The sequence below is a fragment of the Pinus tabuliformis genome, chromosome 2_2, assembly GCF_031772625.1.
Source record: "Pinus tabuliformis cultivar Carrire ecotype Pingquan chromosome 2_2, CPIR1, whole genome shotgun sequence".
Taxonomy (NCBI): Eukaryota; Viridiplantae; Streptophyta; class Pinopsida; order Pinales; family Pinaceae; genus Pinus; species Pinus tabuliformis.
In genome coordinates, this window is record NC_142300.1 from 654,153,481 (window position 1) to 654,225,569 (window position 72,089).

Here is a 72,089-nt window from a genome sequence, read left to right on the forward strand (position 1 = left end):
CGGTGATTGCATTAAATTGTTCTCTATTTACTACATATCATCTATTGCATGCATAATTTAAAGAAACAATAATAACAAATCTAGAATCTAAAAGGAATTAACCCTTGATAGTATAAATTTCGACTAATTTTCATAGTTATGTTGTGACAAACTACCCATCAAAATATCCATGATAGTTGATAGATCAATATATTAATATGTAATAAAGCTAGAGTAGGTCAATGGGATAAGGTGTTCATCCTTCAAAATAAGGCCATGTGAAAATTAGGGTACAAGAGGCCCTTAAAAAAAGAATGAAATTATAGGAGTGTAATGTTAAGAGTGAATGAAGCATCATAACATGGGGATGTAAAAACCATAAAAAGTTAAAAAGAATCATTGGAAAGGCAAAGCGAGGTAAAAAGACCAATGATATCAACAAAGGAGGCAAATATCTTTACTCGTCTTAAGAATTTGAATCAATAATGCAGATACCCATGCTTATTGCCTCCCAGATAATGTGCTAAGGATAGTGTCTTGAGTTGATATTGCCCTAAGGAGTAATCCTAGGTGGCATTGACACCCCCTCCCCTCCCTAAGACAAAGGTGTAGGGAGGACCACTCCTAACATCCAAGGTTGGCAATTTTTTACTATAAAAATGCTATTTTTTTATTAATGTGCAGATGCAAAGAGTGAAACTCTATCAAGTTGTCATGATCCTCATATATGTCCTTGGCTTAATGTGTAAAAGAGATCAAGTGGCATCAATTAGAGAGTATAGCTAGTCAGTTTGAGTGGTCTCCCATGAAGTGTAAGCAAGGTGCTTTGTCCCTCCAAAACACAACACATAAAATAAAAATGGAGTCAGTTGTGTATCTTGTGTAAAATAAGCTCCAAAGTAGACATTTTGTAAGAGAACATGGCTCACCACTTTATAAGGAAATCCATTGTTGATGACAATTGGAAGAAGTCTCTATCAATCTTGTAGACATTGTTGATGAAATGTCTACAAGGTTGATAAAGACTCCTTCCAAGCCTTTTAATGATAATGAAATCCCTCCAATCTCATTGTAAATAAAGGAAAAAAAAGATAAAATACTCTTTCATTTAAACATCATTAAAAAAAATAAAATTTACATATTCATTTTATTATGAAAAATGTTATTTACCTCAATCTTAAATTTATATATACAAATATAACATAATATTAAACATAATCCTTCTCATAAATAAAATGAAAAATAACATAATTTACAAAATATTAAAAAAAATTAAAAAAAATCTTTAATATAATCTTAAACACAACTTATATCATAAATGAATTTAAAATGACTTAATTTCCGAAATTATATTATAAAAAAATTAAATTTACTAACACCCATTTAAAACATTAAACTTTCCAACAAACCTTAATGCAATAGTAGCCCCTCCAAAACACTTTTATGTAAGTGAAAGGAAGTAAAAAAAAAAAAAATTGTCATAGTGGCCCATCCAAGATACTTTAGCCCATTCAAGGCACTTTATGTAAATGAAAGGGAGTACTTCAAAACAAACCTTAATGCAACAATAGCCCCTCCAAAACACTTTTATGTAAGTGAAAGGAAGTAAAAAAAAATGCCACAATATCCCGTCCAAGACACTTTATGTAAATGAAAGGGAGTACTTCAAAAAAAAAAGCCATGTAGGTTGATTTCACAAATCATTCAAATTTAAAATTTAAAGCTAATTTCACCGATCTTTCAAATTTATAACTCAAATATAAATATAAAGCCATAATGAAGTTATTAAATAACCCTAGAAAATCAATAATATAATACGATACATATACCTCAACACCTTTAGGTAAGGAGCCGCCTCCACCAATCCACAAGGCCCATCTATTTGATTATGGTTTATTTTTATTAGCATTATGGAGAAGGCGTTTTGTCTATGGACTCTCATGTTCAAAAATTTGTTCACGCAGCGAATCACTGAGCTTTAATTTAGTCGTTCAATTCAATGGTATCTGGGCTCGTCCCAGAAGCACAACCACACCGCCGTTGCTTTTCCATTTCGAAATGTTCGCGAGGAGCGCAAGTACTACGATACGACCATACTGCATCTGGAGATGAGCCATGCGAGCCCGATCAACGAAACCCATTTATTTCAACTTCTGCCCATTGGGTGTTTCACGGGCACGGAACGTCCAGTTGATCAGCATAAAGAACAGTGATCACTACTTTGCGGTGGGAGGCTCGACAATGTCCGCGGAGGAATCATGCCCGACAGATTCATATTGGTTATGTCCAGAGAACTCGTTCTGTTGAATTCGCTGCACAGGACTCCGGTCAAAGAACATAAAAAGAAAATATGTGAATTGAAAGAAAAAGTAGCTGGAACACCCATTACGGTATGCTTGATTAAGACCAGAAAGAAATCACATCCATTAGCAGATTACTTGAATCAAAAGAATGTGCCATTCTAACTCTGGCGTTTTTTAAAGGACCGCTTATTTAGAGTTAGTTTGTTTTCATCCAGGCATGCATAAAAAAATCGTAACTGCGACACTGCAGGGATTTTTGAATCTTAGAGCACCTGTTTAATACTGGCATGGAGGGCAAAGAGAATGTTGAGTGCAGACAGGAGGACATCAGTAGGTTTGCAGGTTTTAAAGGAAAAAGTGCAGCAGGCACAGAGGCTGAAGTCATTTTTTTCCATGCAGGGTTTTAATTATTATTGAGTGTGCAGAAATAGGCACACTTCGTGGTTCGTTTTTTCTTACAGTTGATAAACTGGCAATAGAGAAATCTAATGACCGAAATTTCCAGGTATAGAAATTCAAGTTTTCTTATTTTTCTTCAAGGGTAAATAAACGTACATTCCACATTGTGCACCTGTAAAGTCAAGTTTCAACTGCAGTTGTTGCATTTAGATGTATGAGAGCATAGTTAATGAATTTTAGACAGCCCTCCAAAGCAGGTCAAATCCGTTGGACTATGAAGTCCAAGTCTGTTGCCTGATTGTATGTGAGATGTATGGTTTCATATAGAAATGAATGATCTGTTCAATGGCCATTGACAACTTGTCCTGTTTCGGGCTTGGAAGTTCTTACATGGAAACGCTTTTTGCAATTAGATAATCCATTGCTTCAATTGCCATGGCATAAAAGTTGTAGGTTCGAAAGAGTAGTGCCTAATCGACTTAAGGAACACTGTAGATGACGCACGTATGAACTAAAATGCCTCAAGAATTTGACTCAAGGCTACTCAACTATCATATAAGCATTTTCAATGTGGATGTTAGTCGAACGCATTGTGGTGCACTCCATACCTTCCTACATCATGATATGTCCACCTATAATAAATCACTCGTCAATTAAATTTGTTTAGCTTATCAAGGTAATTTTGGGAAAATTTTTACACAATGTGTGAAGTCAAACCATATGCAACAATATCACAGAGGGATTAGATTCCACATAAACAATATAACCCATAAACCAAAACTTCTTACACAATATGTGAAGTCAAACCGCATGCAACAATATCACAGAGGGCTTAAATTCCACATAAACAATATAACCCATAAAACTAATAGAGACTCAAAATTCAGTTGAAAACAATATAACCCATGAAACTAAAAAATTAGAAAGCGAGTTGAAAACCATATAAACCATAGCATAATAGGGTGGTTGAGTATAAGAAGCATGGTTGGAGTGGTTAAGGCCATGTTGCATGACGAGGGATTGCTCATGTTCCTTTGGGAAAATGCATGCAACACTACAATCTTTTTGTAGAACATGGGTCCACACATGGTGCTAGGTAGAGTCATACTAGAGGAGGCTTTCACAAGCAAGAACCCTAATATATCTCACTTCTGTATTTTTGGTAGTCTTGTTAACTACCATGCGCCTTTTGAGAACGAGAAGAAGTCGGGGCCCATGGTAGAGAAGGGCATTTTTGTAGGCTACAGTGAGACGTCCAAGGTGTACAGGGTGTATGTCCCGACAATCGGGAAGACCGTGATTAGGCATGACATGAGATGTCCCGACAATCGGGAAGACCGTGATTAGGCATGACATGAGATTTGAGGAGGAAAGGGCTCTCAGGAAGTCCTTGGAGCATGAGAAAACTGCAACATAGGAAGAGCAACAACATGCTCCCAAGCAAGAGCCTCAACCAATGCCACATATTCAGTCACAACCAATTGTTGCGCAGGCCGATTAGCACGCAGATAAGGAGACAATGTAGGACCAGGAGGAGAGAAAAGAGTGAGTGGAGTCAACTCGATTAGTGACTCCCAACATAGGGAGAAGTCTAGCCAAGTGGGAAGATTAGTTGATCAGGGAAGCTCAAGAGAGAGTTGGAGCTCCTAGGTCCACATTCAAATAGAGTAGACAAGCACATATGTATACGAAGTACATGACATTGATGACTGAGTTGCTAGACTTAAAGCCTTCTTGTTACAAGGAGGAAACCTCTCAACATGTATGACAATATGCCATGGTGGAGGAGTATTCTTCTATCATGAAGGATGACGTCTGGGAGATAGTGCCAAGATCAAATGGCAACTCAGTGGTTGTATCATGTTGGGTATATAAGATCAAGCATGAAGTTGATGGGAGTGTGGAGAATTACAAGGCTAGATTCGTGGCCTCAGTGGTTGGATCACGTTGGGTTTATAAGATCAAGCATGAAGTTGATGGGAGTGTTGAGAATTACAAGGCTAGATTTGTACCCAAAGGGTTCTCTTAGATTGAGGGAATAGACTATGATGAGACATTTGCACCCATGGCCCTATACTCATCCATTAGAACCATATTAGGGATTGCAGTGTAGATGGGGTGGAAGGTCCACCAAATGGACATAAAGTCTGCCTTCCTTAACGAAGTAAAATCATAGACGAAATTATCAGATATAACTAACGAGAGATAACAGGCATTTCTGGCGTCGGACTCAGTCCACCCGACCAGGGTGCCATCGGGGTCTAACATGGCGAACTTGAACACGACCAAAATCTTGGCATAGTCGTTAATGGCGGTAGAAAGCGTGAGAAGGACCAGAATAGAAATCACAAGAAGGGACAAGATTCAAAATTCAGACCCCAGTGTTTGTGGCTTTTCTGTAAATGTCGAGCAGTAGCAACACCAATGTCGTGGGATTTTCAAGGTAGAGGGGAGTATTTTTATATTTGTTTTGTCTCTTGTCGGATTCTCGTGAATTTCTGCTGCCATGAACATGAAAAAAAACTAGAATGTGGGCTTTTCAAGGTAGAGGGGAGTATTTTTATATTTGTTTTGTCTCCTGTTGGATTCTGGTGAATCCCTGCTGCCATGAACATGAAAAAAATCCAGAATGCTCAAAAATTAATCAATGAAAAGGAAAATGCAAACTAGTGATGGTAAAAAAAAGATAATTTTGCTTTTGATGACTTGAGTCAGAAGCTTTTCTTATAATCATCACTAAATTATAGATCAATTATAGTGGCACAATGTACCCTATGTTAATTGGGAACAAATAAAGATTTTATGGCTTGAGCCGAGTGTGATGCACCACTGGAATATAGATAAATTTCACTTGGACAATGTAGCTCTATGTCAGTTGGGAGCAAATAAAGATTTTATGGCATAAGCCAGGGGTGTCACACCTAGTGTAAGTTTATTTTATATGAAATACACCTGTGTAAGGCATGCTAAAATGACAAGTTGCTCGGATATGGATGTGCATCAAGAGTTGCCTTGAGAAAATTGAGAGGATCTCTTAAGTTAGATGTTTGAATTTGTTTTAATGGTTGACTCAGTCCCCTTGCTCTTTCAATTTATTTTTATTTTTCATTTTTTGGTGTATGTTTGTGCATACAAAATAAATGGAAAGACGAGACTATCCATGGCCGCTACGTTGTACCCCTCCTCATATCCTTCCCAGGTCCAATTAGATGTATTAGATGTATGTAGACCAGAGCCCCCTTGGCGTAGGGGTCGCAAAAACCCTCCCAATTGGAATGTTTCAACCAATTTTAGAGCATTGAATGATACACTGGGAATAAACATCCAAAATCCAACAAATTTTCATCAGCCACAGAACCCTGCGATATCCCTAGAACAACCAATCAAGTGAGCCAAACTTAAGATAATTCAGAAATCAATCCTTACACTTTTGCTTTTTTTTTTTTTTTTGCATAATATCTTTGAATTTACACTTTACTTCTTCCTCACCCTCCACACAACACACAGAAAGATAGAGACAATAGACGAAATGAGCAAGAAAACCCCAAAGGAGGAGAGAAAAAAACAATGAAATTAAGGCGAAATGGTAAACAACCAAAACAACTACAACACATAGTAGAAAACAAAATGCTTGTTCCGGTAAGCTTTCGACCATCTTTCCACCTCTTGGTGAAATTGCTAGTTATTGACATTTTGGGCCGTGAAACGTCAAATGGAAATCCACACCTCAAAATTATTACCATTGTGCTTTTCAATGGACACTCATTGCCTATAGGTCCTGGAGTCGAAGTATTCATAACGGTTTTTAAAATCCAGTGGACATCTGCGCCGGAAATATATGCTGCGAGATTTTCGATACTTTCAGTCGGTTCATACACGTTTTCAATAGCATTGCAGAGCTTACTAACAGTGGAATTCAACTGCTCAATCTTGGAATTGGAATGGTGTATGAGAAGCGTTCCTCTTTCCGTCCCAACAACACTCACAGCAATCGGTCATGGCAAAGAAGCAACAGCGGCATACCAATTACTCCATCAGAATACCAAAACTGTTTCGTTTTTCACAAAAAATATGGGCACCTCTAACTCCACGGCTAACACCGATACTATTACACCTGAGGTACCAAATGGAAATAGGGATTTAAGAATGTTGTGTGAAAATGGCCGATTAAAAGAGGCCCTGCGAATTCTGCGTTCAAGGAATTTCATAGACTCCGATGACTATGCTTCTCTTTTGCAGGGATGCCTTAAGCTCAAAGCATTGATTGAAGGCAAACAAATCCATTCTCACATCATTCAAACCGGATTCAAACCGGATATGTTCTTGGGTACGAAGCTTGTGATTATGTATGGCAAGTGCGGCAGTGTTTTGGATGCTCGCCGCTATTTGGACAAAATGCCAGAGCAGAATGTAGTCTCATGGAGTTCTGTGATTTCAGCTTATGCTAAGCATGGACGCTGTGAAGAGGCCTTGACGATGTTTAGACAAATGCAGAACTATACCTCATTCCAGCCGAACCAGTTCACTTTTGCTGGTGTTCTTGCGGCCTGTGCTGATTTGAAATATCTGGATCATGGCAGGGAGATTCATGGGGACATAATTCGGAGTGGGTTACAATCTAATGCTTGTGTGGGAACTGCCCTCGTAGTTGTGTACGGCAAATGTGGGTATATTGAGAGTGCGCGCAAATTATTTGACAGAATGCCTCACCGTGATGTGGTCACATGGAATGCTATGCTTACAGGATATATGCAGAATAGCAACGTCGATGAGGCTATCGCGCTTTTTGGTGTAATGCCTGAAAGGAATGTGGTGTCGTGGACGGCAATGATTACCGGGTATGTGCAGAATGAGCTTCTGGATGATGCTTTGGATGTGTTTCAGAAGATGCCAGAGCGAAATGTGGTTTCGTGGAATGTGATGATTGCAGGATATGTACAGAGTGGTGATGTTGATGAGGCTCTGAGGTTGTTCCAGAGGATGCCCGAAAGAAATGTGGTTTCTTGGACTGCAATGATTGCAGGATATGTGCAGAATCGGTACCCAGAGGAGGCAGTGAAGCTCTATGGACAAATGGGAAGACTCGGTGTGAAGCCAAATTCGGACACCTTTGCTAGTATTCTACCTGCATGTGCCAACTTGGCGGATCTCCAAGCAGGCAGGGAGATACATGAAGAGATCATTAGAGCTCGTCTTCAAGCTGATGTCTTTGTTGGGAGTGCGCTTGTAGACATGTATGCCAAATGTGGAAGTATCAAAGATGCATGCCAAGTGTTTGAACAAATACCTAAACGAGACATTGCATTATGGAATGCAATGATTTCAGGATATGCTCATAATGGGCACGTGGATGAGGCTTTAAAGTTCTTTCAAAAAATGCCTAAACGGAATGTGGTTTCATGGAATACGATGATTGCAGGCTTAGCACAGAATGGGTATATGGATGATTCCTTTACGCTCTTTCATAAAATGCCTATGCAAGATGCAGTTTCATGGACTACAATGATTGCAGGATATGTACAGAATGGGTGTTTTGACAAGGCATTGGAATTCTTTCAACATATGCGATTGGTGGGTTTGAAGCCACACTCGGAAACTTTTGCCAGTATCCTGTCAGCATGTGCCAGCTTGGCATTTCTTCTCAAAGGAAAGGAAATCCATGCAGAAATAATCAGGTGCGGATTTGAGTCAGATATTTCTGTTGGGAATGCCCTTGTGGACACATATGCTAAATGTGGGAGCAATGAAGACGCACGCAAAGTATTTGATAAAATGCATAGACGAGACGTTGTTTCGTGGAATGCTATGATTGTGGGATGTGCCGTGAATGGGTGTGTCAATGAGGCCCTACATCTCTTCGAACAAATGCAACAGTTTTGTATCCAACCAAATCAAATCACTTTTGTTGGTGTTCTTTCTGCTTGCTGCCATGCTGGCCTTGTGGATCATGGTTGGAAATATTTTGATAGCATGGAACACAGTTATAACATCACACCTACAGTGGAGCACTTTTGTTGCATGGTAGATCTTCTTGGTCGAGCTGGGCACTTGGATGAAGCACAAAACTTGATCAACAACATGCCAATAAAGGCCGATGCTGCTGTGTGGGCATCATTACTTGGTGCTTGTAGAGTTCATTCAAATATAAAACTAGGAGAATGCGTGGCAGATCACCTATTTAAGTCAAACTCTAATGTAGCTGCACACTATGTGCTGCTTTCGAACATTTACGCCACAGCTGGTAGATGGGATGATGTAGAAAAGGTTAGAGAACTTATGAAAGACAAGAGGGTGAAAAAGATGCCTGGAAGAAGCTGGATTGAGGTCAATGACAAGATGCATACATTCATTGTAGAAAATAGATGACACCCCCAGGCAGAAAATATTTATGCAGAATGGAACAGATTGTCTGGCCAGATGAAGGAGGCAGGTTAGGTGCCTCCAACCGACTTTGTGCTTCATGATGTTGAGGAGGAGCAAAAGGAATGCATTGTTCTCTACCATCACAGTGAGAAATTGGATATTACTTTTGGGCTTATCAGTGTCCCCTAGGACTCCTATCAGCATTGTCAAGAACCTTGACGTCTGTGGTGATTGCCATTATGCCTGTAATTTCATCCCCAAGATTGTTGCAAAAGAAATTGTTGTGAGGGATGCCACCCAATTCCATAATTTCTGGGAAGGGCAGTATTCTTCTGCTGATTATTGATAGTGTTAAGCAAATGAGGCAATAAAATGACTCTCGTGTAACAACAAGCTCAGGCAGCATCATCAACTTTGCAATGGAAGCTGAGGACCAGGTACTTGGTCGTTTGTTTTTTCTGAATGTGGAATAGTTGGAGATCTATTTTGACTTTTGTTCTTTAATTAGTAAATCACTGCAGGAAATTATATGTATTCTAAAGTCATTAACTCTAGATGTATTGATAGGAGACAGTAATTATGTCGACCATTTAGTAGTTTGAACATGTGAGTGCAAACATATCATAGTTTCTATTATTTAATGCAAGAGGTTTTACATCGTAGGATTTGGGCTTCTCACTTGTGTTTGCCTTCAAGTTTTATGATGAACCAAAGGAGCTTGTATTTACTTGGATTTTCCTCTAGTGCCAGAGTTCTTATCCCACAGGCCTGCCCAAGACCGATGATAGACAGCGTACTCATGATCTGCTCAACCCTGTTTGACATGCATGCAAACAAAACTAGAATAAGCAGATAGATGGATGAGGGACATACCTTATTGTAGAACATTGGTAGCTTCTTGCTTTTAGTGATTGGAACTGTTGAGATCTATCTCCTTGCTCCTCACACCTGTAAACTGCAAACAGACAACCATGAAGCACCAAATCACAATCTGTGGCAATGTTAGCATTAGCAAAATAAAAATCATAAAAGTGTGAACATTTGCATAATATTAAAAATATACAAATGGGGGAAAGGCATAATTTCTTTGTTATACAAAATGGTTACAATAGTTGAGCTCCTCCAAATCCTTGTCTTCAGCCCCTCTTCTCACCAAAACTCACAGTTAGGCTCACTGCTAATATTGGTTTATCACAAGGTGTAATTGAGTCCCGACAGCGTTTACCTATGTCCACTTCTCCCTTTTTTGTCTCATGGAGAACTTTGCTTTTATAGATTAGTTAACCAAGTGTTAGATAATTTTGGACACTTTCTTGACTGAGTTTGATTCAGTCCTTTCATCCTTATCCTAAGATTTGATCACTTTTTGATCCATGTGCATTAGCTACACTAGCTACCCACTTCAACGCTCTGTGCTTGTGAGTTTGGAGTGTTCAACTCTCTTTGCCAATCCAATTGGAGCATTGCAACTCTCTTTGTCAGTGTCTTGGGGGCATTGAAAGAGTAAAACATGGCTTTTTCTAGGGTTCCATGAAACTTTTGTTGCATTCCAGCCTTTTTCTTTTGCTGTTTCTCTAGTAGACTCGGCGGAGTGTCATTTTGAGCTATAACAGCTTGGAAGACCAAGTTGAGCATGGATTATTGGATCACCGATGATTTATTGTCTTATGCTTCTGGTAATTTTGTTATAGATCCTTATTGTTCCTTGCTTGCCAACAGACTACAAAACCATTTTGTGATCTCAACTAGATGCTTTTCAGTAATTTTTTTAGCAGATCCTGTTCTTTTGAATGATATCAAATCATTTGCCATGCCAAATTGTTAAAAATACTTTAGTTGCTTTAAATGGAATAATTTTTCAATTCCATGCACCATTCGTGTATAGTTCTTTTGGACCGAAGGAAACAAATCTAAGGAACCTTGTTTTACCTTTCACATAAATTAGCCATGTTTTAGTTTGTGTACCAACAATATCCTTTTACCTAACCCTCAAGAAATATATCTACTACCCTAATTTATCATCTCCATTTCACGAGAACTTCATTACATCCTGTGCTTTAAAGTTTCTAATCCTTGATATACACGTAACCATTTTAGCAAATACACTTGTAATACCTGATTTGGTACATTGTATGTGATGTAAAAGATGTTCATATTAGTTGTGCTTAGTAGCTTACCTTACAAAGGTACCTTGGCACAATGTAATTGATTGTACATTTTAGATGATGTGGATTGTGTAATATTATTTCAATGGGAGCTAAAGGCTGATGTTGCATTAGTGGATGTGCTAGTAAACTTTGAATTCCTTAAATTATACAAGTTAATGATGTAAATTAAAGGTGTGATAATGTATCATGTGGAACTTGTTGCCTTGGGATAGATAAGATAAGATAATTTTATTAATGTCCAACTAATGGCCAAATAGTAGCTCAATGGGACGTAGAAGTATAGCTAGTGCAATTACATAGTGGGAGTGCAAAAACAACTTGTAACTGTGAACTGCAAAAATAGAAGAACCTAGAAACTAGACAATAACACTCCAAAATATTATGGATACAAAGCAAAATCACATGAAAATAAATAGTTGATGCCATGTCACATTAGAGCTAGACGTCAAACGAGAAGAGGATTCCCTCACTGAGTCATCTATCACTGAGAAGGGACTGATACATTGTTTGATAATCTCATTTGGAGAGAATCCAGGGCCAAGTGTGGATATCGATTATCCACTGTGGCTCTCCTAACAATGAACATTTAAGGTTATTGGGAAGAATTTGGCAATGGAGTTTTGAGTATCGAAGCTGGTGGAGGGGTGAGCAACCAAATTGTGTCATGCATGAAACCTCCTCAAGGCCCTCTTAGGAACTAGTTTGCTAAACCGATCTAGAAGTTGATGTCACGTGGTGCTCTGCATATTGCATACAGTAATCTGTGCTTGGGATTGAGGGAAAACTGAAAAGGACTTGATCAGCCTAAAAGGGTTTGTCTTGGGTGGAACTTGTAGAATATCTTCTGAAGCCCAACACTTCTCTCAAGAGAAGAGCTAGACATCTCTGGTTTGGGTATTGGAAGAAAGTGTTGAGGGATCCTCTCGTCTTCCTGTAGAGACAATGGAACCTCCCTATAATATTATAGCAAATAGGGCGATGTACGATAAAGTGTTTTTCAATGCAATGTCTTGTAGGTGACAATCCTAGCAAATCCTTTATGATCTTGGGATGTGATGATCTGTTTCAACTTTCAACTACTTGTTAGGCTAAAGAAATCTCCATGTTATCAATCTAGTGATTTTGAGTGTATCAAGGTCTAATAATAAGGCCATCCCTCAACTACATGAAATGCTCAAAATAGAATGCCATCGTAGGATTGAGGTCCTTCAAATGGGTAATCCAAGTGACATGTATGTATTGTCTATAAATGTCCTATTTTATGAGTCATTGTCTTGTTTAGTGTCTTCTTGGGGGGCAGGAGGTGACTTATCATCAAGAGAGTTTTTGAAACAGGTGTGCTGATCAATAGAAATATCAACATATTGGAGAGGAGCAAAGATGCCTTAGAGAACAAACATCGTTGTCATCCTTAGGGGAGGCCTGTACAAGTGGAAGAAATTTCCTTACAGGAACAATGTGCCAATAAATGGTATCATTGTCATCCCGTAGTTGAGTCACTAAGAGATCATACTCTATGGAGGAAGGAGATCCATCAAAAAATAGTTTCAAGATGCATGGATGTCCATCGAATGTTGATGACTGTAGCAGCAGATAGGTATTTCTGCATTGGCTAGGTGTCAAGCATGCGGGAATTGTCCAAAACCTCCTTAGGAAACTTGCTTAATTTATCAAGTAAATTGTTTTTATGATTTAGCCTAACTTAGGAAAAACAGATTAATTAAGTTAATCAATTAATGTTGGCTATTGAGCTAAGAAAACTAAAGAAATGTAATTATAATTACATTAATGAATTTGTTTTAATCTCAACCATTGATTTCAAGTGGGTTAGGATTTAATCCTAGAAATCCATCACTTTGGAGATTAGAGTTAGGGATTTAGCTCAATGGAAAATTATAAAAGTAAGTCCTAATGAGAGGAGAGAGACACAATTTGATAGAGCGATTTTCTCAGCGCGTGATACTCAAAGCCAAGAGAGGAAAGCTGACAAGAAATATTTTTGTAGCACAGAAATCACCCTGGTGTAGGTTGTACAACTGATTTTGCAGGGTCCCGCCACTCATGGAAGGAGTTTGATTTGGAGGAGCTGTGGCCTTACACGTGATGCATATCCAACCATACTGCGTGCATGACTTGAGCTTCAGCTTGCACATGGGGCTGTACAGGTTTGAGGAGCAGTGTTGCTGGTTGGAGATTCGATCCAGAATTTTTGAGGGCTGTATAGGGATACAGGTGCCTAGTTTATTTTAGAAAATTTGCTGTAGCTTGTAATTTTCTTACTGGGTCAATTTCCTAGTAAGAGAGCCTCACTGTTTAGATAATTAGAAGTGAAGATTAGTTAGAGGAAACTTTTCTGTTTGTGATTAATTTCCCATATTTTGCTTCTTCTATCTAAATTTTATGAGTTAAAAATTCCACTGTATCTATATTCAGTATTAGCATAAATATTCTCCAGGTTATAAAGATTGCTAGGAATTAAAACTAGATTTGGAATTTAGAAAGCAACACCAAACTCAACCTAAATGATATCAAGTGGAATTTTCCACTTACAACTAATCATGTGCTACAATATAAGTGATTGGACTCTCTCAACTCTGACCTAGTTGAATGGAAGAATGTAGAAAATCCAAAAGATTCTGATCTGCTTGAATGAACAAATATGAAACTAACTTGTAACCCAAGACACAGAATTTTCTCTACTCAATTTGCAGTGGAATAGGAACAGAAATAAACAGTCACACAATATAAAAAACACAATATTTTCTAGGGAACCCAACTGGGAAAACCCTCTGCTTTTTTGAGAACTTTATTGATGTAAATTCAGAGCAATGGATCTCTTACAGCACAGTCCTATTTCAATAGAGAAAACAACTTATTCTCACTGCTAGTCCTGATCCTGCTTCTTCCTTTCCTTGCCTGGCTGAGCTCCTATTTCCTTGCGCCGATTTCTCCTAAATTCTAGCACAATAGAGGTTCTTATTATTTAGGAATTACTCTTAAATTCTAGCACATTTCTCAAGGAATTCTCCTCTATCAATCTGCCCTTCCCACCTCAAGCTCCTGCACAAACACGTGCTCTCTATTGCCTTGTCTCACCTATTGTCGCCCAGATTGTATAGGCACTGCGGCAACGCTTAGGACGGGGCTGTCACTCTAATCCCTGCCCACTCCATTCTAGCTGTCTCCCAACAAGAAGTTATGGGGGGGTAGTCCCTATGGAATGAGATGAAAGAAAACAAGTTGGAAACCAATTTCTTTGGAAGACACGGATGAGTGGCCTAGCCAATAGGTTAAATTCGAGCAAAATTATTGATTAGATTAGATTTTAAAATATGAGACCAGTGCCTTAAAGGAGTCACAAAGTCTTGCTTATAATAGAATGAAACCAAATGACCGGATGGACACCCGCTGCTTAAGATGATTGTCCAACCTGAATGATATGCAAACCTATGACCTATGTGTGATGCAGAGATTTTCGTTATTTTTAATTAAATGCCTAATCTAGATGTAACCTTCCTTTAACTATTTTGAAGCTGGGCTCCAAGGTAGGTTGTGGGAAGGAGGCCGACCAACAGGAAGCAGTCTAAGGCCTGAATAATGATACCTTTTGTTGTGTTCCTATCACCCGATGCCTTCGGCGCTGCAGAGATTGTGGCTCTGATGACTGCAAGGTCACTGTGTTAACCACCGAAGAGTTGCTGAGGCCCCTCAAGCTAAATGAGAAGGGTTGCCTTATCTCTCTATCAACCTAGCTTATGCTAGGAGGTAAATTATTAATGCAATCTAAATCTAATATGCTTATGCAAGAGATTATGGGTGAGATTATCTTGAGTTAAGATTGCTTAAGTTATTTAAGTACGTATGTGAAATTTGTCTTAACGCAAGAGTACTTAACAATTTTGTCATACAATCTTAAACAAGATAAGTACTAAGAGATACAAGTGTAAATTTCAAGTAACCAACTTATCCACCAATGATTATTAACACAAGATATTATGCCAATCAACAAGATCAATGTCAAATTTTGAGTGCAGAGATGAGATAAGCCAATTTCAAATCGACGACAATTTATATCCCTAGTAAAAATTCAGAAAATTCAGATTTTATCAACGTTATAACAACAATGAAGAAACCACTTCAAATAATGAAATGTGCCTTAGACATAAAACATAAAATTTCTCAATGACCAGCAAATGTAAATTAATTTATTTAACCCACTTTATAATGATGTATTTAGTGAAATTTCAGGTCAGATTTGTTAGTTTACCACAGTAAACAACCACAGATCAGCAAGCTAAAGATGCCAAAAATAGATGGTCAATATGAACAAAAATAGTAAAAATGCACTAGAATTCAAAAATTTCAATTTTTAGGGCTTTTAGGATGTGTGATTCAGAAATTTCAGAAATGATAAATATATTACAACAGAAAATTAGTGACGGATCAGCGAGCCAAGTGTTGCAGAACGTAACTAGGTTCGGTCTTCATAAATGTATTTGAGTCATTATGTAATGTACTTGTCAAAATAATAAAGAGAATTTTTTTACTATTGTATCAATGACTTATTAAAAGCACGGGTTTCATGTTTGGACTCCTAGGATTAATATTGAGTCAATAGAGTCATTGTACAATTAGAGAGACCCTTGTTGGGCCTTGGAATCATGTAAAAATGTTTATTATTGAGTAAAATATGATTTATATAACCTCCACACCAAGTCGGCCTTGTGGATATCAAATCGGCCTAAAGGATACCTATTTGACCTCACTTGGAGCCTATAAAAGTAATGAGATAAAATTCATTTGGAGCTTCTCACTCTCATACACATAGTTCGATATCTGGAAATTGGGAAAAAGTGCAAAGTTGAAGGAAGAGTCTAAAGGAGTGCGAGTTTGGTAAGGAGGAAGAAAAGCAAGAAATCGAAGTTTTGGTGCTAATCTCTCTCTCTTTCGTACCCTAGTTTGGGAGATCGAAGTCTTCCAAGTGTTGCTGCTGCCAGTTGCTGTCTGGTGCCGTAAGTTGCTAGGGTGGAAGTGCTACTGCAAAGGGGTCGAAGATCTGGAAGGGCTGACTTGGTGTGGAGGGAAGGTTTGGTCTATGTCTAGGTTGAAGAGTCTCAAAGAAAACTATTGAAGGAAGAGAATTTTTGACAGGGTTTTCCCCTCGAGGGGGGTTTTGCTCTGACATAGTGCCTAAATCTTGTGTTTTGTGTTTTTGTGATCTTCATACACACATAATATGGTAATTGCTTGATGAAAGATAAGATAATAAAGAAGTAAAAGAAGGCAACATAACTCACAAGTAATTATCAAGAAAGAGAAATTTCGCCATAATCCATTTGCATTGATTTATCAACACCAAAAATACTAGAGATGATGCCCAAAATGCCTAAAAATGGTAAAAACTTGTCGGAAACTGAAAATTTAAAATTGTTGATCCTTATTAAATATATGCTTCAAAAATATGTCAGATCTGAATGCTACTGTTATGCAGTAAATTCCAACAAGCTAAAAGGTTAAATCTAGGTCAAATTAGAGATGCCCAAGTGGCCAAAACTTGTGAAAATTTAGATTTTGCAATTCTAATTGATTTTGACCATTTAAAATGTGATTTTAGGGCTCAAATATTAATGATTTGAGTATTGTAATTAAACTGAAGCGGGTTTAAATGTCAAACCTTAGGCCCAAGGCCTTGAAGATTCCACGGTTGAAATTCGTTGAAACCTTGGGATCATGTTGCCACTTGAAAAATATGAATTTTGAGACCTCAAGCCTGCAAAACCATCAAGTATTTAGCCTTAAAACTTTAGATTAGGGTTTTAGGTCAATTTAGGGCAAAAGAGGCCAAGAAAATGAAGAACAAGGCTAAGGGAGGCGAACTTGCGGGGATAAAAGGGCTAGGATGATAGATTGGGGGCCAAGGATGAAGAATAAGGCCTCAAAGAGGCAACGCTATGCCCATTAAGGCTAGCGTTGCGGGTATGGAGGGCTTAGAAGCCTAGGAAGAGCCCTAAGGCCTAAAGGCCAAGGAAAGGGAGTCACAAGCCCTTAGAGTGTTGCAACCTAGGGAGAGAGGGAGAAGAGGGCCAAGGAGGAAGGTCGAGGGAGGACGAAGGAGGGAGGAAGGCCAAGGGAGGAGGGTTGAGAGGGAAATAGGCCGAGAGAGGGGAGGCTGAGATGAAAAGAGGAGGCTGCAAGGCCTTTTGGGCCTGCGGCTACGGTAAAGAAGGGAAACTGCAGCCCCCAAGGGTCACGACTAGCCCTGGGAGGGCTAGAAACCAAGACGCTGGAGGGAGAAAGGCTGACACTGAGGCCTAGGAAGGCAAAACCGGGGCTAGAAGCCCTAAAAAGCTTGAAACCCTTGCTCCAAATTTTTTTATGCTTCAGCTCTTTGATTTTTTGAAAATTCTTCTGTGGAAACCTTGCAAAAAATTCCAAGAGACTAGATCTTAACTTTAAGGACCTAGATCTAACTCTTCTTCCACTTGATTCCTTGATCTAACTTGCAAAAATAGAATTTACAACACCCAAACACCAAATATATACAAAATGAATCTAAAATTCCCAACTCAAGTTAGAAAAATAATTTACAATTTAAATTACAAAATTTGTTTACAAAATATACATGGGTTTTTAAAATAGATTTTGAGAAAATAATTTTTATGATTTTTTTCCTTGAAAGAATGGCTAGAACGCTTCAGAAAAATTAATGCCAGCCCAAGCGAAGATTCAATCCACCATATAAAAACTAGAGATCCAAGCAAAGTAATCCCTGCCCATAGTCTGTGAACTTGGAGACCAATGATTGAGTACCTGCACACACTATGTATTATCTCAAAATAACGATCTAAAATACCACATAGGAAGCCCATAGTCAATACATACCATAGATCAGCGGCAAGAACACTTCGAGTTGCACCCCAAAGTCTTTCATTATAGTAGAAAAATAGTTCCCAGTGGGACAATAGTTTACAAAAAGCTTCAGTAGCAATTCTTGTCAGAGGTCAAGATGATTAGAGACTTATATGACTCTCTAATTTATAGATAAATCCCCCAAATGGAAAAATTATGGCTAGTTTCATTGATCTTTGTCAAAATAATCTTGGCCGTTGATAAAAACTCTAAGATCTTTTAATTTTGGCCCTTAGTTTTTTTTTTTAATGAATTTTCGAATTTATCATTTAATTTCATTTTAATTAGTTCAAAATTAATAATTTTGAGCTAATTTCCTAAAAAATTTGACTTTGACTTAACCACTAAGGTCCAAGGGTCCAAATTTTCTTGAAAAATACAATATTCCCTTGGTGGAAGACCTTTAAAAATTGACTCTTTTAAAACCCACGAATTTTTCCATTTGGAGAATTTATTTTCCTAATACAATTTAACTTGACTCTAATTAATTAATTTTCTAGCTTAGGATTTAATTTTATTTTGCCAGAAAAATTAATTAATTTACACATGAGGGGATTTAATTATTTTCCCAACCCTGTATTACATATGAATTTTTATTTACAAGACTCAAAAAGGGAATACACATTTGTCTTAGACCCTCAAGACACATAACTCATTTGCGATTTAATATGATCTAGTAAACCAAGTGATTTGTAATAAAATAATTAAGCTAATGAGCTTAAATTATTCCTAAACCACTTTTACATCAGACTCGACTAAAACACTAGGACTCACCTAATAATTCGACAATAAATTTCACTCTAGCTTTGGGTGTTTAAGCTGGAGGGAAAAAACTCTTTTGATTAGTCGTGTCGAAAAACACAAATAATCAGGGAGGTTAAACAATCTCCTAGGATGGAATTCATCATCAAATTATAGGCTTGCTTAGGTTGTTACATAGACTCAAGGTTTTACTAAGATCATTTACAATATATAACTTGCAAAATGGGATGACCATGACACATGGACTGTTGGTATGTGATTTGATCCTTGTTGAAAAAAGTTGGTACTTCCACTTCCTTGGAAATTTGACAAATCCAATGCAACATCACCAACTCGCGCTCACAAAGCAATTGAATAATTTTGTGCCTTGTTCCTCCTTATAAGCTTTTTGAATAGGCTAAATCTGGGAAGTTATTATTTTTGGAAATCAAGTTGGTGATTGATTGAGTTAACTGAGTCTAACCGACTCATATAACTCCTCTTGGCTCAATTTAGAACTGGAGACTCATGCATGTCAATTTCCAAAACTAACTCGCACTAGGAGACAACAACTGAGCCTCCCACTCCAGTGCATTAGTCGAACTGCTTCATGAACTATCCTAACTGATAGGATTTTGCCCTGATTTTTACAAATTCGTCCTAAATTTTAGGAACTTGTGTTAACTTTTAGGAACTCGTGCATCCTGACTAAAACCGCTTCTTGGTATCTTTAACTAAGGCACAAGTCAAAGAAAGACCTTTCTCACCACTATTTTCAACACTCCCTCTTAGCGAGGAAGGTGCTTTTGGAAGAACCTCATCTACTTGGATTTGTCTCCAACACTACCATGTTCTCTGCTGCTGAAGCTACTCCTGAAGTAGAAGACTTCCCCGCTTTCCTTTGCGGAACCTAATTTGAAGGCTTATTCTTTCCCACCATTTTATGTGAGTCCGTCACTTCAGTCATACGTGCCATGTACCTTGTGTACCTCTATGGTTGCTTCCTCTTGCTGGAAGTGATACTAGAAGATTCAACTCTCTTATGATCTCCCTTAACCAAATCCTTTGCTCACTTGGCTTGAACTCTCCCTATACTAGGAGTCTTTGATTGAGTCGCTGCCTCCACTTGTCTTGGGCTATGCTCCTCATCATCTTGGTGGTCAGACCAACTGCCAACTAGCTTAGAAGGAAATTGAGATATTGGCCGGGGCTCCATCTTGAGCTCTATCCTTCTCTCGCCTAACCACCACTTCTCTACTTTGAACTCTCCTTGCCTTGCTGCTCAAGGCTGCATCTGTCTCTACCTGCAACTTGTAGAGATTCTTCACCCTCACACCCATCTGCTTCTTATACCCAAAAGCTAAGTGTTGGAGGTACGCCTTACCTTTGCTGAAGATGATATCATATCACTTGTCCTCAAGGGTAGCTATCGAAACAAGATTTTGCCTCAATCACGAAACATAGTGAACATCTCTGAGATGAAAAGGATTACTTGACTCCCTTTGAAAATTGACAATACTAACTCCTCTAGCTGCATACTAACCATCATCTCCTAAGCTCAATCTAAAACTGCATATCATTCTTCTTTAGGTGGCTAAATTTCTTCTTGTTCTTGGTCATGTGGAAGGATGCTTCTGAATCAATATACCATATACTACTATTTGTGGAGCTTGCAATGCAAGAAATTAATGAGAAATCTTTCCTGAACTATGCATAAAATGCATCTACCTCCGTTGATGCAACTACATGATCCTTACTGGATTCCTTCTTCTGCGTAGGACACTTAGTGGCATAGTGTCCAAACTCATGGCAATGGAAGCACTTGATCTTGCTTAGATCCTTCTTGCCCTTCTGACTGGACTTGGCTCTTTTTGCCCTTGGCCTTCCCTTCCAGGGCAAGGTTCTCCTCGTCCACTGTCATAATTGATCTCCCTTCTATGGTTCCTCTTTGGATCTCTTCCTGTATGCAGTCAGTCCAAAACCTTCCCAATTTGGAAAGTTCTCTCTCCCACTAACAACATCTTGAAACCCTTTCCAAGATTTGTGAAGTCCAAGTAAGGCAAAAGTCACAAGGTCATGATCAAATGCAACCACGCACGCACCACCCAGTTCATCTCGTACCTGAGTGAACCTTGACAAATATTGTGACAATGGGCTCATCCTTGCTCATCCGGATACTCAACTTCTCCTTAGGAGCAAGCTTCTAGGTTTAACTGGTACTCTGAGATAGTTTTAAGATGGCATCGAACATCTCATATGTTGTCTTCTTCTCATGGATATGAGGTACTATATGATCTCTGACCCCTTCTAGAATAGTCGTCCTTGCCTTGATATCATTCTTATTATGCCGGGCCAATTGTTGGGGATCGTGAGATGGTGCTATCCGCTGGTTGATAGACTCTCCCACCTCATTATCTTCCAGCACTATCGTGATCCTCCCTTTCCATGGAACGAAGTTCAATGCTCCCTCAAAACAGTGATATGCTCTCAACCCTTGGTAGGCTGTCCCGCTTCCCCAGAGAGTTCTCCAACACTTGCCCACTAACAATCTTGTAATCCTTCACAAGAAGCTGTACTTAGGGCTCAAATAATTCTGTCTCTCCTATCAGTCTTATAGTCCTTCATAAGGACTGAACTTAGGGCTAAATAAACACCTTCTAGTAGCCCTTCAATCTGCTCTTACGCTGCCACCTACTCTGTCCCAATCTTGGACTCTCACCAACCTAGCATCATCACCATACTTGAAGGAGATTTATCATACCTTGAGACATTGACTTTTGTCCTAATATTTTGGACTTGTGCTGGTATAAATGTTTGCAATTTTTGGCCTTGGTTAGGGCTGTTGTAGCAGTTGCTACATGTTGATTTGGGGTAGCATCGAATGTGCTCTAGGCATGAAATTTGGTGGAGAGGTTGGGGCACATAAGATCTCCAATACCCAGAAAGGGTTTGGGCAGATTCTAAACAGATCAGGGGATATTAAAATAATTAATATTTATAATGGAGTCCCCAAGTCTAAACTTAGGGAAAATAAAATATTAATATGTATTAATATGAATTTGTGTTAGAATGGTCCAAAATACATGGATCAAGCTAGGTCTAATCTTAGCCGTTGATTAGGGACTTAATCTCGGCCGTTGAGATGTCAACAAAAAAAGTATAAGAGGAGGCTTGAGGGGCACTTGGAGAACACACTGAGGGAGACCGGTTAGTTCAATTTCTGGAGCGGGGTTTGCTGAGAAATTGAACTAGTGGTCTGGAGAGCAGTCAGGAGGTAGCAAGTATGGAACAGAGAGATGGGAGATCAACGCAGAAGAGGTAGACGCAGAGCCAGAGGAAGCCACGCAGAGGCAGTAGAGACTGCGTAGAGCCAGAAGGGCCTGCGTCATCCACGCAGAGGCTGCAGGAGTGACGTAGAAGCCTAGAGAGGCTGCGCAGAGCCTCAGTAGGCTGACGCAAAGGGTTTCAAGCTGACGCAAAGGGTTTCAGACTGTAGTAGAGGTTAGTAGGGCTTACGTTGGGTTTAGAAAAGCATTGGAAGTTTGTCTATCTATGGGTAAGCCAGTGTGGCACCTTGTTGTACAAGAAAATTGCTGAATAATAAAATCCTCCCTTGCTACACTGGTTTTCCTACATTGGGTTTTTCCAGGGACATTAGTCCAAAATAACTGTGTCAATGTGTGCATATGTTTGTTTCTATATTACGGTGTGATATCTGCAGCAATATTTATTTTAATGTTTGTTGAAGTAATTTCATGAATAACTTATGATGAAATAAGTAGGAAAAGTAAATCAGTTGCTGCAGTGATAGAATTTTCACATGGTATCAGAGTGAGTAATTAGAGACAGAAAGGGAAAATCAGTTATGGATCTAGACCACGATGCAGAGGCATCCACCTCAAGAGACTCACACAGATTTTCAGAAGATTGCACAAGAGAGAGAGATTTCGATTTCTCTATGTTGGCTTCCAGGTTGGAAGAAGAAGTGGCGTGCATGACTAGTGCTGCATCGTTAGAAGTATGGTATATAGATAGTGGAGCCTCGTGGCATATGACGGGAATCAAGGAGTGTTTCAGAATATCGAGAAGAGAAGATGAACTTTCATATCACCATGGGGAACAAGGCAAAGTGTACTCCAGTAGGAAAGGGTACCATAGTGTTTCAGACAGAATCGGGAGAGCAGTTCCGTGCCATAAATGTACTGCATGTGCCAGGATTGGGGATGAACTTACTTTCTGTGTCACAACTACAAGGCAAGGGCTATGATGTCTACTTCATCAAGGAAAAGGTATACGTCAAACACCCGAGCTGGAAAAAGAAAGTGAAGATCAGGATCAAAAGTAATCGGTTGGACATATTACAACTAGAATCTCCAATGGCACTAATAGGCAGTCATGGGGACAAAGACTTGAACGAACTATGGCACAAAAGGATGGGTCACTTGCACCATGGAGCTCTGAGAATTCTCAGGAGCATCGTAACAGGAGTTCCGGATCTGAGTATGGAACGAGATGATATATGTAGGGGATGCACTCTAGGAAAGTATGCCAAGGTGGCATTTTCTAGGAGCAACGACAGGGCCAAGAGTGTACTAGGATTGATACACTCAGATATCTGCGGACCTGTGTCTGTCAAAGCTCTCAGCGGTGCCGAGTATTTCCTTACCTTCATTGATGACCACTCGAGGAAAACTTGGATCTATTTTATGAAAACCAAGGATGAGGTAATTTGTCAATTCAAGGAGTTCAAGGCTCTAGTGGAGAATTCGGCAGGTAAGAAAATAAAAGTCCTGCGCTCCGATAATGGTGGAGAATATGTCGATAAGGACTTCATTGATTATTGTGCTAAGGAGGGCATCAGAAGAGAGTGGACAACTCCCTACAATCCGGAGCAGAATGGGGTGGCCGAAAGGAAAAACATGACTGTTGTGGAAGCAGCTAGGGCCATGCTGTATGATCAGGATATGCCAAAATTCCTGTGGGCAGAAGCATGCAACACAACTGCCTACGTTCAGAACAGGACTCCTCATCGAGCATTGGGCAAGATTACTCCAGGAAAAGTCTTCACTAGGAAGACACCTGAAGTCAGTCATTTCATGATATTTGGGAGTTTGGCATATTGTCGCATACCTGAAGAAAAGAGGAAGAAGCTGCATCAGACTGTAGAAAAGGGGTATCTAGCAGGAGAACGCTAAGGCATACAGGATCTATCTTCCAGGGAGCAGGAAGGTAGTAGTACGATGAGATGTAAAGTTCATGGAGGATAGAGCTTTTAGAAGATCTTGCGAAATGCCTTACAAGGAGTAGTCGACAGAGGATCCGTTGGTCATGCCTCTTCAACCAACAAAAGTAAAGAATCCTTCCTCAGATCAGGAAGATTCTCAGGATGAGGAAGAGGAGTGAACAGAAGCACCTGTTGGCAGAGGAAGAACCAGCAGGGAACTTCGTTAGATTTTGCGTGATGCAGAGAACTTCATCGGAGAGCCAAGGAACAGTAAAAGGGAGTGAAAACAGCCAGACAAGTATCAGGCGTTAGTAGCTCAGGATGGAGAGCCTGCCAGCTTCAAGGAGGTAGCTCAGCATCAGGTTTGGCTAGATGTGATGGTGGAGGAGTATAACTCCATAATGGTAAACGATGTCTGGGAGGTGGTGTCAAGGCCTCAAGACAGATCTGTGGTAGGTTCAAGATGGATCTACAAGATCAAATATGCTGCAGACGACAATATTGAAAAATACAAGGCCAGGTTTGTGGCTAAGGGGTATGCTCAAAAGGAAGGGATTGACTATGAGGAAACCTTCGCCCCGGTAGCCAGGTATACATCTACTAGGATCGTGATATCTCTTGCAGCCCAGATGGGATGGGAGATCCATTAGATGGATGTCAAGATGACATTTCTGGACTGGGTAATAGAAGAAGTATATATTGAACAACCAGAGGGCTTTGAAACTCACGAGAAGAAGTCTCATGTATGCAGACTGAAGAAAGCCTTGTATGAGCTGAAGCAGGCACCAAGAGCGTGGTATGGTCGAATAGATGGCTACTTGCAGAAGATGGGGTTTGTCAAGAGTGACACGGATCCGAATCTCTACTATCTAGTTGTAGAGAGTGAGCCACTTATCTTAGTATTATATGTGGATGATCTCTTCCTGACAGGATCATCCAGACTCATTGAAGATTGTAAGAAGAATCTAGCCACAGAGTTTGATATGAAGGATTTGGGATGAATGCATTATTTCCTAGGGTTGGAAGTTTGGCAGCAAAAAGGAGAAATCTTCCTTGGGCAAGGAAGGTATGCTACAGAATCCTGAAAAGGTTCGAGATGGGAGATTGTAGACCTATGGCTACACCAATGATCACCAACTGGAAGAAGATTGATGCATTAGAAGAGAAGGATGTTGATCCCACCCTATACCAACAGCTCATAGGGTCCCTAATGTATCTAGTCAATACCAGGCCAGATATTTGCCACGCTGTCAACACCCTTAGTCAGTTCATGTGGAACCAAAGAGGGCTCACTGGGTAGCAGCCAAGCACGTTCTTAGGTATCTACAGGGAACAGTTGATTATGGGCTCTTATACAACAAGGGGAAGGATATTAGATTGAGTGGATTTACTGATGCAAATTGGGCAGGAAGTTCAGTGGATCGGAAAAGTACCTCTGGGTACTGTTTCAACATTGGATCAAGAATAACCTCCTGGTGCAGTAGGAAACAGAAGTCTGTGGCTTTGAGCTCGTCTGAGGCAGAATATATTGCAGCAAGCACAGCTTTGTGTGAGGCATATGGCTTAGAAAACTGGTGGTAAACCTATTTAGAAGAAATATGGAGGTGACCATGATCATGTGTGATAATCAGAGTTGCATCAAACTCTCTGAGAATCCAGTATTTCATGATAGGTCAAAGCATATTGATATCCGGTGTCACTTTGTTAGAGATTGCATCCAACGAGTAGTTGTACAGTTGAGCTACACTCCTACAGGGGAACAAGTGGCAGATATCCTCACCAAGGCTCTTGGAAAGTCAAAATTTGACTACTTCAGGGACAAGATGGGGATGGTAAAGAACCCCTTTCAGAAGTAGTGTGTTAGCAGCGCGAATGAAGAGGGAGTTGCAGTGTAGATGCAGTGTTGGGAGAAAGGACCAACAACAACACAGATGCAGAGGGAGTTACATTGCGGATGCAGTGTTGGGAGAAAGGACTAGCAGCGGCACGAATGCAGACGGAGCTGTTGTACAAATGCAGTAGTGGTAGTAGCAGAGTCATGGGCAGCAATATAGGAGGCAGTAGTGCAGAGGATGTTCGGCAGGAAGGCTTAGCATCACAATAGGTACCGATGCCAGATGATCAGAGTAATACTCAGTGAGGAGTATTGCTAGAGCACAGTGCTCGCTAAGAGGGAGTGTTGATTTGGGGTAGCATCGGATGTGCTCTAGCCACGAAATTTGGTGGAGAGGTTGGGGCACATAAGATCTCCAATACCCAGAAAGGGTTTGGGCAGATTCTAAACTGATCAGGAGATATTAAAATAATTATTATTTTTAATGGAGTCCCCAAGTCTAAACTTAGGGAAAATAAAATATTAATATGTATTAATATGAATCTGTGTTAGAATGGTCCAAAAGACATGGATCAAGCCAGATCTAATCTTAGCCATTGATTAGGGACTTAATCTCAGCCATTGAGATGTCAACAGAAAAAGTATAAGAGGAGGCTTGAGGGGCACTTGGAGAACACACTGAGGGAGACCGGTCAGTTCAATTTTTGGAGCATGGTTTGCTGAGAAATTGAATCAGTGGTTTGGAGAGCAGTCAGGAGGCAGCAAGTACGGAACAGAGAGACGAGAGATCAACGTAGAAGCGGTAGACGTAGAGCCAGAGGAAGCCACGCAGAGGCAGCAGAGACTGCACAGAGCCAGAAGGGCATGCGTCATCCACACAGAGGCCGAAGGAGTGATGCAGAAGCCCAGAGAGGCTGCGCAGAGCCTCAGTAGGCTGACGCAAAGGGTTTCAGGCTGACGCAGAGGGTTTCAGACTGTAGCAGAGGTTAGTAGGGCCTACGTTGGGTTTAGAAAAGTGCTGGAAGTTTGTCTATCTATGGGTAAGCCAGTTTGGCCCTCTGTTGTACAAGAAAATTGTTGAATAATAAAATCCTCCCTTGCTGTACCGGTTTTCCCACATTGGGTTTTTCCAGGGACGTTAGTCCAAAATAATTGTGTTAATGTGTGCATATGTTTGTTTCTGCATTACGGTGTGATATCTGCAACAGTATTTATTTTAATGTTTGTTGAAGTAATTTCATGAATAACTTATGATGAAATAAGTAGGAAAAGTAAATTAGTTGCTGCAGTGATAGAATTTTCACACTACAACCCTAGAAACTCGGCCTCAATCTACTACAAAACCTTCGCTCCTCCATCCTCTATCAAGTCCATTTCTGCACTATAATTATGAGGGTACTCGACTCTTGTTTCTAGCCTCTTGATATGCTTTACGACCCACCCAAGCTAGGCTATAGGAGCTTGGCCTCCTGCACAAAAATCTTCGGCTTGATCTTGAAGAAATTAGCCCACGAACTAGAATGCCCCGCCCATCTTCTCCTAGACCTGTCAAATCTCCTTCTCTTATGATTTGATGCACTTGTGATGATCTTAAATCTGTTCCAAGAGCTCTGATACCATGTAGAAAATCCACAAAAATTATAATCTGCTTGAATGAACAAAGCTGGAATTGACTTGTAACCTAAGACACAAAATTTTCTCTACTCAATTTGCAGTGGAATAAGATAAGAAATAAACACAGTGACACAATATCAAAAACACAATTTTTTTAGGGACCGAGAAAACGATCTTCTTGTATGTGATCTGTATATATAAACTTGAGAGTTTATGGTGAAAATTGCAAGTGAATAGTTATGTTTTTATGCAATTATGTCAATTCCATTAACACATAAACATGATTTTACACTTAGTTTTGCAGAAAATAATGAAGACATCAGTACCATAACAACATACACAAGAATCAAGATAACAAATGATGAATGAGTTCATCCCTCCTGGGCTACATCTCTTGGTCTAGCTTCCAATGTTGGGCCTCTTTCATTATGCTAAAAAATATCTGTTTACATCAAGTTACAATGCTCAAAATGCTAAAACAATGTCTCCAATAGCTCTAGAACAGTAAAAAACCCCTAGCTGGGCACTTTCTGCACTCAGAAAGGTCGAAAATTGACTGAGTTATGCTCTAGAGAAGTTTTCCTGCTATTTGTCCTCCAAATCGCAGCCACTTGCTATCCATTCTACAAATTCCAACTTTTTCGGCTACGTGGGGTGACAATTTTGCCCTGCGCCGACGAGATTCTCGCTGGTGCGGATGCAATTTGTTGAACCCTTAAATGCACTATGTCGGTCCACAAACCGTTAAAAATGTGTCACGCTGTGCATTATGGGCCGTTGGATGTGGGGTTGGTTTGAATTGCTCCTGCCGAATTTTAAACCCAACCTACTTGTGATTGTGGCGAGGTTCCGCTGGGGTTAGTGCTCAGATTAACGCGTGCTTGCTCACATGCCATCTCTGGTGACCTGGGGCTGGTCCTTTTGGGGGTGCCCCCATTCCCTCCACTGTGGTCATCTGCATGGGTTCCGTGACTATGGGCTGGGCTAAGCGTTAACCCCAAGACCCCTCCGCCATGGTCTTGTGGGTGTGGGGTGTGGCCACGGGCTAAGGCTTAGCCTAATCCTTCCCCCAAACGCGCCACCATTAAAATTTATATAGGACCCATTTGCATAGTTATTAAGCAACACTTGTGGCGTGATGGTGGAGCACTGTGCTGCCACTTCGGAGGTCTGTTGTTCGAATCCCATGGAGGCTCGATTTGGCCATAAACCAAATTTTGCCAAATAAGAGGAGGCCACGTGGCAGCCACTGATTGGCCCACATGGCTCTCCCTCATTGGTCCAACACTCAACCAATGAAATCACACCAAACACAACCAATAAGAACGAGACAAGTGTCATCCAACCATAGGTCCCCATAAACACAGTCTCTTGCCCAGTCAAATGCCCAGTTGGCGTACAAATCGCTGACTAGGTGTACTTGCAACCCAAAACTTAAAAATTTTGGTGTTTGCCAAATCGATTAGAACACGATATCGAGAGCATACGATATCGATTTTGAGTGAAACGAGTTGTATTGGATTCAGATCGCCGAGATCTATCCAGTCATTCAGGTTTCGAGCTCTGTCGCACAATTTGAATTTGAGCACTAATTTGATCCCCTAGATCACTCCTCCCCATTGGAAGCTTTTGGACCTCCAAAAGCTCATTTTTAGTCAACAATTAGATGAGGGTATAGTTCCCTCACCCTTCCAGTCTTAATCCACTTAGCTTTGCTTGGATTTGTCGCTTTGAGCTTTTCATGAAAGTACATCACTTTCCCTGATTTTGGAGTCCTTATCTTGCTGTCAAAGATGACATCTTTCTACAATTTTCCAAGATATGCAGAACAAAAAACTTCCCTTGAAGGAATCTGAACATTCCCTCCTCGGTCTTCAATCAATGGAAACTTAAACAATTTCAAGTTCCTTTCACCTTGAACATTGTTGTCATGACGATGCTTAGCATGTCTAGCCTTGCACTTGGCTCGACTCTTTACCAAATGTGATTGCCATCGCCATGCACCATCCTTCTTCAAAGCCAAAACATTATGAAACCCACAAGAAGATGTTTTGGGACCAATGTCCTCTTTGTCAAATAGCCTTTGCATTTGCTTTTTGACCTCTGCATGCTTTAACACTAGCATCTTGTTCACACCAATGTTCAACAATGAAGCATCCTGTTGCAATTGCACTTCATTTTGTTTACCTCTTTTAGGAGGCAACTTGTTAGACTCCTGAAACATCTTATCACATGAATTAGAAACCTCAATGAAATTAGATTTCAAACTTGATTCATATCCTTGAAAGGCTTTAGGTTCCTCAACATCTTTGTGCAACACATTAACAATGCAAAATTCTGACTAGCATTAACAATCCTCTTCATTTGTCCAACATTCACAAGAGATAAACTCAATTTCTTATTATGCGCTCTAACAATGTACTCAATCCCATTCTTGAACAAATTATATTTGTTCTCATGGCGATGAAAAATAGCTCTCTTATCATAAAGATATGGACTTCCCAAAACAATACCACATATATCAAGCAGAACTACATCAAGTTCAACCTCATCAAGAAAGTTTGCAGTGATTGCAAATCTAAGTATGCATTTCTTTGTCACTTGCAATTTTGCATTCTCACATACCCAACCTAAAGGATAAGGTTTAGGATGAGGAATGGTTTCTAAATTCAACTTCTTGACAATGTCTTCTGAGATAAGATTTGCTTGTGAACCACTATCAAACAGTGTATCTATCTTGGTATGTTTTGAAATGACTCTAATGTGGAAAAGCTCTATTCTTGTTTTTTCATATTGAGTATCATTGAGACAATTTGAAGAACTAGTACTTGCAATGTCCTTACCTTTCAAACCCATGGCTGTGATCTTTGTTTCATCCCCGAAATTAGAACCTAAATCTTGTTGTGTAGTTGCAGCAATCTTTTATTTCTACTTGTTATTAAACTTTTTGGGTGTCTACTCAGGATGAAGTTTCCAACAGTGGTCTTCATCATGGCCTTCTTTAGAACAATGTTTACATGTGATCTTTTCTGTTTCTTTCTTGATGGCAACATTCTTCTTATCCTTGCCTCTAAATTTCCCTTTTCCGTTTTCTCCATACTTGAATGACTTCTCATTAGTTTATTCATAGACATTTTTCCCTCTTGCCTCTAAATGAGTTGCCTATACACAAAGTTCATCTAGTTTTGTAGGGTTAAACATGAGAATTGTGTGTCTTAAGTAACTATGTAATTCTCTAGTGTATTTGAGCAAAGTATCTTGAGAGGACAAATCTATATCCAAAATCAAAGCTATTTTTCTAAATTCTTGAGTATAGCTTTGAACATTTTGCCCCTTAGCTTGCCTAAAGTTTTGCCAATCCATGATAGCTTTCTGCATGCATGCTAATGGATAAAACTACCTTCTTATCGCAACAACAAAATCATTCCAAGGAATGCATGCTAATGGATAAAACTACCTTCTTATTGCAACAACAAAATCATTCCAAGAGGATAAAACCTTACCATGTTTCTTCATGTCCTCTTGAGTTTTGGCTTCCCACCAAATAAGTGCTGCACCTTCCAATCTAAGAGAAGCAAGCTAAATTTTGGTCTCATCATCCTTGATTCTTTGTATCCTGCAATACACTTCAATCTGATGAATCCAATTATCTAATTTCTTAGCATCTACCTCTCCATTATACATAGGCAATTCAAACTTAATATCAAGCTTTAACAAAGGAGTTTTACCATGTCCTTTTGGAGAATTTGGAGGTGTTTGTGAAAGGGTAGAAGAAGTAGAAGATGAGGATGAAGATGATCGAGGTGAAGGTGGCGGTTCGTCACCATTACCTCCATTCCCTTTTGGAGGCTTGTCTCCTTTTGGAGGTTTTGAGCTCTCTCCATACAACCTTGCATTTCTCTCTTCATAAAGAACCTTAACCATTTTAGACATCTCAAAGAATGCTTTTCTGAAAGTTCTTTCATCTTCAAACATCCCTTCAAGACCTTCTTCATGTGCCATGACTATTGAAGCTTGAGGTGTGAGTTTTCTTCTTGAAACAATTTGAGATCTTGGCTTCCACAAGTTCTCTTTCTCCTCTTTTAAGCTTCAACCTTGTAAGCATCAGAAAAACACTTGCAAACAAATTAAACCCTCAATGCAACCAAAAACTTGAGAACCTGGGCTACATCTCTCGGTCCAGCTTCCAATGTTGGGCCTCTTTCATTATGCTCAAAAATATGTGTTTACATCAAGTTACAGTGCTCAAAATGCTAAAACAATGTCTCCAATGGCTCTAGAATAGTAAAAAACCCCTAGCTGGGCTCTTTCTGCACTCAACAAGGTTGAAAATTGATTGAGCTATGCTCCAGAGAAGTTTCCCTGCTAGTTGTCCTCCAAATCGCACCCACCTACTATTCATTCTATAAATTCCGACTTTTTTCGGCCATGTGGGGCAACAATTTTGCCCCACGCCGGCGAGATTCCTGCCGGTTCGGGTGCAATTTGTCGAACCCTTAAATGCAATATGTTGGCCCACGAGCTGTTAAAAACGCGACACATTTCACATTATGGGATGTTGGATGCGAGGTTGGTTTGAACTGCTCCTGCCGAATTTTAAACCCAACCTACTTGTGACTGTGGTTAGGTTTTGCCGGAGTCACATGCCATCTCTAGTAACCTAGGGCTGGCCCCCCATTCCCTCTGTCATGGTCATCTACATGGGTGCCATGATGTTAATTTTAGGTATGTTCTATGCTAGAGCAATTTATTTAAATTATTCACAGTTAGCAATCACATTAGCATTAAAGTAAACTGCAGATAGAACATAAATATAGATCGCAAAAGACAAGCCAAGACAAGAGGACACAAGATGTGGCACTAGCCAGGGACAAATCCCAATGTGGGGAAACCCTTGATCAATTCTTCTTTTATGTTCTTCAAAGTTCAGCAGAGAAAGAGAGATAGTACATATACAATAGAAGTCAATATTTTGACTTTTGATATCGCATGAGATCAGTTGAAGACATATTGCTTCAACTAATTCTCTAAGGTGACTCCTTCACCTATCATAGTGCTGCCTTTCGTCCATTTGCTGCACCTTATCGTTTAGCACCATGCTGTACCATCACAGTGCTGGACCTAGATGACTGAGCTGCTCTCATCTGCTCTCATCATCATGCTGCCCATTATGCTGCATCTTCCATCATCATGCAACCCTATTCATCATCATGTTGCTCCTTATACATCAGCATGCAGTCTCATTGCCGATCATGCTACCCTTTACATCATCATGATCATGTTGCCCTTTACATCATTATGCAGTCCCATTACTGATCATGCTTATATACATATATATGATGATCATCTATAATTAATGTGATCCTTATCACTAAGTCAGGACCTCGACTATGATATTTGTTACTGTTCTTCATAGCACATAAGGACTACATTATGCTATATTTGAATACTGTGACAACTAGTAAGACTGTATGTCTCCCATCACAAGTATGCTGAGAATCTATCATCAACGAAATCTTATTTTATCTTCAGGTTGTGACAAGAATGTACCATATATATATATATAGATATGAGATTAAGTTAACATTTGACATGGTCTTCATTAAGCCAAGAGAGAGATCTATCACTGTTGTTCAACGTGTCTAGGCTGCTACAGGAGAACAACTGAGATCTAATGCCAAGACTGTTCCTTGTTATGCCGAGATTGGTCTATCACTGTAATGTCGAGTCTAGACCTTCAATCACTGCAGCGTTCATGATATGATGTCCTTCTGCTTCATTTAGCCGAGATCATGACTGCACTTATACCCCAAACAAGATGCAATCATACCTTAGGTGTAGGTCTGTTTCTCCATGTGAGATTTCTCCTTTCTTGATTGCGGATCTCTGAGATATGATCCTCCTTTGTTGCGGCTCCTTAACCCATTGATATGCGGCTCCTTCATGCATGATTGCGGCTACCTTACTTGACTGTGGCTACTGCGGCTCACCTTCCTCCATTGACTGCGGCTTACTGCGGCTCATCTTCCATGCTTGACTGCGGTTGTGACTGCAGTTGTTCCATATGACAACGGATTAGGGTAGCAGATTAGGGCATCACGTTGACTATGTATGAATGTCTTTCGTGTAATCCATGTACAGCGTATAAGTGTCTTCAAGAACTACGTTGGATCAACTAGGGCATCATCTGCTTCATGCTAGACCAATGTATGCTCTTTTGTGTCTCTCCTTCTCCAAAAATCCAAGATGTGGAGAGGAGATCACATTAAGAGGATGTCCAAATGACTTCAAGTCCTCTTCTATTTATACTAAAACGTAGATGATGAATAGACATGTCTATTGGGCTTCTGAGCCTACTCAAGTTGCTGGCCGACTTGACAATTTGTCTTATAACATAAATAAATTCATAACTCCATGAATACTTATCGGAATCGGATGATCTTTAGATCAATCCTACACCTCTCGATGAGAGGGATCCAATAAAAATATCAGCTGCCATAAATAAGATGACCTACATGGAGTTTGGCCCTAGTTGCCAATTTTAACACATGACTATGGGCTAGGCTAAGCCCTAGCCCAAGCCCCCTTTGCCATGGTTTCGTGGGTGTGGGGTGTGGCCACGGGCTAAGGCTTAGCCTGGCCCTTCCCTCAAACACACCACCATTAAACTTTATATAGGACCCATCTGCCATAGCTATTAAGCATCACTTGTGGTGCGATGGTGAAACATCGTGGTGCCACTCCGAAGGTCTGCTGTTCGGATCCCATGGAGGCCTGATTTGGCCATAAACCAAATTTTGCCAAATAAGAGGAGGCCACGTGGCAGCCATCGATTGGCCCACGCGACTTTCCCTCATTGGTCTGACACTCAACCAATGAAATCACACCAAACACAACCAATAAGAATGAGACAAGTGTCATCCAGCCATAGGTCCTCATAAACACAGTCACCTGCCCAGTCAAATCCCCAGTCAGTGTACAGACTGCTAACTGGGTGTACCTGCAACCCAAAACTTAAAATTTTTAGCTGTTTGCCAAATCGATTAGAATGTGATATTGGGAGCATATGATATTGGTTTTGAGTGAAACGAGTTGCGTTGGATTCAGATCACCGAGATCTATCCAATTGTTCAGGTTTTGAGCTCTGTCGCACTCTTTGAATTTTGAGCACTAATTTGATCCCCTGGATCAGGGTGAGAACTTTATTAATAGAAATTTAGAGCAATGGATCTCTTACAACACATTCCTGTTTCAATAAAGAAAACAACTAATTCTCCCTACCAGTCTTTAGCTTGAAACACCTTGCAAGAATGTTGATCTCGCTTCTTCCTCTCCTTGCTTGGTCGAGCTCCTATTTCCTTGTGTTGATTTTTTCCTAAATCCTAGTGCAATAGGGGTTCCTATTATTTAGGAATTACTCCTAAATTCTAGCGCATTCCTCTATCAATTTTCCCTCCCGCCACAAGCTCCCGCACAAACATGTGCTCTCTATTGCCTTGTCTCACCAACTTGTGCTCACAAAACAATTGAATAATTTTGTGCGTTGGTCCTCCTTGTAAGCTTTTCAAATAGGCTGAATCTTGCAAGTTATTATTTATGGAAACTGAATTGGTGATTGATTGATTTAATTGAGTTTAACTAATTCATGTAACTCGTCCTGCGTTGATTTAGAACTTGAGACTCACGCATGTCAATTTCCAAAACTAACTTTCACTAGGAGACAACAACTGAGCCTCCCACTCCAGCGCATTAGTCGAATTGTTTCATGAAATGCCCTAACTTATAGGAATTTGCCCTGGCTTTTAGGAATTCGCCCTAACTTTTAGTAACTCGTGCATGCTAAGGAAAATTGTTTCTTGGTCTCTTTGACTAAGGCACAAGTCAAAGGACCTTTCTTGCTACTATTTTCAACAAAGAAGACTCGGCCCCTAATTTCGAAGTCCTAAAGTACAAAGGTCTTGATAATTGCATCAAAAAATTGTAATTTGGCAGAAACATCCTAAAAATGTACCTTAAAAAACTACCTCTCATGCATAAAAACAAAACCATATCCTTTATTGAGCTTGGTTGAGAAAGGTTGTCTCAAATTGAAACTTAGACCCATGAGCTATACTCCCAAGTACGTATAAGGGATGGTGTTCTCATTCTCATTACCTCTTAAGAAAAGGGATAGTTGACAAAGGTGCTCTCGGAACAATTGAAAACCATGACCTTATTTTTTCTAAGGTCCATTGTGCACTATCTAAGGTCACAAAAATCAGGTAAGGCAGCAATATGCCGCTATAGTACCTGTTGGGCATTGGATAAACCAACTCTCCCCGTGTGTTTCGTGACATGGACTAACCGACTCTCGTGGATCCTTATCTATGGCAATGCGATCGTTGACTAACACTTGTAGGTTTTGGTCTAACGACAATCGTGATTCCCAACAAGTGGTATTAGAGCGTAGGTCATGAGTTCGATACACACCCGGCTCACGTTGGGGGGGAGATTGTTGGGCATTGGATAAACCAACGCTCCCCGTGTGTTTCGTGACATGGACTAACCGCCTCTCGTGGATCCTTATCTCTAGCGATGCGATTGTTGACTAACACTTGCAGGTTTTGGTCTAACGGCAATCGTGATTCCGAACATTCCCTTTGGGGTGGATGCTAAAGGATCACATCGTCAATAAAAAGAAGAATGGAAATCAACAAACGGTGGAGTAGAAATCCATCTTTGTCTTGGGCATGATCTTTGAGAAAAGTCTCAATCTCATCAAGATAAAGACCAAATAGGGTTGGGGAAAGGGGGCAACCTTTTTGGACCTAATGGTTCTTCAAACAAACTTTGATAGATGACGTGAAGTATGAATTCTATCGATTAATGGCTCACAAAATCTCTTGTTAGCAACTTTTGAGATTTATAAGGGTCAGTAGATGAATTGATGGAACCAAATCTCATCAAAATTCTAAAATAGCCTACTCTCAAGTGTGGTAGAGAAAGATAGGTCTAGTGTGCTAGAGAGAAAGTGCAAAACCCAAGCACAAGTGCTGGGAGACATAAATACACAATTATGCCTAAGAGATAGATGCCAATTCAAGAGAGAATACCAAAATTAAGTGCCCTTAGGCTTATAACACTTTATGTTCTAGTTAAGAAGGTCACAACATGTCTGATACAATATTACAAATGAGAGCTTGAACTATGTTTTTGGACACAATTTAAGCAAGGAGTTCCTTCAAGAGGAGGAGATGTTCCTTCAAGAGTGGGTTATGGGTCCACAAAACAAGGGCACACATCCCAAGAGGGTTATTGAGCCTACATATAAAGTTTGACTAGTTTGACCTTTACATACCTTATAATACGATACAAGAATGAGGAATTACAAGTAATAAGATACATGAGCCATGGCCACATGTACAGATTATATCATTAATAATTTCAACATATACATTACACTAATAATTCCAATGCCCCTTAATCTGAATTTGATCATTATATTGTTTGCCATCCATCTCGATGCTTTTAGAGTGGAAAAAGTGGAGGAATCAACTCACAGGACCATTATTACCAGCGAGACCTAGTTTGGCAAATCAGGGTTTGGAATCTTCCAGGATCATTTTGAGGCATCAAACGACATTTTTTGGGGGGTAAAACTTTTCCGATTTAGTGTTAACCCTTTTTCATATTCTACACATAGAGACCTCTCCAATGACGCAAGAATCGCCTCAATCAGAGTTCGAACTTCGTATGCAAAAGTTATGCTATTCAGAAGTTGACCTTCTTGTTTTCACCACCATAATTCAAGAGGATGCCATGTCAGCCCCCATTATTCATGGAAAATGGGTTAGCCATGTGATTATGATGAAGAAGACTCTAGAAGAGTCCATATAGTAATTTTGGTTAACATTTGAGGTGGTCAAACCTAACCACTAGTAGGCTATCTGGCTGTGTCATAATCGGGTCACTAGGAGAAAAAGGGGTTCCATTATTTTCGAGTGCATTTGTTCCATAAATGAGCAAAAGTAATTGAGAGGGATAGGAGATAGAGCACATGGAGAGGATTTGTGCAATGTAGTAGCCCACGGGCCACAGGCCATATTTCTTTGTACTCGTAGTGATTTTTTATTCGAAAATAGAGAGTAGAGCGACCTCACCTTCCAACTAGATTTTCTCCCGAAAGGGTTTCCTAGGTCATATCTTGTGTCAATCGTGGTTTGTGAGTTTTTATTTCATTGTTCTCTATTTTCTGCATAATTTTAATGTGCACGAATACACAATTAACCGTAATATACATATCCAAAAACGTAAAGAAAAATAAAACCCTAATAGTGTAGAATTCAAATTTTTAATTATAGTTTATCAGATATATTGTGACAAACTGTCTAGTGGAATATCCACAATAGTTTACAAATCATATTGGTATGAAAGCAAGATTCTTTGGGTATATTATGGAGATTTGCAGGGGATCTAGATCGGCTAAGCCAAAAATCGTAAAACCCTAGTCATTGTCGACGAATTTGTGAAAACCCTCCCGATCCTACAAAGGAGAGGTTTTCACTGCTGGAAGCGCAAGTTGCAGATATAAACGGTAATGTAAATCTCCTCATGTCAACCCTGAGCGATAAACTTGGGCTATTTGGAGAAGATGGGGTTCTAACGCAGAGGGAAAATAAGAGGGGAGATTAGGAGATCAGGAAGCAGTAGAGAACCAACCGCAGAAAGGACCTGAAAAAGATCAATCTAGTACGAATGTTGTGGATCATTCACAATGACTATTCAAAATGGAGGTAAAGGTCAATATCAAGTAGTACTAAGGTCATATTGACACTTTGAAGCTAAATCATTAGTTGCAGCGATTAGAAGTGTATTTTAGTGTCTATCATATTGGGGAAGAACAAAAGATTTCATATGCGCGGTTGAAATTAGAGGGACATGCCTTGACTTGGTGGGAAAGTCACACAAAGACCTTAAGAGGTATGAGGGAGATTCTCTAGTGATTAAGTGGGAGGACTTCAAAACCCTCATGAAGTCACAATTTTATCCTATTGGGTATGTAGAGAACCAGTGGGTCCAGTGGCACTACTTCAAGCAAAAGCCTAGGCAGAGCATATATAAGTACATTACATAGTTCAAAAAGATGGCTATAATGCTGGGTACCTCCTCAAAGAACCCAGATGTACTCAAGTGTTTGGGGGGTCTACACAGCCATCTGTGGAAGCATGTGATGCTATTCAAGCCTAGATCAGTGACGAGGTTTGTGAACAAGCATAGTACCTAGAGAACATAGGCATGAAGAAAGGACAATCAAGTGGATCGAAGTAGAAAGAGCAACGAGTTGCTTTTAAGGAGGGGAAGAAGAAGTGGAAATGGGGAAAGATAAAAAGACGAAAACCACAACACTCCAGTGCAAATATCCCAACAACCACTGCAACATTGATGACCATATAGAGGAGAAGTGCTAGAAGTTGCATCCATAGCTTAACCTGAAGAACAAAAAAAAACAATAAGAAGAAGAATCTCATGGCCATTGATTTGAGCAACCAAGTTGAAAGCAACTCAGATGTGGATGAGAAGATTGTTTGTACGTCAATGCAAAAGGAGGTGAATTTAAGTAGCCTTCATCAACAAGAAGAGAAAGAATGACCAAACTCTTCCATATATAGATATGGGTCATGAAGACAAAGATTGATGCTTTGTTTGACTAGGCAAATCTCATTGCAGCAGAGTTGGTCTAACAAATTAGGATTGGAAGGCTTTGGAAGTTTGTGATCATCTGAGCTCATATCCATTGGGATGGCTAAATAAGGATGCCGAGTTCAAGGTAACAAAACTGTGCAAAATTAGATTTGCCATGAGTGTTGATTTTATTGATGAAGTAGAACTAGATGTAGTTCTCCTTGATGTATGTGGAGTCGTGTTTGGAAGTCCCTACATGTGCATGCGAGATGAAATATTCACGTGGAGAGCCAACCAATACCAACTCGTCAAGGATGGAAAAATCGTTCACCATCAATGTGCACAAAGACAAGTAAATATTTTTGCCAGTAACTGCCAACCAAGCCAAGAAATTGATCAGTTTAAGAAGATGTTTTACTGTTTTGAAGAGAAAATCAATTTGTAGAAGAGTCTATAAGAGGCAAGGCATCCCTGGAGGGGTGTACTAATAAATATAAACAACAACGGGATGAGTTGCTACAAGCATATAGGGATGTGTTCCTAGTGCTTAAAGGGTTACCACCCTAGAGGGAAGTGGAGCACGAGATCCAACTATTGCCAGACTTCCCCATTGCCAAACATTGGGTTGTACAAGTAGTGTGTTGTAAAAGAGAGTGAGGTGGAGAAATAGGTGCAACTACTACTAGAACAAGGTGTCATTCGATTGAGTATGTCACCATGTGTGTCACCCATCATCATTGTGCCAAAGAACGATGAGACTTGGCGGATGTGTATCAATTACAGGGCATTGAACAAAATCACACTCAAGAACAGGTACCCCCTGTGAAGGATAGAGGATTTGCTGGATTTGTTGCAACAAGCGAAATACTTCACCAAGCTAGACTTAAAGTCTCAATATCAACAAGTTCGAGTCAAAGAAAAGAATACTTGGAAAAGCACCTTCGAAACTAGGCAAAGTTTGTATGAGTGGTTAGTAATGCCATTTTGCCTATGCACCAACTACATTTATGAGGTTAATGAATGATATGCTTTGCCCTTTTATAGATTCATTTGTTATTGCCTATTTGGATAATATACTGGTATATAATGCTACCTAGGAGGAGCACATCGCACGTTTGATGTAGGTGCTAAAGACATTAAAGAAACACAAACTACTAGCAAATCTCATGAAGTGTGAGTTCGCATAGTAGTCTCTGGTGTATTTGGGGTATGTTATAGGTGGAGCAGAGTTGAAGATAGATCTTGCCAAGATGGAGGCCATCATGAAATGGCAGGTGCCTACTAATGTTTATGAGGTTAGGAGTTTCGTTGGGGAAGCACAGTACCTGAGGAAATTCATAACCTCCTTTTTAGCAGTAGTAGCTCCACTCCACGACATAACAAGAGGTAAGAGTTGGTAGTGGGAAATTGAAGTGACGACAAATGCTAGTGGGTATGCTATGGGAGTGGTCTTGATGTATGGAGGAAGACTTGTATGCTACCATCCTGATATATTTCATGGGGTAGTTCTTAACTTCCCTACCTATGACAAGGAGCTTTATGCCCTGGTGCACATTGTGGAGAAGTGGAAGTAGTTTGACGGGAAAGGAGGTAGTAATCCACACAGATAACCAGCCACTACAGTACTTGTAGGCATGGAGTAAGCTATGACAGACCAGGCATTACAAGTGGATGGGGTTTCTACAAGAGTTTCATTTAGTGATCAAGTGGAAGGGAAACACAGACAAGTTGGCCGACACGCTTTCAAGGCCACCCACATAAAAGATCACAACTTTGGGAACTTTGATGCACATGGAGCCATTCAACCATGATGCATACATAGAGGCATATTCAGAGGATGAGGACTTCAAGGAGGTGTCCCAATTCTCAGCAGTTGCAGAACTAGAGTCATGTGCATGATGGTGACAACACCGTTGACTACCATCTCCAGGATGTGTTACTTTACAGGTTGCATAAGTTATGTGTTCCTAAAGGTGAGTGTTTGCAACTAATCAAAGAGGCTCACACCTCCAAGCTTGCAGGGGTGTAGGGAAGACAATGGCCAACTTGCAAAGCTTTGTGTATTAGCCCAAGATGCAAGAACATGTAGCTAGGTTCATAGGAGGATGCATGCTTTGTTGTGCCAACAAGCCTAGTAACAGGAAACAAGGTCTATATCACCCCTTACTTATACCCACTTATCCTTGGGAAATAATTTCCATGGACTTTATAGGAGGTTTACCAACAACCAGGAAGGGAAATGACTACTTGTTCGTGGTAGTTGACATGTTCAACAAGATGTGTGTTTTGATGCTCTATAAAAAGACCATCAATGGGCAAGAAGTAGCAAACTTGTTCTTTGAACAGGTTTGGATGCACTTTGGGATACCAAGGGGCATCATTTCAGATAGGAACACAAGATTTCTGATTGCATCTTGACTATATTGCGGGAGGAGATGGACACAAAGTTGAAGAGGTCTACAACATTCCATACTTAGACAAATGGGCAAACAGAAGTAGTCAACAAGACTTTGGTGCAGCCTTTGAGGGATTATAATCAAAGCATCTAAAGACTTCAGATGAAAATCTGGAATATATACAACATTCTTATAACTGAGCAATCCACAATTCTATTGATAAGTCCCCATTTGAAACTTGCTTTGGATATTTCCCGCCTTCATCTCTGGATGTTGCATATGGGCAACAATGAGGAGTGAGGGATGATATTACAAGGGATGCCTCGAAGGTTGAAAATTTTGTTGAGAAGATCAAGCAAATCCATATATAGGTACAGGAGACACTGCAGAAGTCACAGGAAAAATACAAGGCTAGGCATGATCAACATAGAACATATAAGTTGTTCAAGGTGGGAGATACAGTATGGTTACAATTGAACAAGGAGAGGCTATAGGGTCCTGGTAAGAAATCAAGACTCTGTGATATGTTCCATTTGAGATACTGGAAAGGTGGGAGATAATGCCTATAGACTCAATCTAACCCCATACATGCGCATATAATTAGTTGTGAATGTGGAGAATCTAAAGCTCTATGAGCCTTCCATGCTAGATCAAGAAGAGGAATAAGTCCTACCTTCTGTGGAGGATTTGGCACTAGATGCTCAGGCAGAGTTGTTAGAGAATACAGTTTCTCAGAAGAGGTCAGAAACTACAAGACATGGGTAGCATGACCTTTGGTAGATTAGTTTGGAAGGATAACTTCTAGGGAAAGCTAAATGGTATGCTCAAGAGAAGGTGGAGGAAAAATTTCCTCACCTCATTCAGTATAAACTTTTGGGGACCAAAAGCCTCCCAAAATGGGGAGGTGTGATCCGGATTAGATCATTGTATTGTTTGTTGTTAGTTTATGAATTGTTTTGGTAGCATCAAACAAGTGTTCTAGTCTCGATTTGTGTTTGAGAGGCTAAGGAACACGAGATTTCTAAAACCCATAAAAGGTTTTGGGAGAAAACACCTAGGGACCATTCATTAAAATTCATTGATCAATAATTAAAAGTTCCTAAGTCTAACTTAGGAAATTTGATTAATTAATGGGAATTGATTGAGAAGGTCGACTGAGGCTCTAAAGGCTTCTAGAAAATAACATGGATCAAGTATTAAGATGATCTTAGCCATTGATCAAGATTAGATTTTGGCCGTTGATGCTCCAATAAGAGATTATAAGAGCAAGTCGATGGGATGGAGATAGACACAGATACAAGAGGGAGAGCAAGGCATGTCGAGCTACCCAGCGCATAGAGATTCAGCATGGGAAGAACTCAGACCAGAGGGAGAGCATCAAAGAGAGGGAGAAACAAAAAATTCTTGAGGAGAAATTTCCAACATTTCTTCAGCTTCAGAGTGGCAGGAGAGAAGAGGCAGAATCAACTGCAAAGAGGACGACAACAACCCATGGAAGCAGCAAGAAACCCCAGTGCAAGTGCTCAAAGAAAGGTCGTTTCAGTTGCTGGAAACCGGGAGATCATCCAGGGGGCAAAGCGCGTCACTTCTAGAAGCAGAGGGAGGCTGGGCGACTCAGTTGGAGTTGATTTGCAGACAATGTGTGTGATTTTAGTCCAACAATGCACATTTTTGATTGGAGTGTGAGTTGCTATCAAGGAGTGCAAGCATGCCAGTGGAGGCTGAGTTGATTTCAAGAGGGAGGAAATTCTCTCCCAGATATTTGCTGGAGGATTGCTAGTTGGGCATCCATATATTGTACTCTCAAAATTTGCTGCATAATAAAAATAAACCCTCATTTGCTGCATCGATTTTCCCTTCGGGGACTATTAGTCCAACAATTATTGTGTCAATCTTTATGTGTGTGCATCTATCTCTGAGTTCTTGATTTTACTTCCACAACATATTTTTTTTTGAAGAATTGCAGTCTGATTTATTTGTTAAATGCCCTAAACAATTAAACTGCTAATCAGTTAGGAGAATAAATTTCGGTTGTTGTAATTTCAAGGAAATTTCACATGGTATCAGAGCATTATTGATCAAGTTAGAAGCTCAAAGGCTAAAGATCAGTAGAATTGTGGAGATTCAGAGGATGACCTGAAGCACATGATTCAATTTTGTGCAGGCCAAGCCAGAAGTGTGAATTGCTAGGCAAAAATCGATTTCTAGAGGCAGTGTAGGAAAAGTTCGATTTTCTCAGAAGCATAGTTTGCAGGCAGTGTGGTTTTCGGGAAGCAGTTTCGATGCACAGATCAATTGATTTGTAGAGTAGATCTGGGCACAGAAGATTTGCAACAAGGGTAGCAATTGCAGATCTGCGTGGGACAAGAAGAGGAGCACACAAAAATTATACCCAGGACTTCTCTAGTAAAAATATCAAATTTCTTTTGTATGGTTGCAGATGGATTCAACATTCAAGGGGCTACGGATTTATCTTCCAGGTTGGAGGATGAATTCGCTCAGATAACTTGCCTCTCTAGCTCAACTTCATAGGGTGTCTGGTATATATACAGTGGAATGTCAACTCATATGACAGGAGTTAGTGAATACTTCTCTAGCTATAAGGAGGAGCAAATGGACTTCCAGATTCAAATGGGAAACAAAAATAAATGTACTCTAGTTGGAGCTTGTACCATCGAGATTCAGAGAGAGATTGGGGCAACTACCAATGTTACAAATGTGATGCATGTGCCCGACTTAGGTATGAACCTAATTCAGTATCTCAACTACAAGATAAGGGATATGATGTCCACTTTGTGGGGAAGAAGGTGTTCATCAAACACCAGAATTGGAAGAAGGTGACGCAGATTGGAGTTTGCAGGTTATACAAGTTGTAGCTCAATTCTCCACAGGCACTAGTTAGCAACAACAACAATGATTGCAGTAGCAGTGGGAGAGACCTGAATGAATTATGACATAGGAAAATAAGACATTTACACCATGGAACACTTAGGATGCTCAAGGAGACAGTGATGGGTGTTCCAGAATTGAGCACATAACACGATGATGTATGCAGAGGTTGCGTACTTGGGAAATATGCTAAGGAAACATTCCCAAGAAGTGACAGTAGATCAGATGGTGTGTTATAGCTTATACACTCAGATATTTGCGGTCCAATGTCCACTAGATCTCTCAGAGGGTACGAGTACTTCGTCACCTTCATTGATGACTATTCCAGGAAAACTTGGATCTATTTCTTGAAGACCAAGGATGAGGTCTTTAGTTGCTTCCAAGAGTTTAAGGCTCTAGTGGAGAATGCGACAAGGAAAAAGATCAAGGTGCTTTGCTCAAATAACAGAGGAGAGTACACAGATAGTGACTTCATCAACTTCTGTGCGAAAGACGACATTAAGAGGGAGTGGACGACTTGATACAATCCTCAACACGATGGAGTAGCAGAGTGGAAGAATAGGTCTATAGTTGGGGCGGTAAGAGCCATGTTGTATGACCAGGACATGCCCAAGTTTTTGTGGGCAGAGGCATGTAACACGATAGTGTATATACATAATAGGGTTCTTGACAGGGCGTTGGGGAAGATAACATTGGAAGAAGTCTTCTCAAGGAAGAAGGCAGAAGTTAGTCACTTTAGGATCTTTGGCAGTATAGCTTACTGCCATGTACCAAATGAAAAACACACTAAGTTAGATCAGATTGTAGAGAAGGGGTTCTTCGTTGGGTATAGTGAAACCTTAAAGGCATACAAGATCTATATTCCTAGCAGGAGGAAGATTATTATGAGACATGACGTAAAGTTCATGGAGGACATAGCCTTCAAAATATCTCGCGTGATGCCGTAGATGATCAGAGTTAGCCAACAAAAGCTCCTTGGTCCAACAACAGGGGCAACCGCAGAGACAACTGCAAGGACAGTCGTAGGGATATAGTATAGTTACTGGTACGAGCACGACCTCAGGTGCAGGAGATCCAGTGAGTTTGCAACAGACGAAGCAGCAGAGGCAAGATGAGGAGCTAGTCGATCCTCCCACCACTAGTGGACGAACCAACAGAGAAGTTCGTCAAACGTTGAGGGATGCAGAGGAGTTCATAGGAGCTCCTAGGACAAACAGGAGAGAACACAAACAACCAGATAGGTACCAAGCATTGGTGGCACAGGTTGTTGAACCTTCCAGCTATCAGGAGGCCGCACAACATTAGGTGTGGGTGGATGCCATGGTAGAAGAGTATAGCTCTATCATGACAAACAATGTTTTGGAGGTAGTGCCGAGACTTGTGGACAGGTCAGTTGTGGGCTCTTGATTGATTTACAAGATAAAGTACGCTGCAAATGGTAGCGTGGAGAAGTACAAAGCTAGGTTCATGGCCAAGGGGTATGCGCAAAAGGAAGACATAAATTATGAGGAGACCTTTGCCTTAGTTGCCAGATATACTTCCATCTGGTAAGTTATATCTCTAGTAGCGCAGATGGGATGGTAGATTCACCAGATGGACGTCAAGGCAACATTCTTGAATGGGCTAATAGGGGTGAAAGTATACATCGAACAATTAGAGGGATTCAAGATACATGAGAGGGGCACACATGTGTGCAGACTGAAGAGAACACTATGCGGGATCAAATAGGTTCCCAGGACATGGTATGGTAAGATAGAGAACTACTTGCAGCAGATGGGATTTCTCAAGAGCAATGGAGATCCCAACCTTTACTCTCTGATGGTAAAGGTTGAGCCACTCATTTTGGTATTGTATGTGGATGACGTCTTTCTGACTGGGTCATCAGGGCTCATAGAGGATTGCAAGAGGAACCTGGCAGCAGAATTTGACATGAAGGATTTGGGGCTAATGCATTATTTCCTAGGCCCCAGAGGTATGGCATAGGGATGGGGAGTTTTCTTGGTCAAGGGTGATATACTACAAAGATTTTGAGGAAGTTCAGGATGCAGGACTGTAAACCTATGTCAATGTCAATGATTACTAATTGGAGGATGTTGACACAACTTTGTATAGGTAGCTCATTGGTTCCCTCATGTATCTCGTCAACGCTAGGCTAGATATTTGCTTCGTGGCCAACACTCCCAGTTAGTTGATGGTTGAACTTAAGAGAGTGCACTGGACAACAACGAGGCATGTTATTTGGTATTTGTGCGGCACAGTCGAGTATGGGTTGAGGTATACTCGAGGTGATGGTGTTAGGTTATGTGGTTACACAAATGTAGATTGGGCAGGCAATTTAGTGGATTGAAAGAGCACATTTGGGTGTTGCTTCAACATTGGATCAAGGTTTGTATCTTGCTGTAACAAGAAGTAGAAGTCCGTAGCACTGAGCTTTGCAAAGGCAGAGTACATGCCAGCTATCATGGCTACATGCGAAGCTATTTGGCTCCAGAAGTTGCTGGTGAGTCTGTTCCATCAGAAGATGGAGGCAACCAATATCTATTGTGATAATCAAAGTTGTATCAGGCTCTCTAAAAATTCAGTGTCTCATGATAGATTGTAGGATATAGACATACGCTACCACTTCATCAAAGATTGTGTGCAGCGTGGGTCAATTTGGGTACAACATGTTCCCACATAGCAATAGGTTGCATATATACCCACAAAAGTTCTAGGGTGAACTAAGTTCGTCTACTTCAGAGAACAGATGGGTATGGTGGAGAACACCTTCCTTGCTAAGAAGGAGTGTTAGTTTATGAATTGTTTTGATAACATCGGACAAGTTTTCTAGTCTCGATTTGTGTGTAAGAGGCTAAGGAACATGAGATCTCCCAAGCCCAGAAAATATTTTGGGAGAAAACACCTAGAGACCACTCAATTAAAATAATTGATCAATAATTAAAAAATATTGATTAATTAATGGGAATTGATTGAGGATACCGACTTAGGATCTAGAGACTTCCAGAAAATGACATGGATCAAGTCTAAGATGATCTTAGCCATTGATCACGATTAGATCTTGGTCATTGATGCTCCATCGAGAGATTATAAGAGAAGTCGATGGGATGGAGATAAACATAGTTACAAGAGGGAGAGCAAGGCAAATCGAGCTACCCAATGCACAAAGATTCAACATGGGAAGAGTGCAAGCAAGAGGGAGAGCATCAGAGAGAGGGAGCAACAAAAAATTCTTGAGGAAATTTTTCTAGCGTTTCTTAAGTGCCAGAGTGGCAGGAGAGAAGAGGTCGAATTAGCTGCAGAGAGGGCCACTGTAGCCAACTCGAGTAGCAAGAAACCCCATTGTGAGTGTTGCAAGAGAGGTCGTTTCAATTGTCGAAAGCCAGGAGATCATCCGGGAGGCGGAGCGAGTCACTTCCAGAAGCAAAGGGAGGTTGGACGACTCAGTTTGACTCAATTTGTAGGCAGTGCGTGTGATTCTAGGCCAACAATGCTCCTTTTTGGCAGTGTGAGTTGCTAGTAAGGAGTGCGAGCAGGCCCGTGGAGGCCGAGTTGATTTGTAGAGGGAGAAAATTCTCTCCCAGGTATTTTGCCCGATATTTGCTAGACGATTTCCGGGCATCTAGATATTGTACTCTCAAATTTTGTTGCATAATAAAATAAACCTCATTTGCTACACTAGTTTCCCCTTCAAGGTTTTTCCGGGGATTGTTAGTCCAAAAAATAGTGTAATTAGTGTCAATTTTTATGTGTGCATCTATTTCTTAGTTCCTTATTTTACTTCCACAACATATTTCTTTTGTGAAGAATTGCAGTGTGAATTATTCGCTAATTGCCGTAAACAATTAAACTGCTAATTAGTTAGGAGAATAAATTCCAATTGCTGCAATTTCAATGAAACTTTGTATTTTTCATCCATATTGATGCTTTTAGAGTGGAAAAAATAGAGGAATCAACAACTCATAGGACCATTTTTACTGGTGGGACCCAGTTTGGAAAATTAATGTTTGAAACCTTTTGGGAGCATTTTGAGACATCAAACAATGTTTTTTTTGGGGTAAACTTATGCCACTTTAGCAACAACTCACAGGACCATTTTTACTAGTGGGACCCAGTTTGGAAAATTAATGTTTGAAACCTTTTGGGAGCATTTTGAGACATCAAACAATGTTTTTTTTGGGGTAAACTTTTGCCACTTTAGCGCCACATTTTTTTTTTCATATTCTACACATAGAGACATTTTCAACGATGCAAGAATCACCTCAATCAGAGTCCATATGCAAAAGTTGTGCCACTCAGAAGTTGACCTTCCTGTTTTCACCACCATAATTCAAGAGGATGCCACGTCAGCCCTCATTATTCATAGACACGGGGCTAGCCACGTGATTATGATGAAAGAGACTTTAGAAAAGTCCATATTGTAATTCTAAAAGTTGAGGTAGTCAAACCTAATCACTAGTAGGCTATCGGGCTATGTTATAACCAGGCCACTAGGAGGAAAAGGGGTTCCTTTCTTTTAGAGTGCATTTGTTCCATAGATGAGTAAAAATAGGCGAGAGGGATAGGAGATAGAGCACATGGTGAAGATTTGTGCATTGTAATATCCCAGGGGCCACAAACCATACTTCTTTCTACTTGCAACCATTTTCTATTCAGAGAAAGGGAGCAGAGCAGCCTCATCTTCCAGCTGGGTTTTTTGTTGAAAGGGTTTCGTAGGTCATATCTTGTGTCAATCATGTTTGTGAGCTTTTATTTTGTTGTTCTCTATTTTCTGCATTATTTTGATTTGCATGCATATGCAATTAACCGTAATCTACAGATCCAAAAATCTAAAGAAAAATAAAACCCTAGTAGTGTAGATTTTGGATTTTTAAATATAGTTTTATTAGATCTGTTGTGACGAACTCTCCAGTGGAATATCCACGGTGGTTTACGGATCACACTTCGCCCACCCCGTTACCACCCCAAGGTGAATATGCCCTAGGGGCCATATAGAGATGCCATTATAGCACATCATTCACTGTAGTTTGCAAGTTGCCCACACAAATATGATGCTGCAAACTAGTAAAGTTTGACCCTGACAAGATTTTGGTGAAGATATGTGCAAGTTGATTGGCTCAAGGAACAAAGATGGGCACAATACATACCAGAATGTAGAGATGACAGATATACTTAATCTAAAGCTGACCATGTTTAGATTTCTGATGATCCACAGGATTAGGATCAAGTTTTATAGTTCTTTGATCGAGGGGTAGGGCCCTTTTTTGCAAGACCCCACTGTTCAAGAATCATCCTCATCCAGACAAGATAATTCCTAGATGGGATAGTGCCGGCATACTCAACTTATGTAGAAGATAGAACCACAGTCTCTCTTATTAGAACACTACGAAACTGGTCTAGAACTAGTAGTAAACAAGTAACCAGAGGTGGAATGACACCATCAAGATCACCAGCCTATCTGCATCAGAGGGTCCTTGAAGATGTATTAGGAGCTTCTGCTGCACAGTGAATACCCATATGAATGATTCCTTTCAAATAGCACATAATACACTTGACTGCCTGCCAGTTACTCTCTTGTCAAAAATCAGACCATGGTAAGCTAAAAACTGAAACACCAATGAAAATGACAGCTATACAGTACAGTAACCTACAAGCACATACTGCCAGTAGTATGAACAGCAAACATGTGGATCTGAACATTCAAAACAACATCACTTCTTTATATCAAATCTGAAAACAGTAACCTAAACCTAAAATGCTATAGCTCAAAAACTCAATCTCTCGAACCACCAGAGGTTTCCCTATGCCTCCTTTATAGATGAGGAAGAAGAGAGAAGATACAATATACCTGGAAAAATACGAAGGGCCCTCAATTGACAATTTGATAGAGTTGAAGCCTAACCCTAACCATCACAGCTAGTGTGCCAACTTACATGGAAAAAGTGCCTGAGTTAATGCACACCAACTGGAGGATAACTGTGGCATGTGTGCATGCACTCTACTCTTTGGAATCTTTGTCCTCACTCAGTTCCTCATGCATACACACTAACTACCTAGCAATCTGTGCCCTTCGTATAGATTATGCATGTCTAACTGAACTGAACTTAAATAGGAAACTGAACTGAACTGGCAATTACTAAATCTGGAACAGCAGTGAACTGAAGGTGACAAAAAAGAAATAAGCTAAGTTTGGTGCATGCATGCACCCTCTCCTTTCCTACTAACTGCACCTCCCTCCTGTTCTACAGCACATGGGAACCCAGGCAGACTGCTCTACAGACCTGCTTCTTTGTGCACTCTGGTGCTGGGGATTTGAATTCCTGAAATCTGCCTAGGAGAATAAAACTAATGATTTCATACTCTGTTAAAACCTTAAGTACTCCTGCTGGTCCCTGAAAATCATGCCAAGCACCAGACTTCAAGAAGAAAGAACTTAGCACTACTTAAAGAAACTATGCCCGAAATCAAACTGGCTGTGCAGGATTACTCACAGGCAGAGATGCTCCTACATCATATTGGCTAGTGATTTGAGCCTGATTAAGAGAGGACCCTGGTTTCAATATATCATTATCTATCTCAAAATCTTTAGGAATCAGAAGTCTGTGATAGCATTCAGGTATGAATGGATCTTCAAATCTTCTGTTCATCCAAGCAAACAACCCCCCATCTCTGTAACTAATATTTCATCAAATTTCCTCATCTTCAAGAGAGAGGACCAAATGCTCTGTTTCATGTTCAGATGTACCAGGTTATTGGGATTATGACAGTAAATTAGACATTCATTTCAACTAAATTAAATATAGTTTTAACCTAGGAATCTGAAATGGCTTTGATATTTCATCCTATTACTATACCTTTTTGGTTCTACTGATGAAAGACAACAGATGGCCAAACATATCTGCATACGTCCCCAATCCAATGGCTGGATAAATTTGGCTCATAACAAGAACAACTGCCGGGTTTCTTTCTTGAGTTTTCCTTTTCAGAGCTCTTTTACTTTGTGTTGAGGGGAACCTCTTAACATGCCAAAATTGAACTTCATTATTCAACCAGACTCAAGCTGGGTTTAAAAGCTGGCTTATTAAAATTAAAATGTGTACTTTACCTTGATCTACAATTTTTTCATCGCTGGGAAGATGTTTATACTGTCTCTGAAGGGACGAAAAAGTACTTAGTTTACAAAATCTTTACAGGGCCTGGGTTATTAACCTCTCTGTGTACTTAGACCATATCATTGTCAAAAGCCCTACTCTTTCTGTTGCCTTGCACAGTCAACTGTTTTATGTCTTTAAACATTTAAGTCTAAACAATAAAAAAATTCAAAAGCATAAATCCAAAATTTAGAGGACAGAGGCTTAGCTGAGTTATCTTGTTTTCTGCTCATCAACCACAGGTGGGCAGGGTTCTTTATCAATTATAATTGGGCTTGGAATCTTATTTTCTAGCAAAGTATTGATGTCTCTCATTACCCTGCGGTTGAGGTAAAACATGTTTGCTTGGTTTTGGAAGACACCTCTGATGGATGTGAGGTTGTCTTCTATGATGTGCATCATTGTCTTCAAGTATTCTTGGTTTGAAGGCATTTTCTGCACAGGATCCTTCGAATCTTGCTGAGGGTGTAGCAGTAGCTCTTCAAGGCGAGCCAAAGCTTGATGAAACTCCTGTTTAAGCTGTGTAGCCAAAATAATAACATTTATCCATGTCCAGAGTCACTCTGGTCATGCACGCGTTCCTCCGCTGCTCTCGTCAATTCCTCTCTTCAACATTGGCTGATACATCTATTCTCCTTTTCGGGATGGAACTAAGAAATTTATAGTGAAGTGTCTTTGTTTGCTGGATGGTTGGTGGCCTAGTGGTCCTTCTTCCTGCACAGGAACTCCATGGCTTTTCCCTCCGAGCTCTCTTTGCAAGTGTTTCACCCACTCCTTCCATTCTGTTCGTTCTATGAGAATCAAGCGCTCCGTCCCCCCTCCCCTGAGATCTGTCTCCCTGAACTCTTTTGTTTTTGGCACTTGAAGGAGGAGTTTACAGACTGCTCCCCATTTCTTTGCATAGAAATATGATGGGAGTGAAGCTCAAATAACAAAATAAGCAGCTGAATAAAGGAGTCGGGGCCCCTGAATAGCCAAGAGTGTATTGCACCTGCAAATTTGAATAATGGAGTATGACTTCTCTAAAATGTACTCAAATGAGTAATATAATATTAGTGAGTGGTAGATATGAACTGATGCAAGAGAAGGGATACAAAAGAGGGGCTAAAGCCCTAACCTGTGACCCAAATTACCTTTATGGGGTGATTAGACACTTATTCAGCTAAGTAATCATATATTCACTAATTCTCTATTTGAGGCCTTATTTAACACAAGTGGCATCATACAAAATATCAAAGGACTAAAGATTAATATTATTGCAAACGGTGAGCTCACAGACAAAATTTCTCCTGTACAAAGTTGTTGTGTTTAGGTACACAACAAGAACACCTATGAAAATTAATAATAGGATGTGAAAAATCAACTGTAGCTAGTTGTTAGTTTGCTACACTTTGCTGAGATTTTATCTTCGTAGTATTAAGCAGAAACCCTTAATATACTTTCACCCTCCATTCTCGTAATCATGGCACTGCATATATTTAAAGTGATACATCTTCATTTTAGAAGCCATGGTATTGTGTTTTATGTTCATTGTATGTGCTATCTGTGCAGGCTTGTCATTTGCGGTTCTGCAGACTTCAAATTCACATCTCAATAGTTATTATGGAAGTGGCATCTTGCTGAAGTTAACTGCATCCGTTCCTTACATTGGTTGTCTAATGGGTAATATTATGATCCCTCACCCAGAGTTATTGAATTATTCTCGCATAGCTATATGGAGGTTGTGGTTTCAAATAATCTTCGCTAGAGTTGCAAGTAATAAGGCCAATATCAACTTTGTAGCTCGTGCATTTAGACTGATTATTCTCATGGATTTACATTGTGGCAGATGGAAGCTACTAAATCCTGTGGATTTATATCTTGATGAAAGGAGGCTGTTTATCTTGTAGATTTATATCTTGTTGGATGGACCACCCTGTAGTTCATCTTAATTACAGGTATCCTTGACCAATGAAGCTATATCGTTGGAACAACAGGATCCAGTCATTATGTATCTCCTGCATAACTTTCATTTAAATGACTGGATTGGTTCTGCAGTATAGTGAAGGTCCCATCTTAAATTGAAGGAGAATAATGACAAGGAACGTATGTTTATGAACAATGGTTATTGGTCCATACAAAAATCAGTGAGTGAATAACCAGGATCATGGAAGCGAAAGCCTCTCAAGATAACTCACCTGCCAAGTTAATTACTCCATCCGCAGGGCACAGACTATCATTTCAAGCAGCCACCTAAATTGAGATATTAATAAGCAAAATTTCCACAAAGTTGATTTTGGCTGCAGATTTTGCACAGTGATATTGAAGGCATTTGATAACATTAGTTAAGAGCATAATGCCGAATAATGTTTTGCAGAACAAATTTAAACTTTTCTTTTTTATAAATTGCTCCTCATTTTATGTTAATTCAACTTTGCCTAGACATTTTGAATGATGATTTGGAAGACTCTTCAACACTGAAAATGCTCCGCTCTCTTTTTTCCTAGTATTTGGACAAGGCTTATATGTCTATACTGGGATGATTGAGGCTCAGATGGAATTTCAATACATGCGCTTCGATCATTAATTGCTTTCACTTATTACTTGGCTTATCTTGATGGTTGCTATGCTGCAGAGATTTGGGAGATCGTTATTGAAATTCTCTGAATACAATAATGCTACATGTATGTCGTTACACTCTCTATGACCAATAATCCTTAGATTAAGTATTTGAATGTATCTCAAATAAACTTTTCACGATCTAAATAAGGCCCACTCGAAGCATTTTCTAAGTCATTCTCCATTTGCTAAATTCAGTAGGGAAATTATAAATCCTAGCTGTGGATGCACTTGCGTTTGCAGGAAATCATTAGAGCATTACTGATGGTCATTACCAAATGGTTATTCTATCAGTTGTTCACTGGAACAAAATGATCACTCACAGTCGGTATGGCAATATGTGAAGATCTGGAGTTAACTTTGCTTGTGGAATATAACTGCACTGCTAAAAGGAAAGCTGTAATCATATAACTGAATAGAGTTTCTGAGAATCTTTTTTGTCTTTTAAGTTGACATTTATTCACCCTATGATGCCACTGGGTATGGTATCAAAGTAATTAGCAGACTGAGTGGCACCGGACACAACATTCTAATGGCAGTTAGCAAACAAGTTTTGGTAGCTGGCTTGACTTTGACTACGACTCCTCGCTAGTCCACGTGTACCGAGGCTCCATCGGTGCCGGCAAGTTTTATTTCCTATGCTGCGTAGGCACTCATTCTTTTTCGCGCCAGGGTGAAATTTAGAGTACAGATTGCTGTTCTCGTCGGAGAAAAGTTGCACCCTCAAGAAATAGTTGGAGCCCCGTATTGTGCGGAGTATTTTACATTTAGGAAAAAGGGATATGTAAGTCCTTGTTTTAAACTTGGAGCGGGTAGAAAAAATATTTTCAAAATAAAAATAAATATATATGTTTGACGGAAAGAAGTAACATAGTTAGTTAGTTAGTTTGTTTTTTTGTTTGTTTTCTAATTTTAAAATGATTAAAATTTATGATATTTTAAAGAAATATTTCTATACAAATAATTGAATATCTAAATTAATTATTTCAGTATCAATTTCATATTTAATATATAAAGAGAGAACATCATTATGGTATTAGTTATAATAAAATATTTTATTATTTAAAAAAGAAATAATTCAAAATTAATATTAAGAAGAGGAAATTGTATAATTTATTTAATTTTAAATTTTAAATTAATATATGATATTTAAGTAAAATAATAATAATAATAGTAAGAAGAAATTATATAATTCATTTAATTTTAAATTTTAAATTAATATATGACATTTAAATATCATAATAACATGAATTAGAATTAAAATATTTTAATATTGATATTAAGTAAAATATTTCAATGTCAACTGTGTATATATTATATATAGTTAAACAAAAAAATATGTACATATTATATAAAATAATTAAAACAAATTAATTCTTGTTTTTTTTTTTTTTGGTTGTTCAGGTATATTTTTCATGTAAATTTTGTATGGAATCCACCAAAGATGCGATAGAATAGCAAGATTAAGTTGTGTAATTTATACAATCCAATCTAAGTGTTGGGAGACTAAATATTTGGTGGTGTGACCATTTTTCAAGTTTTGCACTCTAAAAGATGTTTGCGGAGTGAGATTTGATCCTTCTGATCCCTTGTTACAACCATGGTTAAGATGGTTAAATACATATCTAACATGAATAGAGAGGTATCAAATTTCTTTAGGTGCAAAATACAATGTGTAATTTTTTTCATTGTTTAAATTGTATTTTTGAATGCTATATAAAGTGTATATAGGAACAAATAAAATTTTAACTATAAAACTTATTTTTTTCCTGTTGATATATATATATATATATATATATATATATATATATATATATATATATATATATATATATATGAGCTTGGTAGATCCTTTCATTTTCATTAAAATATAAATAAGTTACATCCACATGAATAGTTAGGTGGCTTCAACTTGCCCAAAGGGAAACCAAGTCTGTTGGACACCTGACAGCATGATAAGCTATCTAGTAGCAAAAAATAGTAAGTCTTTCTACCAAAGCTATATAGGTTCGTATATCTTTACCATGTCCACACACTATTTGCCTATGAACATATAAAACATCATTATGAAAATTAAAAGCTACTCGCATATATACTAATCGAAATTGAAACCATCTAGTAGTGTATTCTTCTCCCTTGACAGAAGCAGATTCGACCAGGGCTAGGTCCTTGACATTGGAGCCTGACAACACAATCTGTGAAAGACGACAAGGGAGGTGATCCTCAATTCAGCGTAGGCGCCCATCATGTTTTTGCAGCTGGAATTGAAGTTTCTAGAAGTCCTACTTGTAGTTAGGGAAGTCTTGTACTGTTGTCGCCATGCTCACTGAAATCTATTCCAAGGCCTTGCCCAGGAGACTTTTCATGGTCCAATACAAATATAAAGTCTGTTTGAACTGGGTCACTCGCCCGCAGGTATGCCCAAGATCCGACACCATTGCTCGCCAGTCCTCCATCTCAATATCCGTCGAGCCCACTTGACAGTTCAAATTTGCTTCCCACTCTTCAATCAAACACCTAATTTCCTTGTTGGTCCCTTCTGATGAGCCTCATCATTGGGTGATTATATGGGCCTTAATTCACCTCCTAGTTTAGTAAAACCAACTATTCTCACAACTTATTGCATACTTTTGATCATATTTTGTTTATGAGATGAGTTAGAGTTGGATATTTTGCTTTGTGGTCTACTATGCATTTAATGCAGGAATAAAGGATAAAAGCAAGGAAAAATGCCGGAATAAAGAATAAAAGCAAGGAACTGTGGGAAGAACCTTAGTAAAAATTCGAATGGGACAAGGGAGAGGAATTATACGAGGTAAATTCTTCTCATTTACTAACCCTCCATTCGAATGTTCCTCCATCAGCTCGGAGTGCAGACAGTGAAATCATGAGGACTAGAAAGTAGCTGAGCAAGTAAAAGTGATAGAAACTAGTTTATCTTGAGTTGGGAGTCGAGCCTCCTTAATTTGAAGGAAGTCGTTGGAGATTTCAGATGTATAAGTAGAGAGGCTTAGGAACTCAGTAGGATTCATATTTTTATTGTAAAACTCTACTTTATTTCTAAGCTGCAAGACTTGTGACAATTTGTTATGTAATCCATGGTTTTGATAATAAGAATGAGTTTCGTTTTGAGCCAACACTGAGTTAACTCAGAGGGTTGAAGCTCTTGGGTTAGGGCCCAACCCTAGCAGCCAAAGCTCCTCTTTATTGTACATGTATGCTAGCATAGATTCCTGGTTTTCTGTTCATTTGCTCAAGTAGCTGCATTTCCATTACAACAATATAGCGTAGATGATTCATGGTTTAATTGTTCATTTGCTTAAGTAGCTGCATTTCCATTACAACAGTATAGAGTAGATGATTCATGGTTTAATTGTTCATTTGCTTAAGTAGCGGCATTCCCATTATAGTAGTGTAGAGTAGATTGGTTGTGCTTTAGTTTACTTCCATTTGTTCCTTCTTTCAACTAGCAAGTTAGCTAGGAGAAAAATATCACCATAAGATTGTCCGCTGGTGTCTCGGCCTCACCTCCTCCCTTTGGGACCATGACTTGAGGAAGAGACCCTTTAGCAACCCCCAAAACATAGGTTTTTATTTCTCACATGAGCTTTGGAGTTTGTTGTTTGATGCAGTTACTTGTTTCATTTCACTGTCGTCTTTTTCCATCACTCTTGGTCCACCCTCACCCTCACCTGTTTCTGTTGTTTTTGTTGAAATCTCCTTCAACACTTTTTTCATGCATAATCTCCTTACCATTTGATCCACAAAAAACCTGACCAATCACTGTCCGATTCATTAGTTTATCCAACAACCATCGTGCGTGAATTCTTCCACCTACTTTATGTGCTCCAATCTCCACCGTCGATCTGTAGCTTGATCTAACAACTATCGTGAATTCTTACACCTACTTTATTCGCTCCAAATCTCCACCGTTAATCTGCCGTGCCATTGGTCCAATGGCTATTGCGCCACCCGTTCGCCAACTAGCTTGGCCGATCTCCACCATTGATTAACCCCACCTAATTCGACGACTATCGCACAATCTCACGCGGATTCTTGCACGGCCGATATCCGCCCAAGAGCACGCGAGAAAAGTGGTTTTCTCGTGCTACGTGTCACCCAGTTAGGCTAATTGTGCAAAATTTTGGAATTCTGCCTATAGCCTTGAGGGCATGCGAGAAACTATTTACTGCCTACAGAAACCCGCTCTATCATTCCCCACGTTTTTTTTCCTTTTATCGCCACATGACTTTATCCTGTTCGTCCATCTAGTAGCTTAACCTCTCGCGATAAGATCTCCGCCCTTCATCTTCCGATTAGTCCTATTTGTTCATCTCTTGACTTAAACCTCCCGCGAAAGGATCTCCGCCATTCATCTTCCGGTTAGTCTTGTTTGTTCATCTATTCACTTAGCCTCCCGCGATAGGATCTCTGCCATTCATCTTTCGATTAGTCTTGTTTGTTCATCTCTTCACTTAGCCTCCCGCGATAAGATCTTCACCATTCATCTTCCATCAGTCTTATTCGTTCATCTATTCATGTAATCTTCTACAATAAGATCTCGTTCGCTCATATCCCCTTAATATTGTTCCTGATGATCCAACGGTTCCTATGCACTTCTGCTTCATTATGTCCTCCTTTCACTGATTTCGTCCTTCGACTGCTTTTCCACTTGACTCCTTCCCGAACCTTGTTCTGCATATCCTTAAAATGCTGCCACTCCCGAGCTTTGACTTGGTCATTCAATATTGTCTGATCATCGCAAACACCAAAAAAAACCAAAAGAAAGTGGAAATAGATTTAGTTTAGTTTCCTTGCTTACACCTTAGTATGGTTTGATGCTCTTTACTTCTGCAACTTAGATAGTAGCATTAGGTTAGTGTTGATTTAGCAATTCTGCTTAGTTTAGCTGTTTAAATGGTTAATTAGGATATGGTGTGATTTAGCATTACATGTTGTTTTCTTCATTACTGCAGTAGAGTAGCTCTCTTAGAATAGATTTTCTCTTCTTCCATCAAAAAATCAAGCTTCTTCTGACTCTATAGAAGTCTGGCTTGGAACCCTGGGGTCTCTTGCCAGATGAACAAATGAAAACATGTAGGAACTTCACTTCTACTTGTGCATATAGCACTGTCACCTCCAAGTTTGTACGAACCCCGAGTAGTTAAGTAACGCTGGTAGCCCTGGGAGTTGCAACATTCTTGTTGCAATACCTAGGCTCATCACCTTCACGATAAGCATTGGCTGCATCATTAATGATTCTGATTATCGGTTTACGACCCCTTGCTTTGCCGCTTGAGGAGCTGGGCTGTTCCTCCTGCACTATCACTCGAGGCCTCCTACCCCGACCCCTAACATTCACAACCCTCACCATAGCAACCAGCTCACAGTGGCCAATGAAAAGTTAAGTGTTGTAAGTTGCTTGAACATGTGGTAGCCCGAGCCCAGGAGCCCTTCGCTTTCAGCTGAACCTATCGCCCCGCACCTCTGCCATGGGAGAATGAAACAATAATTGCCATAATAAAAAACGTTGAACCTTTGCTAATCTCAACCCAGACATCCCATCGTGGCCATCCATCCCATATAAGAATTTAGTTTCCACATCCCATCGTGGCCATCCATCCCACATAAGAACTTAGTTTCCACACCCCATAACCAATTAGCATAATATCCAGAAGCAGAGTCTAAAAGACCACCATGGCCAACAGCATTTCAGTACTCCTTGAACCCAGAATGATGTAGACCTTGAATTGTAACCCCGCGGGAGATTCCACGAAGGCCATGGGTGTGGTGCTTAGCAAGACAAACAACGAAATCATTACAATGCTGAGACCAACAATCATGCAAAGGGTAAAACTTCTACTCAACCCCATAAATTACAGTAAAACAGAACCTATAGATAGAGCTGAAGACGACCAACCCCAAACCCCAGGATCATCAGACCAAACCAGACAGAGGCGGTCCTCAGGGCTGACACCACAAACACACATCCAAGATAACCCCATTTAGGAGAGAAGAATTTCAAAACAAACCGACACAGAGACCATACCAGTCATGATAACATACTACAACAAGAATATTGACACCGATGACTTCTAGCAGCCCTAATTGCTCCCACCTGCAGGAAATTCAACCCCATGCAGATCCAAATCCAATGACCAAATGATCAGATGCATGGCGGAGGGGGAGAAAAAACAGTTAACATACCAGGTTACCCTCCTTCATAGAAGAACGGTCCACCTCCTTTCCTGGAGCCGCGATGTATCTCTGCACTCGACGTCACCCTTCCTTGAACCAACTAACAAACCTCGCAGATCTTTTGACACCAAGTCAGACCACTAACTCAATGTCACTGCCACCTTTCGCGGGGCTATTTACCTCTTGCATGCAAGGAGCCACCGCACCCATCGCCTCGAGCGTGTGGTGGGTAGTGGGTTTGTACCCCGATGTCCTTCACATTAAATCTAAATTGACGAGAGTTTCATCTAGCTTGCACCCTGATCGAGGGTTGTTGAAATTGAAAAGTATTTTAATCACACATTTTTCTTTTAACTTCTAATTACTTTACAACATATTCATTTTTCTTTATTATAGCCGACACTATTTTTGTATTTAAAGCATAATTTATTTTTATTTTAAAGGGGCACATGTGAACTAGACGGAGGGATGAACAAACTTACACATCCCCTCATACTTGGCTATAGAATGAGCCTCTCGGCCCAATAATCATAGTTGCAGTTTCAATTATTTTTTAAACCCCATTTCCTTTGTTTTCAGGTTTCTAGGAGCTTAGGAATTTAAAAATGAAACAAAACGATCATGTTTTTAAGAACATAGGAATTTAGAAACAAAACACGTCCTTAATTGACTGGGAATGGTTATGGAAACTAGGGAGCTTTCTTCTTTGTGGGAGTTTCAACTTCAAGAAAATAGGAATTTAAGAATATAACAAAACGTTCATGTTTCTAGGAGCCTAGGAATTTAGAAACAAAACACGTCCTTAATTGATTAGGAATGGTTTTGAGAACTTGGGAGCTTTTTGCGTTTTTAGAGTTTCAATTTCAAGAAAATAGGAATTTAAGAATAGAACAAAACATTCATGTTTCTAGGAGCCTAGGAATTTAGAAACAAAACATGTCCTTAATTGATTGAGAATGGTTTTGAGAACTTGGGAGCTTTTTGTGTTTTTAGAGTTTCAATTTCAAGAAAATAGGAGTTTAAGAATGGACCAAAAAGTAGGAGCCTAGGAAACATTACACGTCTTTAATTGGCTAGGAATGGTTTTTGGAACTTGAGAGCTTCTAGTATAGAAAACTTGAAATTTAAATTCTATTTTTAATATTAACTAAAATCAATTTTCAATATTATTAAATTAAAATGCAAATATTTTTAATATTATTTAATATTACAAATACCTGTTGAATTGAGGCTTCTGTGATCCATATCAATTTTATGAGAGATTTTTTGGCGCAAATCACATGAAATTTCATTTGTCGACGCGTTTACGATGAACCACACTAGTGGGTTCGAAACACGTCGACAAATGAAATTTCATGTGATTTACGCCGAAAAATCTCTCATAAAAATTACAAATACCTATTTTACTACAATTTTTTATTATTATATTTATTCAAAATGTCACTATAAAATAAAGACTAAACTATAAACAAATCTTATCCTAAAGAATCATATATATAATTCTCATTTATCTTAAAAAATCACATATATGTAATTCTCATTGACAATTTTTCATTATCATGTAAATTTTTAATTCAAGATTTTAATATAATTAGAAATTAGTATTATTTAATATTGAAAATTAAATTTAATATATTAATATAATAAAGTTTGATATAATATAGTATAAATATTATGCAACCATTTTAGATTTTGATATATAGTTTGTTTGAAGAATATTTTTTATAAAAGAAAAGGATATTCATTGAAGTATAGAAATCTAGTTTGAAGGCTAGAGCCTTATACAACATGTTGTCACACAAACTGTCCAGACAACGCGACAACACTTAGAGCAAGGGTCGTCACTCTAATCCTTACTCACTTCGTTTAGACTCTCTCTTAGACAATTCAAGGGGGTAGTCCCTAGGGGTAAATTAATGAAGGAAACCTATGGAACACAGGTTCTAGGAGACTTAAGGCTGAATAGCTTAATGAAAATGAGAAAGTTTTGATTAACTGAGATGAATAAGACAACCAAAAGATAAAAATTATTTTTAGACCAGTGCCTTAGATGTTCAATTAACCACTAACCTACTTGAAGAAACACAATCAAGCTATTCAGAGAAAGCAACGATCTTAACATGCAAAATAATATAACAATTAAATTCCAAAAGATCTAGATACCATGAAGAACCATGCAATTCAAATGCTAAGCAATTCACAATCATAGAATTTAAATGATTTTTCTTCAATGACCCTATTATCACTGGGCTAGAAAGAATTAGGTTGTTTCAACCTTTAACCTAGTGTAACTATTCCAGACCACTTGAACTGGAAGTTAGTCCTTCCATCTGAGAGGGCTCTCTCAAATGTTTATCAAATCTTCTTGAAAGAATTCAAACAATAAATTACTAACTCTGATCTCTTTTTGTGATTTTGTAGGTGAAGCAAAATGTGATGAATACCACCATTGGGAATGGAGTCAAACTAAAACAAATTATGGCCAACAACAATGTTTGATGGAAGCTGAGGCATCTATAACTTTGAAACTGATACAAATAAAAATCCATAGTCATACATAGTAAATGAAGGAAATTGGAGCAGTTTGACAAGATTTCCAAGTAATCAAAATACTATGTAAAACTTGAAACAACATGATAAAAACCCATAAAATCCATGACATGAATCTCAGGTACAAAAATAGAGTTGCTGCAAATTTTCTATTAAAGGATCAAAAGATTACAAAAGGTCAGTTCTTCACATTCTCCATCAACCCTTCTCAAAGTCGAAAACCTACTTATTTATAGAGAAAATATCTCTTTACATATCTTGCCACCTGGGCCAAATTCAATCCACTATTCTAGAGACCTATTCCTACTTTTCTTCTAACTAACAAAGTCCTCATAGGGATTTTTTGTTTTACAATAGTTGGAATTCAACTAGGACTCTACTAGATTTAAAACCATAACCACTTTTTGTTGATGTAGATAACCGAAGCCAACTGCATGCTAGATTTGCTGGAGTGTCATTACATCTTCTACTTGTTGATAGGAATTTAATTTCCCTTTTTTCTAGCTATCTTGATGAGCTGGCTATTATGTAGATGTGGCTATATGCTCACTTGGCATGCCGAAAAATAGGAGTTTACCATGATGAAGTGGACACCCTTTATCATCTGATATAAAAAATCTTCGATAAGGCAGAAAAACATAGCTTTTTATGATTTCGTAGCAAAAACAACATTTTCAGCAGTTTCGTAGCAAACTTTGGTAGAAACTCCAAAAAACACTCTTATGCTACCCTTTTTCTCCCTCTGCTGGTTCTGAGGTCTTTTTTGATGTTTATAAGCTAAACATAGGCCTTTAGAATGACCTTTTCTGAACTTTAGACCAACCTTAACCTCCATGGAAAGCTACAATAGTTTCGTAGCAAATTCTCGGCTTCACTATGGGCAGTTGCTACGAAAGTTCCAAAACTTTGAGTTTTTCTAGTTTCCATGATTTTAATGCCTCCTTATGACTCCTAATATCATATTAACTATACATATGGCTGAGTTGACTGAATTAAGTATAGTTAAGACAAAATTGAAGAGTTTTCCATATCATGGAGTAACACTTACTTCAGCAACAATCTTGAGGTTTCTCTTCTTGAGTTCAGCCTGGATCATTTCAATTTGAATTTCTAGTGCTGTAACTTGTCTTTGTAGGCTTTTCCTATCTTCCTGTAACCATCTATTTCTTTTATACATATGTTCCAACATTCTGTGTAAAGGCAGAGTCTTTTTTTCATCTTCTTAGACTTGTTTGAAATTTCATCAAAAAAATCTATTTGCTTTAACACTTCATTTTGGTATTTATCAAACTCTAGCTTGGTCTTGATCACTTCTTGTATGGCCTCCCTTAACTGTTCTTGTAGGACTTCTATTTCACCTTTTTCTTGAATAATCTCCTTGCCTTTCTTTTGCTTTGATGGTTTCTTTGATAATTCTGTTTTGTTCAATGGTGCTTCAGGTATCTTCTCAACTTGTTGTATTGATGTTGTGACAGGTTTCCTTGGCATAAGAATGAAACCCTGTTCTCCTTGAGTAAAATCTAATTTCTTTTCTCTCTTGCTTTTCTTCCTGGTTTTAGTTGGGGTCACTTCTATAGGCTGATCAACTAGGCTTTCTTCAATGTCCATAGCTTCTAGAATGTCAGTCATTCTGCCTTTCTTTGTACTTTTTTCCTGTTCTCTCTTTTGTCTTCTAGTCATTCTCCTCTTAGTACTTGTAGAAGCTTCAATTATAGGTTGTCTTGTTACTGACTGCTGCTCTGCTCTAGGGGTTGTAGATTTGGATTTTGGAGTTTTTCTAGAGGGGGTAGAAACATCTAGTTCATATCCACTTAGGAACAAAAAGGTAAGCCAATCCCTGTTCAATCTATTTAACTCTTCAACTACTAACAATTTGATAAGACCATGATGAAAAACAAAGGTACTACTTGCATCTGGTTTAGCTTGAACCTTGTCAACCATCTTTCCTAAACTTCTGAAGAGATAGAAAGGGATATCTAAGGATTGTTTACCTGTGAAGTGAAGCAACAACCTGAAGTGGTATTGGTAGACCATATGGAACCTTCCTTCACATGTAAAATACTTTTGAATAACCATCAACAACTTGGAATAATTTTCTTTAAGGAAAGTTCTGGGGATGCCCACTATCATATCAATCCCTTGATGTTCTTCCTTCAAGAATTCATCACAATTATGTAGCTGGAACTTCTAAAATTTAAACCATGTTTCCCCTGACCTTGGGATTTCAGTAGCATGAGAAATGGTGTCTGGAGAGACATTCATACTTAGGATGTCGACTTTCGTGGCAATCCCTGTGAAATTGAGGGCGAAGCCCATAGTGATTTGCACATGAAAACCCTGCAATTTTTGACAAAACCGAAGACATACCACGTTGGAAAATGACTATGTAAAAGCTAAGTCTTCTTCAAGCAGTTTCATGTCTGTGGGATCATAACGCACTACAACCCCTCCTTTATAGTGTTTTCTGGTGGCCATGCTTGTTAACATGTCGAGAGCTGATTGTAAGTTGCTTCCTATTCACTTGCAAACCAAATGTAGAACACCTTGACCTCACTTAAACTGCGACTAAGCTTGTTTTGACAACAAACTGTATTCCATGACAACATTCATGAACCTTTTTGATAGGAGCAGATGATATAAAGGGAAAAGGGAGAGGTAAAGGTGAATGAAAAGGAGTGGAGGACACGAGAATCAAGATGTATAACAACTCAGTACATTCGACATCACTAACAATCATTTACAATAAAACCATTATACAACAACAAACTTTCGTAGCGAGACAAGTGTCGGAGTGGACCGTTTTGCTACGGAACTGTTAGGGACTTTCATAGCGAATTTTGGGTTTTCTTAACTACATTTGCTGCGAAAGTTTGTAAAAGTGTCAAACCAATCTAATATGAAATGATGACCTCAAAATGGATGGAATTGTGACCTTTTTTGTTATGATGACCCTATTAAACATTGAATGAACCCTATAACAGGTGTCACATGAACCTAGACATAAAAACCCTATCTATAATGACCAATCAAACTAATTTTTTTTTATTTAGGGTTATCATAGATAACAATGGCTCCAATGGGGATGCTGCACCCCAGTGGTGCAACAAAGAACCAGTAGACTAGTTGCCTTATTGAAAACTGAAAATTGATGACATAATCTCCAAGTTTTTATGGCCTTCACTTCGGGCTCAAACTTGTCAAATATATCATCCACCCCTGCAAATGAGAAAATAAAAATGGAGTATATACAATGGTGTTTCTTTCAACTAGATCAAGAGATATAATGTTTGAGAAACCTGCCATTGACAGGTCCTCTTGCATATAGTTGACCATCCATCTCTTGCAATATAAATGTATTATTTCCATGATAGGCTGAAATCTTATATGGCCCCTTCCAGAGATTCTCAAACTTGCCATGTTTTCCTTTATCTTCAATCTTAGCCTCCCACTTCAAAACTACTGAAATTTTCTTCGTTGTTCTTTTTGTCAAAAGTCTTTTTAATTCTGTTATGAGATTGCTGATGATTGTTGTAAACTTCTTCTCTTTTCTCTTGTAGAGAAATTAGTTGGTTGATACTCCTTTAGATAGCTTTTGGTTCTTCTTCTAGTCCCTGCAATACTTTCATGACTGGAACTCCAAGAGAACAAGGAAAAACAACTTCAGTTCCATAAAATAACTCATAAGGAGAAACTCCTATAGATCTTTTGACACAACTAAAGCTGCATCTACCCACATTATGTAAATAAAATTGCATGTCATACTATGTCTCAGGAATTTTCTAATTCGATACTTAGTAAAACCTTCTTAAACCAAGGTTTAAGACTCTTAATTAAATGCTTAAGCGGAAGCTGTTTAATCACACATTAATCAGATTATTCACGTGGATTTTTTTACCGTCCAATCCACAACAAACCTGACCAATCACCGTCGATGCTTTCTTTGACTTTCCCTTTTGTTAGGCGCTTCAATCTGCGTCGTTGATTTCTCTCCTTCAGATCCAACGGATATCGCATTGTCTGCATGCCAACTAGCCCGGACGATCTCCACCTCTGATGTGACCCATCCAATCGAACAACTATCGTGCAATCTTGCGCAGATTCTTGCACGACCGATATTAGATCGAGAGCGCGCGAGAAAAGTGGTTTTCTCATGATACGTGTCAACCCCTCAGGTTATTCACGTGAAATTGTAAAATACTGTTTACCACTTTGATACCATGCGAGATACTACTTACCGCCTTCGTAGACTGCTCCATTATTCTACTGTCACATGGTTCAATCTGATCCATTCACTTCTTGACTTCATTTTGTGCGACTTAATCCTAGCCATCTATCTCACACAATCTTGTCTGTTGATCTGACTGATCCAACGACTGTACTTTGCTGCTACATTCTTTTGTTTCTTACTGTGTAATAGCTCATTCGTCTTTTCACCTGTGTATTTGTTCTCGCCTTATGGTCTTCAACTGTTTTGATCTCGATCTCCACTCTATTACTTCATTTCTTCGTGCCTTTACGCTTCCTTCATAATTCCTTAGGTTTTAGGAAACCTTGCAGTTATACCTTCGCTGTAACATTAAAGACTTTCTCCAATACTGTCTGTGTGCAAGCCCATAACACTCCTCTCTATATTTCGTCTCTGGTTCTGCACACCTGCAAACCTATGTTATGCAAATTTATTCTAATCCACACACAATTTATAATTCAATTACTCAATCCACACTTGCACAATTTAGAATTAAAATCTCTGTGTATATATAAACAAATAATTACATAATGAGTCTCTCTCTCTCTGGCCTGATTTTCTAATCAGTGGCCTTTTTCCTTTCCTGCCCATAGGCTTACAGTCAAACCTATCTAATCTTTGAACTCCAAATCTCTAACTAACTAACTAAATCTATGCCTTTTAGGCTTACATTTATACAAAAGGTTCTGTAACCCATTTCGGTTCAGATCCTTAATCTTTTGAATTTCGGTTCAGATCCTTAATCTTTTGAACTAAATCCTGAATATCCTCTAAGTCCACTTTTGACTCAACTAATCCCTAAGGATCCTCTCTAGTTCCACAAACCATGAAACCAATTCCTAATCTAAGATTTACAATTAATTCCCAAATCTCTCAATTCCTATGGAACATTTACAAATATGCTTCACAATACTTAATTTAATCCTATTCTTAATATCTCTCATAAAATTGCTTAAAAACATTAAAATTACATTAATTTAATGCTTAGGAAACCAACTTCCTTGAAAACACAAGACCCCCTGAGTCTACTAAAATACAATGATATTTTTGAGCTCGATGCTACTGAATCAGACCCCCAAGGTTGAAAACATTCATGATTTCCAGATCATGTGTTCTCATATGTTGATAGAAAACCTCCGGGGTCCCAAACTTTAGTTTTTAGTTTTCTGAATGCTTTGTTCCTTTGTTGCTATTGTATGTTTGTTGTCTTCTGTTTCATATTCCTCTCCTTGTCAATCAGGTTCAAATTCTGATTGATCACTCTTCCTGTTGCTGTCAATCTCCTCCATCTGGACTGCTTCATCATTAATTGCCATAATTCTTCAATTTCTAACTCCAAGACATTCTTCGGCTGGTACATACTCTGCCATTTGCTGCTGTACTCTGTCCACTTATCTTCAAACTGCTGTTCATTATCTTCTCTTTGAATTTGTTGGATTCTTACTACCGCCCTTTCATCCTTACCCTCTTGTGACTTTCCAAACAACCTCTGTTAAATATATGTAAATTTACTTTCAAAAAATAAATGGTCCTCCAATTCCCCTTGTACTTGATTCCTCTCAAATACATCACTATGTTGTGCATCAATTCTAGCATATTTTCATTCCTCTTCTTTGACAACCTTCAGTAATTGTCCTTCACTTCCTTGACTGATTCAGACAGTGAATTTAATTTCTTCAAGCACGATATCTTCATGCTTTTCTTTTTCCTCATCAGCATGTCCGACTTGGCAACTTCCAGTGTTCTTCAGTTCTAAAACTAACTCTTCAACTTGAAACATGTATGTCTCATTTTCATAAAATCCTATAATCATAAAACAATTATCAGAATTAAAAATATAAGGCCTCATTACCTTTTCCATATCTGGCAACATCTCAGTATGCTGCACTGATTTTTCCTCTATTAGCACATCAGTATGCTGATTCAACCTCTTTAAACAATTCTCCAAAGGACTCTCGAAACTGTCAGCATGTCTCTCTTCCACACCATCTGCATCAATGATGTATTTCTGCTCTTGTCCATTGTAGTGAACTCCTTCCTCTGCAATCACACTGTCATACTTCGAGTTTTCCAGCAAATATTCTAGCAATTCATTTTCTCTTTGACACTTCATAAGTACTTCATTATCACTTATAATTCCTGCATTTATACACAAATTATCAGTTTGAAAATTACAAGGTTCAATAGTCTCAACTGTTGCTTCACATATCAGCTCTTCAGACTGAATCTCATCTCCTTCTTTTACAAGAAATTTTTCCTGTGTTGTAACAACTTCAAACATTAATGTATTACTAATTTCTTTCTGCTATAATAATTCACTGCTTTTCTCATTCAAGAGACATTCTCCATCATTCTTTACTTTAGATTATTTATCTTCTGAAAGATACTCTTCCATACTTTTTACAGTCTCAAAAGATTGGTCATCCTCTGGGAACCCTGTAATCACATCAAAATTATTAGATTGAAAAATACAAGGTTTTACATCCTCTTGCTGATCCGAATTTGTCCAACAGTTCAGAAAATCATCAATAATTCCTTCTTCAGCAAAGTAAACTTCTTGCTGTCTTGAATTCGCACAATGGTTCATAAGATCTTCCACAGATCTCTAGTCTTCATCTTCAACCAAAACTTCACCTTGTTCTACTTCAAAAATGGAAACAACCATTTTCAAATCAGCTTCTCTGAGTTCTTCAGACTTCAATTTATCATTCATTACCTATTCAAGATTCATCAGTTCTTCTGCTAACTGCATATTCACCTGTTGATTTCTCTTCTCTTGTAGCCTCTGCCACTTTAATTTCTTCCTTATGACATAACCAAGCCTATGGTATTCTTTATTTATCTGTAACATCTCCACCAATAACTCAAGATGAAAATTTATCTCAGCCTTCTCCCTCTCAGATTCTTCTTAACTTAATTGTCTTTGTATTCCATTTGCCTTGGCATCCTCTTTCTTCACTTTTCTTCTACTGTGGTATTCCTCAGAACCTCTGTTATCTCTGTTGTGACTATCAGTAGTCATCTTCTTCTCTATCTTCATGAGTTCCTCACTCACTTACTATGAACTGCATTAAAGCCTCTGCAACAGAAAGTCCTCCCTGCTGTCACTTACCTCCTCAAGCTTTCCTCTGTACTTGGTATTTTGGCAAGCACTTGGTTCTCTATTCTCTCGAACCTCTTTGAGCACTTCTCTGCTCCTTCTAGGCTTCAACTCATTTGCACCTTTTAAGAACACAACTATACTCTTGTATTTCAATCACAAATGAAATACTAGGTTCTGGCCACCTCTTCTTTCACTTAGAAATTCTTACCAGCTTTCTTCATTACTGCTTCTTTTCTTTTGCTGAGATACCTTCTTTTATCTACAACCTGAATTCTGCAACCACAATCTTCAAACCAAATTAAAACAAAAACATATCATCTCACCTTCAAGATCTCTGCATGATCTTGTTCTACCATTCACCTACACTTTGAATGGATTGTTCTCTGTTTCTTTGCATCTGCAAATTCTGCTACACTTTATCTCTGTGTGCCTACTGTTTGTCAGATTTAAAATCTGATCTCCTCTTTCTTGTATACATACCTTCAAAACATAACTCTGTTCTAAATTTTCTCAAAGAATTTTTCATGCAGAATTTCCTTGTTCAGCTCTGATACCAAAAATGACGCAACCAAAGCTGCATCTACCCACATTATGCAAATAAAATTGCATGTCACACTATGTCTAAGGAATTTTCTAATTCCATACACAGTAAAACCTTCTTAAACCAAGGTTTAAGACTCTTAATCAAATGCTTAAATAGAAGCTATTTAATCACATGTTAATCAGATTATTCCCATGGATTTTCTTATCGTTCGATCCACAACAAACCTAACAAATCACCGCCGATGCTTTCTTTGACTTTCCCTTTTGTCAGGCTCTTCAATCTGCACAGGTATATTTCTCTCCTTCAGATCCAACGGATATCGTGTTGCCCGCTCGCCAACTAGCTTGGACGATCTCTACCGCCGATGTGACCCATCCAATCGAATGGATATCGCGCAATCTTGTGCAGATTATTGCACGACCGATATTATATCGAGAGCGCACGAGAAAAGTGGTTTTCTCATGTTATGTGTTAACCCCTCAGGTTAATTGTGTGAAATTGTAAAATACCGTTTACCACTTTGATACCACGCGAGATACTACTTACCACCTTCGTAGACTGCTCCATTATTCTGCTGTCACGTGGCTCAATCTGATCCATCCACTTCTTGACTTCATTTTGTGCGACTTAATCCTAGCTGTCTATTTCACATAATATCATCCGTTGATTTGACTAATCTAATAACTGTACTTTGCTACTACGTTATTTTGTTTCTTACTGTGTAATAGCCCATTCAGCTTTTTTCCTGTGTATTTGTTCTCACCTTATGGTCTTCAACTATTCTAATCTCAATCTCCACTTTGTTACTTCATTTCTTTGCGCCTTTATGCTTCCTTCATTATTCCTTAGGTTTTAGGAAACCTTGCAGTTATACCTTCGCTGTAACATTAAAGGCTTTATCCAATACTGTCTGTGTGCAAGCCCATAACACTCCTCTTTGTATTTCGTCTCTAGTTCTGCACACTTGCAAACCTATGTTACGTAGATTTATTCTAATCCACACACAATTTATAATTCAATTACTCAATCCACACTTACACAATTTAGAATTAAAATCTCCGTGTATATATAAACAAATAATTACATAATGTGTGTCTCTCTCTCTGACCTGATTTTCTAATTAGTGGCCTTTTTCCTTTCCTACTCGTAGGCTTATAGTCAAACCTATCTAATCTCTGAACTCCAAATCTCTAACTAACTAACTCTCTCTATGCCTTTTAGG

General features: G+C 39.1%; 1 pseudogene across 1 annotated transcript; it reads left to right on the forward strand.

Annotated features, from left to right (window-relative positions):
• The first annotated feature begins 6,308 nt into the window (after positions 1-6,308).
• On the forward strand, positions 6,309-53,859 carry LOC149194314 (pentatricopeptide repeat-containing protein At2g13600 pseudogene; annotated as a pseudogene). The gene is made up of 3 exons (XR_016255084.1): positions 6,309-9,481; positions 53,180-53,290; positions 53,457-53,859. The product of XR_016255084.1 is annotated as a pentatricopeptide repeat-containing protein At2g13600 pseudogene (transcript).
• The last annotated feature ends 18,230 nt before the right edge of the window (positions 53,860-72,089 follow it).